General features: G+C 30.0%; 1 protein-coding gene across 1 annotated transcript; it reads right to left on the bottom strand.

The window, feature by feature from the left end:
- Positions 1–27029: 27029 nt before the first annotated feature.
- Positions 27030–61104, bottom strand: LOC129980599 (BTB/POZ domain-containing protein 3-like). The gene is made up of 2 exons (XM_056090980.1): positions 60869–61104; positions 27030–28364 (listed from the first exon to the last, which is right to left on the bottom strand). The coding sequence occupies exons 1-2, from the start codon at positions 61102–61104 to the stop codon at positions 27275–27277; spliced, it is 1326 nt and encodes a 441-aa protein (XP_055946955.1). The 3' UTR covers positions 27030–27274.
- Between the last annotated feature and the right edge of the window lie 10985 nt (positions 61105–72089).

Here is a 72089-nt window from a genome sequence, read left to right as displayed (position 1 = left end):
GTTAAATGCAATATGTAATATAAGCACACACATTTTAATTATAAAACATACAACAAAGTATCCACAACTATTATTTGCATTTAAGATGTATACAACTTTTAAATTTATGTAGGTTGTACATAATGCTTAAATTTTGAATGGGTCACACCTTGCATTAAAATTTTGATACTCATTATAGTAATATATATATATATATATATATATATATATATATATATATATATATATATATATAGTAACCAATCTAAAGTAAGAAAAAGTTTGAAAACGAAACTAAAATGAAAACGAAACAAAACAGTTTCGAAATCGCAACTAAAATTTATTACCTATTTAAACTAAAACCAAAACGGAACTTCATAGTATTTAGAGAGCGCAATTGCAGCTACTTCTAAAACACAGATGAATTGATACAAAAGTATTAGAATCAAGTTAATAGGAAAAAAAACCAAATAAAAATTAAACCAAAAAAATTATTAAAAAATATTAAAAAAGAATCCGGCCTGAAGACTTTTTCAAGGGTCACCCTCAGGCAGGGATTCAAATAAAGGGATTTTTTCTGTGAGGACATACAGACATTAAGTCTAATAATGATTCCTCGTGACCCGAAAATCTCCCGAAATTATGCTCAAGAGATATACCATTTTAACAGAAAGGAAATACAAAATAATAAATTAGAAAAAAACCACAAAGTAAAAATACAATAAAAACAATAACAATAAAAACAAAAACAGCATTAAAATTAAAATTAAAATTAAAAACGAAAAGGCCAAGACATACCATCCAACAGTGAACGAAACTTTAAACAATCGATTGTGATTTCCTGTTTTTGAAAGTTAACGGTAAATTATGTAAACAGAGGTAGGCACCCAGCGCCATCTATTGAGTGATCCAATATGCAAGTAAATTTCTATTTTTATTTAAGCCAAAAGATTAATCCCAAACCATACCTTGTTTAATTAAAAAATTGACATTACAGTAATTTCTAGGAAAATCATTTTTAATTAAATTTTTAAGGAGGATATTTGATGCTTCAATATAAGAATTTTTATTATTGCAAACCCTTTTGATCCTGTTAACTTGTGAGAAAATAAGATTTTTGAAAATTTTAGAGTTTAGATTGGAATGGTAGTTACATAGTTTTGTTATTTTAAAGTTGAAATCATCCCTTTTATCGTATATACCAACTATTGTTTTATCATTAGCAATTTCGATTTTTAAATCTAGAAAGGTAGCCTCAAGTTGATTTATATTTGTATCTTTTAGAATTAAATCTTTTGGATAGCAATTAGTAATAATATTAGTATTGTCGAAGTTAATCAAAAGTAGGTCATCAATATATCTCCACCCGTTTATTAAATTATATTTAATTATTTTTTTCTCATAGTAATGCAGGAAAATATTAGCTAAAGCACTTGAGAAAGCTGTCCCCATTGGAATGCCCTTGACTTGTTTATAAAAATTAATACCATTAAAAACGTAATTTTCAGTAATATTAAAATTACATAACTCAAGCCAGTTATTTTTAGGAATGATATTTTCATTTAAATATTCGTCATATATAAAAGTGCAGACCTTTATTAATTTTTCATGAGGTAGATTAGTGTATAAATTTTCGAAATCAAAAGTATTAAGTTTATTAATGTTGTTATCTTTAAGAAAATCCAATACTTCTTTGTTACTAGAAATAATAAAGTTGTCTTCATTCTTTATTTTGTCCAGGATAATTTTTAAGTATTTAAAGAAAGTATTAGTATTATTAAGTATTATTAAGTATTTTTTCTTTAAATACTTAAAAATTATCCTGGACAAAATAAAGAATGAAGACAACTTTATTATTTCTAGTAACAAAGAAGTATTGGATTTTCTTAAAGATAACAACATTAATAAACTTAATACTTTTGATTTCGAAAATTTATACACTAATCTACCTCATGAAAAATTAATAAAGGTCTGCACTTTTATATATGACGAATATTTAAATGAAAATATCATTCCTAAAAATAACTGGCTTGAGTTATGTAATTTTAATATTACTGAAAATTACGTTTTTAATGGTATTAATTTTTATAAACAAGTCAAGGGCATTCCAATGGGGACAGCTTTCTCAAGTGCTTTAGCTAATATTTTCCTGCATTACTATGAGAAAAAAATAATTAAATATAATTTAATAAACGGGTGGAGATATATTGATGACCTACTTTTGATTAACTTCGACAATACTAATATTATTACTAATTGCTATCCAAAAGATTTAATTCTAAAAGATACAAATATAAATCAACTTGAGGCTACCTTTCTAGATTTAAAAATCGAAATTGCTAATGATAAAACAATAGTTGGTATATACGATAAAAGGGATGATTTCAACTTTAAAATAACAAAACTATGTAACTACCATTCCAATCTAAACTCTAAAATTTTCAAAAATCTTATTTTCTCACAAGTTAACAGGATCAAAAGGGTTTGCAATAATAAAAATTCTTATATTGAAGCATCAAATATCCTCCTTAAAAATTTAATTAAAAATGATTTTCCTAGAAATTACTGTAATGTCAATTTTTTAATTAAACAAGGTATGGTTTGGGATTAATCTTTTGGCTTAAATAAAAATAGAAATTTACTTGCATATTGGATCACTCAATAGATGGCGCTGGGTGCCTACCTCTGTTTACATAATTTACCGTTAACTTTCAAAAACAGGAAATCACAATCGATTGTTTAAAGTTTCGTTCACTGTTGGATGGTATGTCTTGGCCTTTTCGTTTTTAATTTTAATTTTAATTTTAATGCTGTTTTTGTTTTTATTGTTATTGTTTTTATTGTATTTTTACTTTGTGGTTTTTTTCTAATTTGTTATTTTGTATTTCCTTTCTGTTAAAATGGTATATCTCTTGAGCATAATTTCGGGGGATTTTCGGGTCACGAGGAATCATTATTAGACTTAATGTCTGTATGTCCTCACAGAAAAAATCCCTTTATTTGAATCCCTGCCTGAGGGTGACCCTTGAAAAAGTCTTCAGGCCGGATTCTTTTTTAATATTTTTTAATAATTTTTTTGGTTTAATTTTTATTTGGTTTTTTTTTTTTTTTTTCCTATTAACTTGATTCTAATACTTTTGTATATATATATATATATATATATATATATATATATATATATATATATATATATATATATATATATATATATACCACTATTTCTTAGCTAAATTTCAAGTTGTTTATTTGGTAAATTGCTGACTCCGATGTCTTGCAGGTTACCATAGCAACGCCAGAATCAATCCGCTCGCCAGCACGTTTTTCACAACAAATCAGATTATATTTACAGTTTACAGCCAAAAATATTATTACAATGAGTAAACGAAAAATATTAAAAAATTACAACAATGCTTTAAAAACTTATAATATATAATGTAAAAATTAATAACAATTATTTGTCGTTACAGGTCCATGGCAAGTACTTGTTCCAACGGACAACAACATGCAGCTGTATTGTATTTTTTTTTCTTATTGCGCATGCGTTTGTAGAATTTGGTGGGTTTTTTCGCGTGAACAAATTGATCATTTATCATCGATAGATTCCAATATTTTTTGCACTTTGTTCTTTCTAATAAGAGTTTTTTTTTCATTTTATTTGCCATTTTTTTATAGTTTTCCAAATTTAGGTATGTTGATCTACTTTTTTTTATTTAACCATGGTTCTTTGTTGAAATATCCATCATTTTAATATGATACACAGTGTAAAAGCGAAATTCAGGGACACTAAAGCGGCAATTTATAGCAAAGCATGGAATGCCTGAATTTATCTGATGAAATTTTGGCAAAAATTAATCAGTCCCTTTCTACGCATGCGCTGCCTACTGGCCGTCTTATAACTGGTCTAATGCAAACCTGGCACGAGAAAAAATATAATATTCACTCTATTTTCTTGAATTACGAATGGATTAACTTTTAAAAAATAAAAAAAGAGTTGTTTTTCATCACTCATTCAATTTCTGAAGATAATACAAAATTGATTCGGTATTAGAACTCTGAATCTTTATTTTCATAAACGTTAGACATTATTCACTTTCAAAATAGCTTATAAGTAACAGTACGAAATAATTCAGTCATTTCTAATTCACCGGCGATGTAATATATTACTTCAGGAAAAATAACAGATGTGGTGAAAGCAGATGATTTGCAATCACATCGATTAATTTAAATTTTTCGTTAGAAACAAATGTCTATGTTAATAATCTCAACATTGTGATAAGAATTTTATCAAATATGATTAAATGACCACCTCCTTCAAAGGTGTGAAACAACTGCTGAACATCGCAAAAGATTTTGTGAAAAATGCGATTTATACCTGTAATGAAGTTCTACTGAAGGTAAATATTAGCTGGTGTGCCGCTATATGCCAGTATTCTATGAAGAGGATAATGATAAAATATTGATACTTTCTGCAGTTACTATATTCTTTAATTTCCTGTCAATTCCTTTGGGCATTACAATGGAGACTTTACATTATTCAAGTTGATATGTTACAATGTTTATGCAATAAGACCTTCAAGCCGATGACATTGGAGTTTTTCTTCTTGGTTTCGGAACTGGTTTTATCCTGATTTCGTGCATTGCTTACACATTTGTAAATCGTAAAAGTATCATAGGTTCTATATAAAGTGACGGAATGAGAAATAGCTATTCTGTAATATAGATAATATAAGAGAAACTATCGATAATAAGAGTATGATTTTTGTATATACGTGTGTAATGATGATAAATAAGTTGGATCAAACAACGGCATGTGTTTTTTTCAACTATTAAGGATACAACGGTATGGATTTTGAAGAAATTCTCTTCTGAAATGCATTGCTTATTATGAACGTTAAAAGATCAAAAAAGGCCAAATGTAGTCGCGAATTATCATCATTATTAACGATAACGAATTATTATTATCGCCAATCCCTCACATTTAATTGTTGTTGTTTCTAATGGCACTTGTCCTAGACAAACCCACTGACTTTGAAATGACAGAAGTCATTTGTGAATAAAGCCAAGGGTACGTCTTTTGCTTTTACAATAGCACCAACAAACGCCAAGAGAACAACTTAGCTACAGACGCGTCATAACCCTAACTTCATTCATGCATTTTATTCACTCAACCATTCATTTCATTCACTCAACTACAGATCGTAATTTAGACCTGAATCAGAGAACGATCACCCCTGATCCAGTACCCCCAGTGGTATTACTCTCGACATGGAGGACTTTGTGACCACGACAGATCTATACGCGCGCCGGTCACCACACACGCGGGGAGTCTTCGGCCGGCGGGGTTCGAACTCGCAACCCAAGAGACGCGAATCCAATACCCTACCAACCAAGCTATCCCGGCCACACAGATGAATAATAAGTACCAATATAAGATTTAAAATAAGTTTTTTGAATAATTATATACAATTCTCATTTGCCCTATTTAAATATTGTTATTTTAATTAATTATTAATTTACAAAGTGTACTAAGAATAAAAGATGACAATGTGCTCTCTAATAGCAGAAAAAAAATAGAGTAATACTTCAGATTAGTATTCAATTTCTCGCCAAACACAATTGAATCGTTCCGATCTACCAAAAACTTGCCAAACTTCGGATTGATGGTAATAGTTACAATATATGGTCAGAAATATGTATTTTAGGGTTGTATTAAAATTATCAAAATTACATATTTGGCGAAAAATCGTCCACAAAAATTCGACATTGGTATTAATTCAAAGGGCATTAAGTCGGACTTCCCCTTTGGTGCTTTGACTTTCTAAAGTAAACTATAGTTGAAATCTAATTCACTCAAAGATCATTTGACTATTCTTACTTCCGTTGGCAAAATTTCTACGAGTAATATATATTTAAAAATTACTTCAAAAGCTTCTGTGAATTTTTATACAATAATTCGTGAATATAATGATTGTTTTGATGTGATGAGCATACAGGTTGTTTTGTTGTGGATACAGATATTAAAGCTACTTGAGTGAATATTTGAAACCAAATCTGGATTATAAATGGTTGAACATACTTTAAAAAAGGTTATTAAAAATATATTAATTGTCTTATGGTAGGTGCACAAGGTAAAAATCAAACTGGTACTTTTTCGTTAACCGGACGCCAGCAAAAAATCGCCAAATAATGTAGAATTCCGCCAAATTTCTTACGCCAAATTCGCGTTTGGTTTACAATTGGCGACATTTGCGTTTGGCTAACGGAAAAGCACCAAATTAAATAATGGCAGATTTAACAATGGCAATAATAATCATTTCTAGAGTGTTTGTGACTGATTTAATATCAAATTAATGTCTGGTAGAATTAAAAATATATATAAATGTTATGTTTGTGTCTTTATATGTTTCGTAATCATCATTTAGAAATAGTCAATAGTTTAAGTACAGATACTTTTAATGGTGCATTGAAACGATTCATCTCTTTGAAATAGACCAACTGACATTTTCAATGATAACGGAACAAATTTTGCAGGATTCACCAATGAATGACCCAAAATTTTAAAGACTTTATTTAATAAAAAATGCAGAAAACCGAGAGAAATTTCTTGATTCAGAGAATATTAAATGGCATTTTAATCCTCTGATCGCATCTGACTTTGGTGGTTTATGGGAAGCAGAGGTTAAATCGTTGAAGTTTCATCTTAAGAGGGTCGTAAGAAATTATATCCTTACTCATGAGGAATTTTATACTCTGATTTCTTAGGTAGAAACTGTGCTGAATTCACGTCTTCTGTGCCGTGACCGAATGATGATTTGGCACTTAAATCACGACATTTTTTGGTTATCTCATCATTAACATCTTTGCATGAATATGATTCGGTAAAAATTCCAATGAGTAGATTTAATAGGTGTTTTGTCGGACCACCATTATTTTCATAGCTCTGCACTCGCTGAAGGATCTTTATATATGTGATGCCAGGAAAAAAAGTGTAGGATTGGAAGGAGAGAGCAGTTTGGAGGTAAATAAATGTGAAGAAATGACCATCCCTTTGATATTTTTTTATTATTAATTATGACCATGAAGTTCCATACAGAGTTTTGACAACGGTGAAAAATCTCAGCGACCTGTGTTTTGAACAAAACAGTATTCAATTCCTAGAATACAATTCAAGAGAATGCATTACCGTATAATAGTCACGAAAAATTAATATATGGCCTGAATTTAGCTTTGAATTGGCGAATTTTGCTCTTGGCTAGTTTTTTGGTGATTAATCCTTAGCATCGGTTAATAGCGTCTAAAAATCGTGCTTGTGTTTTAGATTCGTTTTTTCGAACTGAATGAAACAAAAAATTTGGCACAAAACTGCACTTGTAATTACAAAATGCCATATCAAATTCGATATATTTAAAGCATTCCGCTTTTGAGATATCGCGCTTACATATTTCTGAAAATACAGATGGACAGACAGTAGATCCCTTGTCGATTTGGCTGAAACTTTGATACATGTCTACTCTATAGACATTAAATACATGCATCGAATTTTATCTTTCTAACTTTTTTCTTTTTGAACTGTCGTGTTAACTTATATCTTTCTGTAACTTAAAATTAGATAGAAATTTATTTGGTATAAAGACCGTAAATCAAATTTCATTCTTCTAGCTCACACCATTTTTGAGTTATCTTTTTCACAGATAGACCGACATTTTACAAAAACGCATTTTTTTGAGGTTTTACAAAAACGCATAGAGGTCTAAAACACGGAGATTCGTCTAAATCTGTAGTTTGATTTTTTGGTAGTTTTTTTGTAGTTAAATTTTTTAGTAGTTTTTTTATAGTTTGATTTTTTTTCTATTGAATTTGGTAAAAAAATAAATAAATTTTCTGGAAAATGCAAGAATTATGGCTCTATTCCAATTAGAAATTGAGATCCAGACACGTCACGCTCAGGGCAAAATATATAAGCGAAACCGTTTCCACAAGAAAAATAAATTCTTTATTAGGAGTAGTGATCGCAGAGTGATCTCTAGTTGTTTATGTAAAGTGCTTTTACTTTTTCTTTTCAATGATTTGCTGTCTTTTTGTGTTGATAATTTTTTTTATTGCTGTTCTTTGTATTTATTTTACTTATTTCTTTCTTTTCTCAGATATGCGTGGAATAAAGCATTATTTCCCATTATCTAGGCCTCTTTTCAGAGAATATCAGTAAAAATATTTACGTAACAAATCAATGAAGGTCCGCGGTGGCCTGGTGGTAAGGTCTCGGCTTCGAAACCGAAGGGTTTTATGTTCGTGACCCGATACCACCGAAGAACAGACGTGTAAGGGGGTCTGTTGCACATTAAATTCGTCATGACCAAGCTTCCTCCCGCTGGTATGGCTTGGTGTGGGGGTGCCAGCTCAGGTGTCGTCCTCGTCATCTGACCGCGGTTCGAAATTACGAGGTCCGCACCAAAATAGCCCTAGTGTTGTTTTAAACGAGACGTTAATATAACTTAACGTAACAAATCAATATTGATCGCATCTATTAACCCTTTTAAGGGTTTCTCTGAACGCAGTGCGAACATCAATTTACTCCTTTATTCCTCTTTTAAACAACAATCAAGCCATTCAAAAGTGTTATAAACCAATACAAAAAGTACGTGAAATACGCAAATGTCTCAAGTATCCGATGGATTTTTATTTAATTAAAACGACAAAAATTTCCAAAGTAGAGAATGTCATCTAATTCGATATCACAGAAACTAAACTAACTAAGTGGTTAAAATAAAGCTACTGTAATTATTTTTATTAACTAAGTTCATTGGCATTGATAGTCTCGCTTCCATTGTGATCCTGCTAGAAAAACAAGGAATCAGGCGATTCATATCTATTCCTTTACAAGTTTAGGGCATTGTACTGCTTCAAAATTTGAGCAATGCATTGCAATCATTCCGAATTTATTGTGTCTTTTAAGGAAAGTGGAACTCTTCTTCCTCATCTTTTATATTAGCACTATTCAAATTTGTCCTCTATTCATTAACGAATCAGTGAAGCAATTCGCAATTTTTTTAGAGGTGATTTCGAAGTAATCTGACTAAATGAGGTTTAACAGAAACTTTGTATCATATAAACGAATCATTTATCATTACAATGGTTACGGATGAATCGGGATGAAACGAGATTTAAATAATCGGTGCTTTGCAGTATTTTAATTCCTTAGAATACATTTTGGACTTTTTTCATGATGGATACACAGCTATCTGTTATTGTTTCTTGTGCTTCATACTTGTGCGATTTTCATTTTCACTTCTAGATTTTTAATAAAGAAAATTACATTTCCATTTTAATACACTGATGCTACTTTTGGTGAATGTGTTATGTTTATGTTCGCTCATCCATATCCATTGTAATACGATAACTCTAATATGCAAATAACTAGATGATTAAATTAAGCACATAATTTTATCATTTATAATATAGAGCTGTAAAAAATTCGAACCTGATTCTTCTATGGTCTGACCATGTGATGCTCTTTTCCTGTATGAGAAAGCGGTAACTCAAATACACAGTACCTTTAGACAAATGAAATTCGGCATTATTCAAAAAACTAAATAACTGTATAAAATTTTTGAATAGTTCTCTTCAGTAGCTTAGCGAAGGGTAATGGTATTCAGTAAGACATAGTGATTTTTCATCTCCACGTGTTCTTAATCGTTTTGTAAGGGAAAATGGCGCCTGTGACATGGCATTATTTTTTACACCTTCAATTCATTTTGCTTTAAAAACTGACGTAATCCCACAATTGGTTTCCCCCTGCTGCCTCCTAAAGCCGCGTTCTAACAACCTGTGGCTTTTACTGACATGGTCGTAAATCTTCCGACTGTTACATTGCTGGACCAACCCCGCCTGTGGACGCAATCCGGAGTTTCCCTCAAATTGTCAGTAAACTGAACAGGCATCAAAGAACCCCTGTAAAAAAACAAAAGAGGGGAAAGAGGGGAAAGTGTGCCATGCCCCCAGACGCGCAAGTCGTTGAAATGGGGCTTAAGATTAGCGCCTAGAGCATATGTGCTCGCTCCCTATCCCCCGGTTATTACGCCACTGGTGTAACCGGGGGATTATGTAACTGGTGAAGCCTTAATAGTATGCGAAAAATGCGAGAGGAAATTAAACTTATATCGCTGATTTGACTTATAATACTATTTCTGCTTTTTTATTACATGTGAGGGAAAGAGTATCACATTGTCCTATTTCTAACAAGCGGTCTTTTCATTATAATAACAAATTTTGCATTGCAACTAGAGCGTAAAACCTTTTAACTCTCCGCCGAACGGAATAAATCTTACCAGGGCGCCATTCAAAAAACGCGCCACATATCATTCAAGGCCTTCACAAATTAAATCTCATCGATAAATCTCAGAATTCCAGCTTTGTAGAATGAGTGCAGGAAACGGCCGGGTGTTAAAAATTTAACTCCGACTTTTTCAAACCTGTCAACTACAGAATGACGAATGGTGTGAATATGTATAATCTTCTATGCGTTCGGACTCTAATACGTTGCAGCGTCCACTAACAACGTAATGGACGCACATACATGGCATAGTTTCATTAGCGTAATTGGTTACGTTGGAGGAAGATTGGGGCCAAAATACTGTAACACGATTTACGTGTTTTGCATTCGAATGAGGCCAGCCAATCTGCGAGTGATCTCATCCTGTGTTTGCATTGGCTGTCCGAAAGTTGATTGAGATCTGACCCCGCCCAGTGGTGGTCATTTCGGCTGAAATGTTTGTTGAGGTAAATAGGAGCACTGGATTTTATAAGAAAAAAAAATAAAAGTAATTTTCCTACAACTTTAGTTAAATCAAAGGTCAAATGTCGATTCAGTAAGCTATGTAGGGTAAGTTGAGATCGCAGCGTAATGATAGGGTTAGAGAAAAATGATAAAACTCCTTCAAAGAGTGATTACATCAAAATTTTTATTAATTTTCAAAGAAAATAAGACCTAGTTATAAAGTATGCCCTGTCTTAATTTTTCAGTGTGCTAATAATTATAGCATTGTACTTAAACTTTTTAGATTGTTTACCATACAGATATCATTAGTACATTGATTGCAAGATTCAGTATTCCTTGATTTATAACATAAAAATGTTAGTGCACTTTCACGCATAAGTAAATAAATTCTCAAAAATAACATTAATTATATTTTAAATTTTAATTAAACCTCAAACAAATATGAAAAAAAAAAGAAATACGAGATAAACATTTTTTATAAGAAAAGATTTCTTTCAAATAGAGAAAAAATTTCTTAACTTAACCCAGCGTATTACCTCAAGGAACTACTAGAAATAAATATTAGATAGAATACTATAAATCAATAAAAATAATGAAACTAATTTAGAAGCATTAAAATAGTTACTCTTAGAAAAAAAAATTCAAAAGAAAATAAAAATCTTGAGGATTCAAAGATAGAAAAATATATTGTTCTGCAGAAATTATAATCTTTCTCTCCGTATCATTCATCCACTTTTATCATATTTTAATGAGCCTTACATGTTTATAGAAGAAGAAAAATTCTTCGCTAGCGCCTTTTTTTAAAGATTTAATCAACATAGGCTTTTTTTAACATGGAAAATTTACCAATAAATATAAAATGTACGATCGAAAATATTGTCAAGTAGAAGTTAATCTACAACACACTCATAGAGAACAGAATGGTTTAATAGGCATTAGCACAACTACTTAATCAACTGAACCTAATTGAGGTTTTATTCATCTGAGATCATTTCATATAGTGCCTCATGGAATGTTCTAGAAGAATTCACCAGGGGAAACATTTACATAAATGAAATTTGAACGAAAATTGAATTTTTAAAATAGTTAATGAAACAAGAAATAAAGTTCAACGATTTGAAATTGAGTTTTTTTTTTTTTTTTTTTGTTCTCCATGAATAAACTCCTTGTGTGCCAACAAGTATACCACAAGGCTTACAGATGTAAGTCAATACGCAATTGAGAGTAAAATAAATTTCAAATATAAGGTCGCAGGCACAAATGCAAAAAAAGAAGAAAGAAAAATAGGGGAAAACAAGTAGATACACAAACAAAAACAAAAATGAAACAAAATTGCTCACATAGTAATAGAAACATACAGTAAATGTTATAAAACAATTAAAGAAGCATGATCAATTAAAATATTCAAAATACAAATACAAAAGTATATATGCAAATATAAGTAGGCAAACACACTGAAGTAAAGTTTAAATCATACGGGGAAAAATACTATTAATATATGTACAAAAGGAAATGAAGGATGCTTTACACTGTACAAAGGCAGATAAATGAGGAGGCCAAGCTATATTGTTCTTTCGAAGGCAGTTTCTCAGTTTACGTCTTTCCGGAATAAACTTGGTGCATTCAAATATCAAATGCTTGACATCCTGGACTGCACCACTGTAGCACGAACACCTATCAGTCGGCGACAAATTGAATCGTTTTAAATATGCTTTAAAGTTTCCATGCCCAGTCAGAAACTGGATAAGTTTAAAATTTGACTCAAAGTAGTGAGCTTTTAGGCGTCTCTGTATGGATGGAATAAATTCCTTAGTGAGCTGTGCATTAGTCGATGCTTGATATAAAGTATTCCATTCAGATATAACTTTATCTTTAAAGACATTCTTTAAATAAGATTTCGGAATGCTCATAGGAATGGAATGAACAAATTTTGTCGCTTCTTTGGCAAGCCAGTCGGCGCGTTCATTGCCATAGATTCCTGTATGACCTCTAACAAAAGAAAAGGAAACTTGCACACCTCTGCCTTGAAGAAAACTCAGGTTGGATTGTGTTTTAACAATTATTTGGTTTAGGGAATCGATATTATTTAATGCATGTAAATATGAAAGGGAGTCGCTGCAAATTAAGAACTTTGATGAAAGGTTTTCATTGTCACAAATCCAAGAAACTGCTTGGGCTATGCAAAGCAATTCAGCCTGAAAAACACTGCATTCATCTCTTATTCTGAATTGATGAGTTTCAATTTCTATGTAATCTTGGAAAACAACAAATGCAAGCCCAACCTTATTGTTAATTTTACTACCATCTGTAAAACAGACAACGGGAAAGTTGTCTTCAATATTATTATGATAACTAATTACATTAAGAGGAAATCTTTCAGCAGGATGGGGAAGTTCAGAAATTTGAAGGAAATCATCAAGACTCTTATGGGCCAGGTTCTTCGTTGCGTTCTTGAATTCATTACTATGGTTTATAAAGATGTCAATAGGTGGAAAGCCGGAGATAGAAAATACAGCTTCATAAGATATCGTTCGATACCCAGAAATAACTCGTAGCAGTATTCTCCTTTGAATTTTCCTCAAGAGCCGACAATTTATTTTTTTCTTTAGAGCAGTACCCCAGACTCGAGAACCGTAACAAATAAATGGTACAATACCCTGTTTGTAGATGAGGGATGAGACATTAGATTTGAGACCAAAACTATTTCTAGCAACTCTACTAAGACCAAACAGAATTTTTTCACATTTATTTGAAAGATGTAAAATATGTTGCTTCCAAGAGAATTTACTATCAAGGACAATTCCAAGATATTTTAATTCCTTCACATAGCAAAGAGGAATTCCATTAAGGGTGAGGTTATTATTACGAACGTGGTTCTCTCTCCTCTCCAAGACCATTACTTTTGACTTGATGGCGTTGAACTCTAATTTATGGTTCTTTGCCCAGTCCGATACAAAATCAAGAGTAATCTGGGCTTGTCCGCTTGTATCGTGAAATGATTTTCCCTGAAAACAAGCAAGAAAAGAAGCAAGTCATCTGCAAAAGCAATCGTTTCACAAGAAGAGAAAGCTGCGATTTTTTCCAATAAATCATTTATAATAATATTCCAGAGAAAAGGCCCAGAAACAGATCCCTGAGGACACCCTCTTTGTAAAACCCTCTCCTTTGAGGAGTGACCTAAGGACAAGCTTGCAGTTCTATCCTTCAAGAAGTTAGAAATGACGGCAAATAAATTGTCAGGGATGTTTGCTCCTTTTAATAGATGCATAATAGCAGGCCACCAAGCATTATCAAAAGCACCTTTAATATCTAAGAAAACCAGGATTGTATGGAGGTTTTTCTTTTTTCCTTTTAAAACAAATTTATTAAGGTTTAACAAAGCATCTTCAGTGCACTTTTGAGGCATAAAACCAAACTGATTTTTATTGAAATAATTATCTTTATGCAAACGCCAAGCTAATCTGTTAATAATAAGTCGTTCAAAACATTTACCGAAAGTTGACAGTAAACTGATACACCTTAGGTTCTCTAAATGCGGGATACAGACATCGTTATTTTTGGGAATCAGAATAACTCTAGCTTTCTTCCAACAGCGTGGGAAAATCTTGAGACGAAGACATGAATTAAAAACTTTTAAGAAAAGATCGGGGTGCATTTCGTGTAATTTCTTGATAACTTCGTTAGGTATAGAGTCCGGACCAGGAGACTTTTTTAATTTCAATTTACTTATAACAGAATCAATTTCGTGGATGGTAAAAGGTGGATCATTCGCTATGTTAGTATTTAAAAGAGCGTCGTGTCGTATTTTCTTATGACAATCATCATCATCATTCTCATTATCCTCAGGAAAGGAATGAGAAAGAACAGCATTTATTGTCTCTTCAAAAGAATTAGTTACGATTCCACATGGAAGAGCTATTCCACTGAGTTCAACTCTTTTCTGAAATTTCTGTTTTATTCCAAAGGTATAAATTTTTTTCCACACATTAGTTTCATTAATTTCATCTAAAAATTCCTTCCATGAGCTTATTTTGGCATCCAAAAGTTTTAAATTATATTTATTCTTATAAATTTCTTTCAAAGTGACATTTTTACATTTCTGAAATCTCCGTCTTGCAGCATTAACATGCTTTCTCATGCAATCTATTTCTGTTGTCCACCAGGGAACACTGTGCAATTTTTTCTTTTTAATCGGAATGGACATTTTACAATACTTTTGGATAATGGAAATGAGCTCATCTGTGAGATCATGCAGAATTTCTGGATCTTGGCAGGAATCAATGAGATCACCGATACTTGACAGCAAATATTTCGATTTGTTGTAAAAGAGTTTCCAATTCGCTTTTTTAAGATGGAAAGTGCAACTGTCGCCTTCTTTTGATGGAGGATGTGGATCCAGTATTACTTCAAACTCAATTGATTTGTGGTCAGATAGAGAATCATAAGTAGGCAAATGCCAACAAGAAACATCTTCCAGTAAATCCGTTCCAACAACAGTTACAATTGAGGTATTTGGTGCGGCAGATCAACACTATAACTGAATATTAGAGTAGGTAGACCGTCACATTATTTTAAAGAATTTAAATCCTTTCCCTCCTTTAATCCTGGCCAAAAAGAATAATCAAGAATGTATATGTTTATTCGGGACTATTGGTCTTCATAGAATATACAGCAATAGTTGGGAATTAAAAATGATTTTTTTAAAAAAAATTTTCGTTTCAGAATTAATTTGGTTAATCTACTTTAAAAAAAAAAACTGAGCTTCATAATATTTCTTAATATGATTGTAATATTTTCCCTTAAATTTGAAATAAACAAATTAATTTCGGAATAATCAGAGTTAATGTGAAACATTTGATTTATTCTGTTTCAAAACATATTCAAAAGCATTTTTTATGTCAAAAATTTATCTGGTACTCCGTTTTGTTTTCCGGAAAAACGCAATATTTAAGTTAAGTTTTCTTAATCGTAGTTTACATTTTCTGTTATACAATTTATAATTATCATTTTCTTTTCATCTATATAATATTGACACGTAATTTCTTTGCAGAAGTCGGTAAGTTTCCTCCAATTGGGATACATGATTTCTAGAATTTTATTTGCAGATATTACTTACCATATTTTAAATAAGTCATAAGAACATTTACTAAAAAAATTGGCATATAAATTTTTTTACTATTTTTGAGAGTGAAATTACTTTTCACAATTTTTTTCATGATTCTTGGCAATCAATCGTAATAAAAACTATTTAAAATTTCCATTATTTGTACAAAATATTCAGGTTATTTCTCAACTTGCAGGTATATTAAAAGAAAACAAAACTAAGTACAATTTTGTTGTCAATTGGAAATCAAAAATAATAGTCGAGACAGTTTAAATTCATTGCAATTATAAGTGTTCAATGTAAGCCTCTCCAGAAATATGAAGAATATATAAACAATACAATACCTCGCACAATCTTTCCACAATCTTTTTCGATAAATATGACCTGATGTTTACCTAATGTGAAGCTTTGAAAAGATGTGGATATGTGTGACGGCGATATTTGATTTTTTCCCCCTAGAGCTACATCAAACAGCAGTGCACCCTCCCCCCTTAAGATATGCATATCTGCAGTACTTTCAAAGCATTTCATCAGATATGCTGAAAAGATCGCTTTGATATCCTTTGTACTATTAGAGGGTCTTAGAATGAATGTTTATAACTATGCTAAATTGAAACGTTCAAGTGCTTATTGTGATTTCCAACGAGCAAGGGTTGTTCTTTCCCTTGTCTTCTTTCTATAACCCTGCATAGTTGAGATATTAATTTATAAATACTTTGTAGTTTACCGTCAAATAAATGGTTCTGTTGAAAACAACGGGATTTCATACAACTAGAGACCTTCAAGATATTGGGCAGCGATGCTATTTTGAATTTCAAAATAGAAAACAAATATTTCAAATTCTTAAATAATTTCTTTGAAAATTGTATTCTTCATTAACTAGGAATAATTCGATTGTTCATCTTCTTGGAACTAGAGCCTATTATGATATTTCCTTTTGTTACTAAATTTCAAATGATATACCATAGACTTGATAAACTGATACATTAATAATTAATTAGATTTTACCAATTACCTATAGCCAGTTATTAACATTAAATTTAGTACTTCCAGTTATTTTCATCTCTTATAAATATTGCTTCTTTCATCATATTTTAATTTTTCTGCTTTGAATTTTCTTTTTCCCCCAAAACTTGCTTTCACCAATCATGCATTTTGTATATATTCCAAATTTTAACTGCATTCTGAACTATTTTTATTTATAACTCGAAATATTTTTTTTTCCTTATTAGCCAAATTTCCCTTTTAGTACATTTAATGAATATAAATCTGCAATATTTATATTTAGTATGATGACTAAATACAATAGTTTCCTCTTACCTGTGATTCACACTTAGGTAAATAATAACAAGGAGGTAAACCCTTTTCTACTATAATGAATCGATAACAGAAAAAAAGACTATCTAATTAGTGAATCACAGGTGTTAGATATGGCGTTGAACAAGCTTCAAGCATAAATTGAAAACGGATTTTGTCCTAGTTAGTCATTAACCCCTGGTCAATTTTCCATCGACTAGAAGCTGAATTATGATAACTTAATCCTACTCTTAACATTTAATAACACTGAAAAGCATTATGGTATGGTATTGGGATTATTCATTGAAATAGAGTACTATATTATAAAACAGAAAAAGTTGGGAAAGAGAACTCTGAAAACTCTAATTTTTTAAAATTAATCAAAATTAGACTTTTTACAGATTTTTTTGTTAACTATTAACTTGAAGGTAAAAAAAAGACACTATTTAGTATATTTTATTTTCTAAGCTTTTTAAATATATGCTCCGTTTGAAATTAAAAATATTCTAATTTGATTTTTACCGAAAAAGGCATTAGAAAAAAAAATGTTTTTATTTCAAGGGTACCCTAATTTGGTTTCTTTACTTCTGTGGTTTCCAATTTGACTGTTCTTAAAAATTCTTGACTAATATTAATAGTTTTAGGATGTGTACTAATTCCTATTTATTTCTGTTAAGAAATTTTTGATATATATGTATTTGAATCATGGATCCTATATATATATATAATAATAAATTGAGTATTCAATGTTTCATTTAACCATCCAGTAGTCAAGCCTTCTGTACCAATAATGAAAGTTCGCACATATTTCCTAGACACGCTATTATAAAATGCCAATTTTTAAGAATTTAATTATTAAAATTAATTTTTAATTAGATTAAGGTTAAGAGGTACATTTATTTTAAATGATTCTGATTTAAAAAGGAATGAAAATAATGGAATATTAAAATAGAAAACCAATAAAAACTTACCAAAGAATAAGTTGAATGGCGTAAAAATAAAATAAATATAAGTATTAATGTTAAAATAACAAATTTATATTTGAAATAAAAAACTGTAGAAATGATATGAAAAAAAATGCAATTAAAATTTAGCTATAAAAGATAAATTTTTAGTTTAATGCTCATTTCATTGCATTCTTGTAGCCCGCATAAATGTACTTATAATATTTCGAGTATATTTCTGGAAAATTTCGAAAGCTAAATCTTACGAGTCTAGTGTGCTTATCATTTTGACACGTTTGCCTCTTTTTCATCTGATGACACATAGTACATTTTTACAAAACTTAGTTCTACTTTTTTTCAACAATTTTCATTTTACTTTCCTTTGTAAAGAGGTAAACTCTCTTCTCTCAATGTGTTCTTTCATAACAGTGTTAGCATGTTTTTTTCTAAGTAGCTTTTCTTTATTATTTGCCGAATGAATAATGCAGCAATTGACTGAAGTTACATTATTTTCAAAATAATTAATTTTTCTAAACGTCAAAGAAAAGAAGATACAGAAAAACTTAACATTAATGGTCGTGCGAATTTCTGAAATACAAATAGAACATTTGAAAATAGTAGTCTCGAATTACTATACGTCTATATTTGTAGCTCGTCAAGAGAAGCAGCAAGAATATTCAAATTCATACTTTTGTAAGCGCCCTGTAGAAAAAAGTTAAATTTAATTCTTACCTGATAATAATAAAGCTCACCTGATAGTAGATTATTATTCTTCATTCGAACCGTCCGGTTTGTTTCATCTTCATTCCTCCCCCCCCCCACCATTGATTCTTTAAAAATATCTTTATCTTTCATCTTTAAAAAAATCCATTCTTTCAATGTGGCAAAATGTCTATTAAAGTCTTTTCTAATCGACTTTGTGAGAAATTGAGACTTTTGCATAATCAGTAGTTTTAGTTAAAAGTCATATTATAGACCTGAAAGACACAAACAAGACTTAAAACTTAATTTTTTAGATATACAAAGAAAATACTATTTTCGATAAGACTAAAAGCAAAATAGAAGAATGCTATGTACTAATGGTAGCGAAATCTGGAACCAACTTGTGAAATATAAATCTTATTTCTAAAACATAGTGGTTCAAAATAAATTTGAATGAAGATTTATTTTTTTGTAATAGATTTTTCAAAACCAATTTCTGTGCGATAGCAGGCTGCATATAATGGCCGCATTTTGTGAAGTTAATAATGAATTTTTCCATATATGCAAATTAGGAGTTTGGTTGGACCATGGAAACATAAACCTAACAGCGAGATGTAAGGAATTGATATATGGAACAGGTATTCACAAATATAGGATAACTTTGTTCTATCTATAAAAAAAATTGAACTTTCCAATTTTTCTAAATTTATTTTAGAATTAAATAATTTTTTTTGGAAAAATAGTATGAACCATAAATATATTTAAATATTAATTTTAAAAATCTGGGACATTTAATTAAAAGCAACACTGTTTCGAATTTTTTCCAGTCTTAGATGAAAAGTTAAATTATTTCGACTAATTGAAGGCATTTGTCTTTTATGTATATGCTCATTGATTTAAAAAAATCGAATGATAGGTTATGTAATACAAGAGTCACAAATTGAAAAGACCATTTATTAAAGTGTTGTTTTAATGTCCGGACATTTGCGGAGCCTTTCAAAAAACAATTACAATATTTGAATTAAAAACTCGAAACTCTGAGTTATGCCAATTATAATACATGTAGTAGCATGCCTCTATTTTTGTCTTTAAAGTTGTTAATGACTTGATGTGTAAAAAAATAATTGATTGTGAAATTTTGAAAGCGTTCTAGAGCTAAGAGAGATTGACTCATATACCTTTTCGTTTCTAAATAAAGCAATAGAATCAGATTCAAGAATCCATAGTTATTTAATTTGAATAATTTTGAGCTCTTAGTAGTTCATAGACATGTGATCCCATTTCAGAAGTTCTAAATACTGTCGTGGATAAAAACAGGCAATAATTAATATAAAATAGTTTGCAAATTTCTCTTAGACCATCCTTTGATTACTATGAATGATTTTTGATAAATGAATTTGATATCAGCTTGATCAGATGTTTCTAACACGCTATTCTTTGGAAAAAATGTTAGTAATGGCTTAAAATGCAAAAAAAAAAGAACTGAAATGGGCTTTATATAGTTCAATAAGTAGCAGTGACAGAAGAGTACAAAATTCAATGTTATACCAATAGAATATTTCAGATCTTTCATGGACACTGAATTTGCTCGTCTAATGGATATTAAAATAATGGCGAATTTCACTATAAGCTTGGCGCAGCTTAAGACCATTAGCATCCATTCAATTCAGAAATTCAATTTTTTAGTATAGAAAAAAAAATTTATTCAGAGATTGCAATTTTTGAAATTACTATTTTGTTCAGAAGTAGCGTACATGTGTAATTTTAAAGCCAGATATGAATTCTTTTGCTTTTCAAAAATATTGAAGGACATATATAATATGTTCCCTGTAGTTTTGTCAATAAAAAATTATTTGACTGATAAAAGCATATAAAACTAGCAAAGTCTTTCTCTCCACACACTTTTGCAACTACGCCCTGTAAGCTGGGAGAAGCACGTTGAAAAGTGAATATCAGAGAGAAAAAAGCTAAGGCTGACAAAAAAGAAGGCAGACTTTGGATGGGAGTGAAAAAGAAATGATCAGTTCTTCCTGTCGGGTCTGATTTCAGCTCCAGCGTCTCTAAATGCAAAGACAGGAAAAGGTCGCTAATTTTCTTCAAATCAACAAATCAATCATGTGCACAGTCCGTTTTCATGCGCTGCCAGACGAACGCGCGCGCGCGGGTAGATTATAAGAATGATGATATTCAGTGAAAATTACTTATCAAAAAGAAGGAGAGGAAATTAAAGTTTCGAACCGCTTGAACCCTCTCCATTCCTTTGTATAAAAGAAATATTAAAGATACATATACACTGTGTGATCAGTTAAAAAAATTCTATATTATATAAAGGGAAGGTATCTTAAAATATTTATAAAACTATTTTTAGAAAAATTCTATTTCTTCGTAGCATATAGTTACTTCAAATAATTAAAAAAAAATGTCCTATTCACGCGCGTGTAGGTATTTTGAAACTATTTTACTACCGAAGGATAATATTTTTAAATTTATTAAAAAAATTTTCACTTCACTATTTTATTTAAAAAATTTACTTACCTGTTCAATTTCTCAATTTCTTAAAAAAAGCGAAGTTTAGCTTGCGTTTTTATAACGAGGGAATAGGGCTAAATTCGGAAATTGTTTGATTATATCCGGAATTGTTTGATGCTATCTTGGCGAGCAACTGAAAATTTGGAGAATTCCCTTGAATGTAGACATTGGCTTTTCTTGGCCCTTCAAACGTGAAATTTGAACTTGCAGTATGCTTCTCGCCACATAATGGAACGTTAGAAATAACGAGCAAGGAAAAAAAAGATCATATACGTACGGTGTCCCACGTTTTTAGCAAATTGTCTTTAAAATCTCCGCCAAATGAGAACAGTTTTAGTTTGACAGTTTACTTCATTTTTATTTTATGATAATAAATATTGTATTTCACAATAAGCATAGCATCCAATTTATCATTGTTCAAGGATGCATCAAAATATCATACATTTTGATGTGTATTATCACGCATTAAACTTGTACAGATTACATTCCACCTATGAATCTACAATGACACACGTACAATTAATATCTGAATGCTATATTAACTCCAAAACAAAACTTGAGAATGACAATGCATTTCCATGTCACAAATTCAGATATTTTTGACTTCAGAACGTAAAAATAACAAGAATTCCCACTATATTCGGAACAGTTTTAATAATGAAGCTTTCACTAAATTTCAAAGAGTTATAGCCGCATTGCATGGACATGGTGTTATATCCAGCAAACATTTATAAAGTGGTGTTATGTTCGGAGCCGATTAATTTCAATAGATCCCTCAAGTAAGACTCAATAACATAATTCATATCTCAGAAAGAAAAAGATTCAATTATTTGATTTAATCAATAAATTAGTATGCAAATTAATAAATTTTTAACTCGTTAGTATTTCAACATATTACTTAATAAATCTTTCAATTGCTAATTCATTAATTTAAATCAATTTGACTTTGAAAGGTTAATTTTGCTAAGAAAGTTAAGTGTTTTCTAATAATTTTTTTATAAAGTATAATTAAATAGGCTTAGCAAACTCCAAAGTAAGAACCTTTCTCTTTACAATGTGTCTTTATGCTCGGATTTCATTCTGTCTCCCCTCTCAGGAAAGGGAAGTGCATCACAAATACGTTGTTAATAATAACCCAACTCAATACACTGGTTCTAGCTTCTACTGGGGATACAGAAATAATTTAACGTCGATGATGGGACGTAGATACTTAGGGATGGATCTGTATAAGATCTGGTGTATGGTATTTTGCGATAAGCCGCAGTACCCGTATTTCTATTAACAGAATCTTATTATTAAATTTTTTTTCGAAACGATTAGTGACAGAGCACCACAGTCTCCACTTGTATTGCATCACTTTTTGAAATATTTTTTTGTTTGCATAATTTTGGGCTTTGTAAAATTCTGGATGCTCGGTATTTTGCTAGTCATAAATTTTATTGTTTTTAATATTTTACAAAATTTTATATTTTCATATTTGTTTTCATATTTCATATTTATTTTAATTTAAATTTATTGTATGCTTGATTTTCTTTCTAATTTTTACTTTCCCATATACGAAATAAACAAAGAGAAAGCACTGTAATCGCCAAAATATCCTGAGTCAAGTTGTTGACAAATTTTCATGTTTCAGATTTAACTAAGCCTAAAACGCTAGTTTTTGAAATTTTTTAACGATATCCTTTCAGAGAAAGTTTACTTGCTTATCTTCTTAAATGAACATGAGAATTACAAAACGTAATGACCTAAAGAGATGAAATGTGTTACACAGTTTTAACATTTGAAGTATAGATCAGTATCGAATTTTGATGCTGATGGGATACATTCACTGACTTCATTATCAAAATTTGATAATGAAATCTGTCAATGGGTAGACTGCCTATTGGTCTGCACATTTCCAAGCTTGTAAACACCAATAACTTAACACAAAATGGTTTAGAACTCGGCCTATGATCTTATTATTAAAGTTATAGTTCTATATTAAATTCTGGTTTCGAGCGGTAAATAGATAGCTCTCCAAAATGCATACTGGGGTTGTTTTATTGTATTACAAAGCACAAAATTCTCATGTTCAGGACTTTGAAAATAAAAATGTGAACATTCATTGTATTAACAGTTTTACCAAGATTCGCAATTTTAAAGTAGGAGGAAGGAAAGAATGCTTTTATTAGAAAGTAAACCAAAGTAAGTCTCGGGGTTGCTATTGCCACTGGTTTGAAATGTGGATGACTGTCAAAGAAGATTATGGATTGAAAATAAAAATTCACACTTCGTAGTAATTGATTAAAATATTTTGAAATTTCTAAAGATCATTTAGTGAGGCTAGAAATAATTGAGCAATCCACTTTTAAAAAAGCGATTTTTTAAAGCATTTTGATCATGATACATTAATTATCTTAATTATTTGACTGATAAATTAACACAAATAGTTCTAAATATAAATTAAAATTGTCGTTTAGCGAAAACCATCATATGCCTCTATTACCCAACTTTTATTAGTGAAAAAAAATTAAAAAGAAAAGAAATTTTAATAACAAAAATGGTGGATTTTTACAAAATTCTTTCATGCTCATAAAAAAAATACATCTGTATAAGATGTGAAAAAAACTCAACATATTTATAGCTTTAAAAGAATTCGGCTTTAATCTCCTCTTATAAAATTTAGAAAATGGATATTGTCATGCTTATTTACCAACAAAATAATAAATGATATTTGTTGAATGGAGGATACATGATTTCAAAAATAATCATGGGAATTATTCTTCTAAATCAAACAACAAAAAATATTTTCTTTCATAAAAATGGCATCGAAGTATTATGAGCAGGGTTATAGAAATCGATATTCAAAAATGTCGTTTAGTTGATTTAGTTCAATAATAGTAAATTCCAAAGAGAGGAGTCATTCATTTAAAAGCATTTTATTAACATGGATTGTACAAATTTTAGATGCAAATATAAAGAAAAGATATTTCAAATGTATATTTCAAAAGGGATACAATACGGATATGAAGTGCATTTTAGAGTAACAAGTTTTACTTTTGAATGCCACACATTTTTTTACAATGGGAAAGAGACTTGAAATTCAAAATCATGACACTTCTTAAACCAACATACAAATTGTTATGCTATCAATTAAAAAAAAACTTTGATTATTTCATAGGGAAAAAATAAAGAATTAGACACCTAGCTGTCAGTTATTATTATTATCTAGGAAAACTTGAATCTATGATAATATAAAGAGAGCAGATTTCTAAAAATTCTACTTTGGGCGCTTTTGAATAGGTCCCTCAGCGGATGATACTAACTGAGGTGGGGGTAGAGAATATAAGTTGTAGGAGAGTTGGAACGGTTTGAAAATTGGAACGGAGAATTCTTTAGACAATTTTTTAAGAAAATAAATTTCAGCAACGTTTAAAAAAATTATATGTATTTATAAGTGAAATACGAGAAAAATCCACAATATTTTTCCAGACGAAAAAAATAATCAAATATTTGAGCTAATTTTTCTGTATTTATAATAAAAGTTTAGAAAAAGAGTTCTTTAGATACAATTTTTTTAACATGAAATTTTTTCACTTTTTAAAAACTTATTAATAAGGAAACTGGAGACTAGTCATAACAAGAATAAGTTAACACGCATTTTATGGCATGATTTTTAACACTTTTTTGATCAGGAATTGTATTAAACATGATTTTTAGGATCGAATCTATTAAATAAATATAGTTAGGGTACTGCTGAAAAGCCCAGTGAGAAATTGTGGATACGTGCTGCATTTTAGCTCGTTAAAGAAGAAAAATATTTCGTAAATTTTGATTTAAAATAAATCAGTTAATCGCGTTAAAAAAAGTTTTACTTATTATTACGGCGTGATTTGTAACTTTTTTTTATCAGGAATTTTACTAAACATGATTTTTATAATCAAACATATTAAATAAACACAATTAGGGCACTATTGAAATGTTCAGGGAGAAATTGTGGACACGTGCTCCATTGTAGCTTCTTAATAAAAAAAATATTTCTTAAATTTTGATTTAAGACAAATTAATTGTTCTAGTAAGAAATTTTCACTTATTTAGTTTGTCTTTGTATCAAGTTATAACATACAATTTTAAATTTTTTAATAAGTATAATATTAGTTTATAAATCAATAAAAATTTCCGAAACCCTACTATAGGGCAGCTTGTAACAAATATTTGGGGCAAATTGTAACACGCGTTTGCTTCCACTGGAAGCAAGAAAGAGCCGTATTATTAGAAAGCCATTAGTATTGGCATTCAGTTGTTTGTCGAAATTGTGGTTTTGCTTAAATATTGTGAGGGTTCAAATAATTTTATTATTTTCTTGCTTTAATCACTTAATATGCTTGATGATCACTATGCCAAAGAGTAATAATTAATAGATTTCTTTTTTTTATTTCAATTAATAAAATAATGTTAATGAAAAATATATCATTATTTTTACTGTTACAACTTATGCCATACCTGTTACAACTTGCCCCAGAAGCAGGGCAAATTGTAACAGTTGATTTGTTTTGAAAAAAATCTATATGTTATTGAAATCATTAAAATTGCCAAATGTCTCTTTTTTGAACTTGATAAATGGATAGTTATGCTATAAAAAGCAATTATACGTGAGAAATCATTAATATTTTTAAAAACCTTTTTCCAAATATTGTTACAGCTAGCCGCCAGCTTCTTAAATTAAAAATTGGAGAATTCGAAAAATTTAATTTACATGTGGGAGAAATTCAGAATATTGTCAATACGATTTAAGAAAAAAATAAAGAATTATTTCTACTAATCTGAAACATTAGTCATTTCAAGTAAAAGACAATTGAAACTTCATTAATTTTCTTATTAAATTTATAATTGTACACGTTAAATATCTTGTTATATGACGATAAACCACAACTTAAATTGCTATAGCTTTTATGAATTACTTAAAACATACTTTAATTACAAATGTATTCAAAATGTCAAAATCACATAATTCAATTGTTTTCTCCAAGAATAATTAATGCTTCTTTTATTGCAATCGTGTTTATGATTTTTCTTTTACTGAAGTTTCATTACACAAGATAATAATTCGTATATATATAATTAAACTCATTTAATTTTTTTGATTAAATAAATATGTCATGAAATAAACCATTATCTGTTCTGGTAAAAGTACATTTTGGAAAACAGGCAATTATTTAAAAGTCAGTTTTCTTCAGTTATTACGCCGAAAATTTTAAAGATTTTCAGTAGATGATGCAGAAATTTACAGATGAATATTTAGACCTAAACTTTAAGGCAAAGTGCACAGATAATTAGAAATTACACAAGATTTAATGGATGATAAGAACAAAAGCTTCAATATAACCTAAATTAAATTTTGTAAATATATTTATATGAGATGCATTTTACAGAACAACTTAGAAACAAAGTGAAAGATAATTTTTCAAAATTTCTATTAGATAGATAAAGATATTAACTAAGCAAAAATTTTTAAGTTTTGTACATGAAATTGATTTGAACAAGAATCCTCTAGAGATATAGGAATTATATATTAAAATAATTTTTTTACAAATTGGAATTTATAAATTTTTTAAAGCTATAACTAAGTCATGATACATTTAAGAATATTTATGTTATAAGGATATAGAATTAACAGTTTATGGTATTCATATCAATGAAATATACAAATAATTCTAAAAAATGTAAAATCTTCATTTTGGTAACATTCACCCATTTTACAATGTGCAATATATGGCTGTAATGCCATGGGTAACGAAACAACGTTTCGGTTCTTTGATTATTTATGCACATAAACATCTTCTCTTGAGTAACCTTTTCAAGATCAGACCATTCATCTGTCAAATATTATCAAAAAATAACTGCTTTGCAGTTATTTGTAATCAGCCATTTCAACTTTCAACACACTCAGAAAAAAAGCGTGAAAATTCAGAAGTAGTAATAAATTTCAGAAAATTCCATGATCTCTGAGGCATTACTGGCCTGACCTCTGTTAAACTGATGAAAGTGAAAAGTAATGCCATCTACTACGTCTTCCTTCTTCCGATTTCTCATGTTCGGTATCACGACGTCTTCGGCAAGCATGGCATTGACGTGAAGTTCCAGTTCGCATTCAATGCCTTTTCTCACATAGTAGGTCTTCCTCAGCCTCAGTCTAACATCTTTGTCCCTGGCGAGGCTGAAACTGACATTCATGTCTTCCCTCTCGATTTTGTCTTCTTGTATCTTGTACAAGAAGCGGAGGTTACCTTCGTATTTCGGTTGCCGGACAGAAAAGTAATTCGTGTCCAGCCGAACAGGGAATCCGACACCCACCAAGAAGATATCATGGTTGGTTACGGTGAAGCGGATACCACAGACCTTGACCGGTCTTACAGGGGAATGGAAACCTGTAGGCTTAAAACGGGAAGCTACGAAGAAGTCTGGTGGGACAGTCCTTTTGGTCATATCGGATGAGAGTCCTTTGGGCATAGGGACGATTCCTGGGATGGCCAGGTTCATGAAAATGGCGTAGCACTCGTCTTTTGACAGGAGTCCATTCTTTGCTGGACCCTTACAGAACTCCTCAGCCGTCATGGCAAGAAACCTAACATGTGGCAGAACAGTGTCCAGAACAATCCTCAGATTCTCCATTTCAATCTCAACATTACGTCTCTTGCATTCCTCTTCCGCCCAAAGATGGACAGCGGAGTAGAGAGAGAATTCCGAGTAAATGTTCAGGTAAGGCCTGCCGACTATTGTCTCTAAGGTACTGACGGACACAGATGGGAATGTGGAGCAAGTTAGAACGTGATGGGTCTGTCTGTCGATGATGTTGAGACATTCGTAGATGAGATGGTGCGCTTCTAGAACGGTGGCGAATTCGTAGACCTGGCAAACATTCTTAGGTGACACGTGGGCTTCGATAAACACGAAACACTCTCGTAGAAGATGTGGCAACAGATACTTTTTGGCCGCATAAGCTGTCAGCATGGCATCTTCGACTGTGCTAAGGTTCAATGTATCCGTGTAGGCATACCTGAAGTAAATCATAGAAAAAAGTTAATAAGTAAACAAAATCATAAAATCGAATAATTAATAGAAAATCATAGTATCGAGTATTAAAAAATGATAAACTTACTGAAAAACTCTAAAAGTTTAAAAATTGAAGTCCCTTTTAACAACAAAAAGATAAAGAAATATTCGATAAGATATGGAATCTCATATTAATATTTTTCGGTAATATCAGAAATTAATGTGAATAAAAATATTTACATCAGGTGTTAAAACCAAATGCTACAAATTTTTGAAATGACTAAAAATTATTGTTATTGCCATGATTACTGAGAAATGAAAAACTGTACTTATTTCAAATATTAATTCTAATTTTTGCCCTAAGAAATCCTAAACTATATATTTAATAATTATCACATTATAATTGGATCATATATATATACATATTATTTTCAGAAGTAAAACATATGAAAATAATTTGAAACTACATTTAAAGTAACATTGGATCTATTTATATATTTTTTCTAAGTAGAAAGCGTTGTTAATAATAGGGAAGTGTGGAATTCTTTGTCAAAGATGCTTTTCCAACACCAGAATTAGTATTATTTTTTATTCTAATATAACCGAATTCTGAAATCTATATGAGAGAATACCGTAAACTGTATAATTTTTAAAGACTTCAACAATAAAAACTTGGATATGGTAAACTTAGCTGTAAGGAAAAAACAAACAAATGCACACACTATGTAAATTACAAATCTAGTGATGAGGTTCGAAATTTTCATTTACAAAAGATTTCACGGTGTAGGGGGATCTGGTGCACTTTAAATTTACTGAGTAAGATATCTTTCATTATGAAAGTTTGGTGAAGATTCCAGTTTATGTATTTTTCTAGTTACTTAATCATGATTCAAAATGACATCTACAATAAAATGTTCTTCATAAAGTTTCAAAACAGGGTGATAATCTAATGGTTTACATGGATTTACAGTAGCATTTATAAAAAAATATAATTCTCATGTTTTTGTATTTCAAGCTCAGCTAGAAATGTGAACATTTATTATTTCATCTCCTTGTTACAACTCTATACTAAACAATAGTAAGAAAGATATGTATTGTTGTTGAAAGATAATTTTAAAACATTTCAACTGCCTCTTTAGGTTTATAACTGATAATGTAAAGTTGAGAAATTGTGAGAGAATTAATAAATTGTTCGCTTGAGTATGAGAAATGAGAATTTAAAAATTGTTTGCCTTACATTTTTACAAAACTAACTTGTCTTTTGGCAATTCGTACGGATGAAAGTGCTACGAATGCTAGAGGAACTTCCAGGATCTTAGATTTATGATGCTTCAATTAAAACCAAGGTAATCTCTTCGAATTCAATTTTATAAGCTGGTAAGTCGAAAAGTAATGTATAGTCTCTATTAGCACAGCAAAGAAATGAAAGATTTTTGATAGAAACATAGCCATTTTCAATATAAGATGTGTCTCTACTCGCATGGCAGTTATCTTTGTTTCTAGGACATGAATTCACTTTCATAACGTGACCATTATCTTACTTTTCTCGCAAATATCAAATCCTTTTTATCTCAAATATTACTCACGCAAATAAGCTCTCAATAGTTCAAACTGATAAAAATCTGGGAATTCTAGACTGGGACGGTATTGAGGTTAACCATCTCATTTGGCCAATTCTTAGAACTTTCGCTTTCCTGAAATATCAAACGAATGTTATCATCAACTTTATGCTTGACCTAATAACATTTTCCTGCGCGAATATCATAGTATTTTCATGATTGGCCGAAATAAATTCGACCACAGAATGTTGGCCTATTTAGTGCAATTTGATCATCTTTGGTGGTTAAACGATAATAACAGGAAATAAAAATTACTCATAAGTGAGAAGTTAAAGAATAACTCATTCTGGTTTAAAAAATTCACTTATCATTATTAAACAAAAGTTTATAATTACTAAGCAAAAGATGTAATTGTGTGTTTCTATAAAACTTATTTTTTGCTGGAACTCTGGAGTGGCAACAATTATAGCTTGTGAAATTTTTGTAAATTCTCGATCTTTTTACTACTAATACTCTTTTTTACAGTTTGTTTAAATTTCGTTTTGTTTGTGTTGTTTTGATTATGCTTGATTTTCTCCTCTGACATTATCCAGCAAAAATGGCGATAGTTTCTTTCCTTTATTTCTACAAAATGTATAAATTTTTTTTGTCTTTCTATAGAAAATTCTATTTACATGAAGCTCAACTTACAAAATGATCAAAAGAATTTACAAAAACCAATTATCAATTATTTCATTAATATTTTATGCAGCGTCTTGCTGGTAATAAAGCACATTATTGATTTATGTATTTTAGTTTTTAAATATTAAAATAATTAGTAATATTACAGACAGAATTTTCAAAAATGTGCATTTCATAACTCGATATAACAAAATAAAATAATTTATAAAACTTCAAACAGTTGCAGTTAAAAAAGTTTAAATTATTATTACTTTGATCATAAGGAATTTGAATGCAATTCAATACGTTTGTATTATATAAGTTTTCTGCAGGTTGTCCTAAAGGAGTAGAACAAGCAATTTTACATGTTAAACATATATTTCCAATAACAGAGTTTCTTTAGATAGGCTGGTAATTACACGAATATACTTTGAAATCTGTTGAAATCGATTATAAAAAGTTAAACTAATTACTTTTTCTTAAAGCACCTATTGCATAAGATAGTCAATTCGTGTCAAGGCGTGAAAGTCAATTCAGAATCAAGGAAAATAAGATTGTTATTTGATGTAGGAATCAAAATTGTTAAGCGAATGTGAGATCTCCTATAATGCCAGAAATTAGAGGATCGAATTTTGTTGCTTTGCATGTAAACAACCCCCTCCCCCCTCATCCCTCAAAGTGTTATAACTTTGCTTGTATTCTACAACTGAATGCGAAATTTAATTTTCGACATTATTACTTCAGTTATTTAAATATTTACCGAGGCGTGGGTAAGGTTTTCAATACATTCAAAGAAGAAATCCTTTCCAATGTCATTCACTTGAACGGCGAAGTCAGAATTTGTCGCAGTTGATGGTCTAACGTCGCTGTTAACGCCATCAATATTTGTATGTCCATTTTCAAACATATTGCACCACTTGATGATATCTGAAATAGCACTGCATTTTCACCATTCACTTCATGCGAATATCGATAAATATTAGAAAATTTTCACCATCTCGCTTATAAAAAATCACAGATTTCCAATATGGACGCCACTTGGATGTGTCAAGACAGGTTTACTACTGGTTATCAGATAAAGTAAGTGACTATTTTAAAAAATTGATTCTTTTTTTTTTTTTTTGCAAAAATATTAAATACTATTCAATCAATATTCTTACTTTTTCAGCAGTCTTCTTCATAAAACCGTTTGAATTTTGTTTCTAAATTAATTATTTGAGAAGTTAAATTCATTTTAATATTCGTATAATACATGTTTAAATTCCATTTTACTTCTTTAAATTTTATTGTGTGAAATGCTAAATTTGGCTGAATTTTTTAACGGTAACCTTCTCATATTAAAATCTAACGCCTGTTTTTTTGTTTAAATTTGATATAATAATTTATTAATATATTCTAAAACTTCTGAGCCGGTGTCCTGGCATAGGGGAAGCGCTTCTTCCCCGTGATCTGGGCTTCCCGGGTTCGAGTCCCGGCTTGGGCATGGTTGTTCTTCGTGTTCTATCTGTGAGATGTGTGAATGTGCCCTCCTGTAAAAAGGAGTTGTGCAAGCGAATGAGAGATGCGTGAGTAGTCAAGTCGTGCTCTTGGCCCAAGATGGCTCTACGATAAAAACAAGAGGCGCTCCCTTTTAGGCTTAAATCAGCTGTTTTCGAACAGCGGGTTGTCCGTGGCAAGTGCCATAAGAAACAACAACAACACAATTGTTGAAATACAGAATAAGTAATTTTTTCATTTAAGAATATTCTATGGTTGTTTTAATACTTCACAAGATGAAGAATTTGATGTTAAAAAATTTCACCTTAATTATTAGTTCAATCCTAATATCTAAAAACTGGCGGAAGAAGGCCTTTTTTTTAAATCAGAAACTCGGAGATATGTTTCTTAAGCTAATAGCAAGATTTTGAGCAAATTATTTAATAAGATTTTTTCTTTGTAACCGTCTTAACCTGTTGTTACCCCCTAAAAAAACACCGCACATTGTTTTTTTATTTCTTAAAAAGAATTTAACATTTAACTAGTTTATTTTGGCTTCATGGATCATTTTCAATCTATTTTATGCAAAAATGCAAAACTATTTATACAAATTACAAAAATTACAAAATTTTACAATTTTTTTTAATTCATTCCAAACGTATTCACATGCCTTAAGTTGCCGCGCGAAAACTGCTATGTTGCAAGATACGGATAAATGCCTGGAGTGTTGCCACAAAGCTTTTTTTATCATACACTCCTTGCCTCTCTTCTATTAAAAAAGTGTAATTTAGCCTAACAAATCGATCCTTACAATTAGTTTGAAACCTATGAAAGGCGTAATCTTTTCTTCCTAATCGAAGCCTAAGTTAATTCTAATATTGTATGGTCAATTCGCAGTTAATTAGTTCTATTTTAAGTTAAAAAATGTTAAAGTGTCATTGAAATTTTTACATATTTTTCTTGCAGGTGATACAAGTTATATATCAATGGAATCTTTCTCTCCATCCGACTTTCAAGTTCAATGTCTTATATCCCTGATTTAAGCATATTTCTCACTTCTTCTGGCTGTAGGAGAACACACCTTCTCACGGACGACTCAACCCCTTCAATCGAACGGCTGAATTCCACTCAGCCAGTGATACAAATCTATCTTTATTGTAATCACCTTATGGACAGTTTTTCTCCCTTATTTTAATAAGTTCTCTCACTTAAATTTGCCTTTTTTTTTTTTTTTTTTTTGCAAATTTCGATGAAAATTTACTAATAGGAAATCTGTCCGACAGTTCGAATGTAAGTTCATGCGATAACTATAAAATAAAAAAAAGTTAAATGGGTAAAATTTGGTACACATATTTAATACCTATACTGTAGAATACAGGGTATCCTTGAATTCATGGGAGAGACTTTAGGGACATAAAATTCACATAAAGAAGCCTTTTTTGTAAAGCAATATGAGGTCGGAAAGGAAAAGTTTTGGTGGAAATAAACAAAAATGTTGAGGAGATGAAAAGAAAACTCTTTACAAGAGTATTTGTGCACTTAAGAAAACTCTTTAAGTGCACAAACATACCACCACTAACATCGATACAGGTCTAGAAACGTCTAGTAAGTGATTGGCCTACACTTTCTAAGATGCCTTGCGAATTATTTCAGAAGCAACTGAATGTTGTGCAAAGAGGTCCTCATCACTGCCAGTTGGTTCAGTTCAGTTCAGCTTTATAAATGTCCAGTTTTAAAGAAAAACTACGATTATCTTGGGACGGATTTCATAAATTTTAACCCCTGTCATATGACGACGATGGCACTTAGCCTGGCATTTATTCGATTCTGAATGTAATAAATTAATAAAAGCAGCTACGCAAAAATACTATTTATTTTTCACAACGACTTTTGTTTCTGTAGGTAAAGCGAATTAGTGAAATTGCCGTAAAATGAAGAAAGCTATGGTCTTGTTATTAACATGAGCTATCGCGTGAGAAAAATCGCAATGTAGCGTCTTTAATAACAAAATTAGAATGGAAGTTCCTTCATGTCTTTTCATGTAAAAAACAAACAAACTATGATACATGATGAAAAAGTTAAATGCAGAAGTATACATCTCTGAGTTAATATAATAATTATACAAACAAATTAGCAAGAAATTTATACTGCATAGGATTAATTTCATTGTATTAACATTTCATTTTGAAGCAAACCGGAGACAGTTTTGGGATGGTTTATGTCATTTTAAGTCCTGATCAAATGATCTCTAATTTAATATAATAATTAACCGACAAATTAGTTAGAATTTTATGCTGCATTAGGATTAATTCCGTTGTATTAACATTTCATTTTGCAATAAAACGAAAGCTATTTTTGGAAGGTCCTTCAACAATTAAATCTTATTCGCAGTACAGAATATTATTTTTTTATAATATACGCAATATCTCAAAGAATTGTTCAATAAAAATGTATCGGATTCATTCGGAAAATTCGTTTATTTTTCTTTCAAAAGATTTAGATGACATAAATGACATTTTATTTTGTTTAAGTTAATAAATTAACTTCTGAAAAAATTATGAAGTCTAAATTTTATACAATCATTCTGTCCTATGGATCATATTCAGTAAAATATTTTTGACGCTAACGTTTAAATAAAACATTTCAATCATTGCATCCAAATTTGACACAGTTATAAAGAATTATTATTATTTTAAGAAACCAACAATTTTATTATTTTTAGATCTATCTGTCTAGGTGCCATGCCGGACACTGATTGGTGTGTCTTCTTCGAAGCAACAGTGGCATTTAAATATCTGTATCTCACTCAGTTTCAGTCGCAAAAGAATGGAACTTCTTTTTTTATTTGAATGTCTAGTGTCCCAGGAATATTTTATTGAATATGATTCACAGAATCGAACGTCTATAAAAAGATTTATAGTTCATCAGAGCGAGCCTTTATTGTATCAAATCGCATGAAATATAATTCTTTATTTCATTAAAATCAATTTTTCTAATCGATATACAAGCCTAATACAAATAATTTGAAAATTAACTACCGGGCCCAATTAGAGTGGACATCCTGTATATATAAACCAAGCTTACCTTAAAAAAATACGGAATTGAATTTATGTTTCTAAAAAATGTCATGTTTCATATTATGAGACTTCCTTTAAACATGGGCTGAAAATTTGTTTGCTTATGCAAGTTTGCAGTAAAATATAACTTAATTTTTTAATTTGAACTTTTGTCATTGTGTTGGCAACACGTTGACAAAACCTTATTTTTGTCATGCATGATTAATGCGCAGATGTAATTTAAATTTTATTTTTATGATATCTAATATTATACTTATAACAAAAATGAATGTGTGTGTGTTTTGGCGCTCTACAGGCAAGACCGCTCGACTATAGCTACCAAACTTGGAACATATATGCTTTGGACGGTGGTAGTGTGCACCTCGGTGCAATTTTTTGAATTTTAATTAGAATTTTTATTAATTAAAATTTAAGCGAAATTTCCGTGGTAATTTTCGAAATATTAGAGCTCAAAAATGATTTTTACATCATCTTACATTTAAAAAAAATTCTTTTTATTGATACTAAGGTTTTGACCTATAAATTTAGTTTCTATTTTTAATGACTTTAAAAAATATTTTAACCATATTTTCCAACAATTTATTTCACATAAAATAAAAATAAAATTTAACTTTCACGAGTACGTTACGCGTACATGGGAAAAATTAGCTTTTATCAACGGGTAGCCATCACATTGATATAAAGTTCAAATTAAAGAATAAGTTGACTATTAGCATAAATGAAACCTAGAAAAGTGTAATTTTTAGAGCATGTGTACATGAAATAAAATGAATATGAAATATGATATTTTCTAAAAGATAAAAGCAAGGGAACATTTTCTACGATCTTTTACAATATCTGTATTATCAATTCAACAAATCAGTTTTTCTTAAGGGAAAGATGGTTTAATATACACAGGATATCCATTCTAATCAACAGTTAATTTGTAAACTTTTAGTAATAGACATACATATGCTAACAAAATGGTCTAAACGAAATAAATAATTATATTTTATACAATAAATGCTCTGATGTATTACGAATTTTAAATTTTTATATAGATGTTCTGCTTTGACAAAATATTCTTGAAACAGTAATACTTTAAATAAAAAGAATTGCACTCCAATAAAATAATTCAACCAGTAAAACAGACTGATTTATGAAAATTTGATTATCACTTCAAAAACGGGTGATTTTAGATCACTTCATTGACCGTTTCAAAGAAGTTACGCCAATCAGCACTCAGGGGTTCTTAAGACTGATTGGTCTAAGATTATGTTCTAAAACTTTAATATTTAAAACTTCATAAATCGTCCAGATTTGATCGCAGAAAATAGAAACTTTTATTTATTTATTTAAAAGTGGAAGTGTCAAGAATATTTCGCAGAATATAATTCCTTAGGACCAAAGGACTATATAAAATTTAAATTTCATAATTTTTTTAAGTATATTTATAGACCGAGACAAAATATAGTTTTATTATTGACGTCATTTAAAACCTTTTAGAAAAATTAAGCACTGAATTTTATATATTAGTTATTTATTGAATAATTCTTTGCGATATTACATAAATTATGAAAATAATTCTGTAGTGCATGTAAGATTTCAAATGCCAAACGATTCTGTTTTCTGTACTTGCATATTTTTTTAAAAAAAAATTGCTTGGTTCCAGTAAAAAATATTTTTGTATTAATTGTAATCATTACTCTTTAGTTTCATTTGCATTACTATTAAGTTACTATTACCAAATTCCTTTCAATCCTTAGACAAAACCTCACGGGAATGTTCTCTCCGAAACATTCTCGAATATTTTTCAAATAATCTCCCCCCCCCCCCTTCTCCCATACCCGCATAAAACTGCGAACCTTGGGTAAGGCCACAAATACTTTCAAGAGTGTTCCCAACGTCATACAAAGTAGTTACAAATTACAGATTTGATGATAGTTACAAAGTACAGATCTTGGCATAAATCTAGCATTTTTTATTGAATCAGTTTTAAGAATACGCATTTTGAACACCTTTTTGGATACAAATTCACATCAAAACTTGACACGGAATTACAAATGTAGTCACAAGACAATATAACCAATTTCATTGATTTAAGTCACTGCATTTAAGAATTATCATATTTACATGCATTGGGAAAATATGGACCGAGAGATGGTGAACCACGTGACAGATTTAGTTCACAATTTGATATGAATCTCTATTTGCAATGCTAAATCTGTATTCCAAATTTTATTTATGTAGCTCTTTGCGTTTTGTAATTATTGAGTCCATTTGTACTCAAACAGATAGACAGACAGACTTCCTCTGAAAAGATCTCGCTCAACATTTGATAGAAATCTACAAATTTGGTGTAAAGACCGTATAATGAATTTCATCTGTCTAGCTCAAAGCATTTTTGAGTTATCTTTGCTATAGACATAGAGCTATAATGCAAAATATGTTTTTAGGATTCAGAGAAGTCTGAAGCGAAGAGTTTCATCAAAATCTCGAGTTTTAAGTATTTGACGATTACAATATCTTCTCCATACTTCGTTGAAATAAAGTAAAATATTGAAGAAACCATAGGTAACGTTTATATTGCTATTGATTAATTCAGTTTTTATTGAAATATAAATAATATCAAAGTACACATATTATAAAAATAATATACAAATTTATTCTTGTTACAAAGTTTACATTATTGAAAAGCTTTGAAGTTTTTAGCAAATGCCGAAATTTTGTATTAATCGGCAAGAAATCATAGTTTAACTATGCATTTTAAATATATTTGAAGAAATTAGCTATCGTTTCAGATATTTTTCAGACATTGTTCTTTCAATTAAATGTAAACATTTATTGTAGAAAATAAGAATTTATCAAGTAATTTAGTTTTTCATTTACATTGGAGGAAAATAATCATCTACTTTTCTTATTTAATATTGTAATTAAGATCTTATTTTTGCACATTTAAATATTTCAATTATAACTATTAAATGGAGTAAAAAGAAATTTATCACCCGATTTTTAAAAAATATTCTTCGGCACTATTGTATTTATTATTAACTGCATGTTATTGACAGACTTTAGGCTTAACCGCATGTCATTGGTGAACATAGTAAATAGACTAACATAATATCTTCGTCGATATTTTTTGGCGATTAATTGCGGTTTGTCGTTATATTAATAATATAATTATAAAGCGTAAGGGACTTTTATTATTATATTAATAAACGTACCCATTTTTGGTTTAAAGCCATAAAGATTACCTTTTATTATTACAATATTTTTTAATACAGTATACTCTCAATTATGTGACAGGCATCAAATCAAAGGATAGACAAATTCCCAAAAGCTCCGGAATAACAAGGTTTATATATATATATATATATATATATATATATATATATATATATATATATATATATATAAACGAAAAAACACGTGGTTTTTAGAAATTTTTAAGCTAATCATTTAAATTTAACATTACCATTAAATATTTGAATTTTTTTATTTAATTAGTTTAGCGTTTAATCTTTACTCCATGTACATTTAAACAATTTCAAACTATAAAAATGAAAGGAAAGCTAAAGTTTTATTTAATTTTTTTAAAACTGGCAACATAAATTATTGATGGTAGAAACAGTCAAAAATAGGGCTTGACTGGGATGACAGCCTTTGTAGCTAAAAATCCCTAAATCCCCCTCATTCAAATAAACAAAAACAAACAAATAGGGCTTGAAAATCACTTTTCAGCCCCTAACTTCTAAAATATTGCAGTTATTGAAAAACTTTAAACGCAAAAGTTGTTTATCGTAATGAGGCACTAATTCGGTAAATTGGTTTTATTCTTCTATCTTTAATATTAAGAAAGTTATAGCGAAATAAAAATTTCACATTTGCGAACTCATCCGAGATTTTTATATTTCTAACAACATATTCCAAGCCAGATCAAATCCAAATAAAATTAATTTAAATAAAATTAATTTAGTTATCCTGTCCATCACAAGATATATATATATATATATATATATATATATATATATATAGGTAAAGGGAAAATAAATCGATAAGGTGTCTTCACAAGCGATTTAGTTTAGTTATATTTACATCTCGCTTTTAAGCAGTGTGAGGGCATTTGGTTTCAATGAATTTAATGTGCACCAGACCAGCCTATAAAATAAGTCTATGGCAAAATCGCGCTATATAATATATAATCTGAAATCCATCTTGCTCGAAGCCGAGAACTTATCTCCGACCACCTTTGGAAAGTAGAGGAGTATTTCTATAAACAATTCCATATCCACCTTTTAAGATATAATCATTTTGATACAGGATGATATTTATTATTTATTGAAAGAAAAAGCACACCAAAAAATCCCAATAACAATTTTTCATGCCACAAAATGGGCAAGGCTCGGAATTTGAAAAGACTTAATCATAAAAATAGCGAAAATCAATTTATAAATTTAAAATTTGATAAATATTTTATTTTAAAATCATTAAAATCATATTATGAATTTAAAATTTGTAAACTTTTAATTTAAATATATTCAATTAAAAAAGTGTTTTTTTAAAAAAATTTTTTCTTTTAAACAGTTTTATAAGTGTAGTAAACATAACATAATGCCATCCTGTGCCCCCGGTGCCTACAAAACTGAGTTATCTATGTACTTGGATGAGCACAAGATGGAAAGGAGTGGGGGGGGGGAGGAGAAAAGAAAGAAAGAGACGACAAACCATTCAGGGATCTCCAGAGAGAACCCCGTCGGTATCAAATCCTACACGACTGTATTTAATGTTTTTGCGAAGTAATAACTAAATGGAGGGAACAAGGATATCTAAAATCAAATGATGACAATGGGTTGAACTTACAGAGAAATAAGATTACTAATTGAAAAGGAAAAAATTCATAAATAACGTTGTAAACATGTATATGACATGTAGAAACATATAAACAAATATTGTAGAATCAGAAATCTGTACTGTCTGTCTGGATTCTGTGGTTTTGATTTCCTTTGTGAGAACGTGGTTAGTTCGTTCGTTCTGTAGAGTATTACACTTATGAGGGAATAATTTCGGCCGATTTTGATCTTAGCTATTTTGTGGTCTCAAAGAGGTCTTAGTATATATGAATATAATTTACTATGGAGTAAATATTGCCACGTGAAAGGGTATTCGATGTGATAAGTGCAGTAAACAGCAGAACTTTATAATTTTAATTATTCTCTTCTTTATCATCATAGACCTATAGTTTCTCAAAAGCAATACCAAGTGGCGCGATTGAATCAAAGTCTAAATTAATCATCGATTAATTAAAATTCCCACACTATTAAAATGGTATATTGTCATCGAGAGTACACATCAATGAAATTTCAAACCTTTAGCACTCTAAGAAATGAATGGGAAATTTGGATTACAAAATTTCCTCATTACAAACTTTACTTTTAAGCATGCCCAAAAGCGTATGAAAGCGTTCCGCCAGTCATCTCATATCGTTTCCTAGAAAAGGCTGCTGATTTGTTTAACCCTTTAAAGGGCCATTTTTTTTATAGTCATATTATGTTAAAATATCTTTAGGCTTGAAATTAGAATAAGAAAAGGAATTCATTTAGCTTATTAGATAAATTTAATTTGATTCATTAATTAATTTGGTTACTTAATAATTAAGTAACAAATCAAGACACATCATTTTGTCTGAGATAAAGAACAGAAGTATCTAAGTTTCTGACTTACTAAAAAAATTTGTCAGAACTTATGCCAACTTACAAAATTTCATACAAAGATTGATAAATTTGGTGGGAAGCATACTTCCCACGGCCCTAGAAAGGGTTAAAAAAGATTAAAAGCTTTTCAATTTGACTAATTTTGTTCGCAGAAGAGCGGAACAATTTTGTTTAAAACGTTAATGTACCAAAAATATTCTACGAATCTAAATTATTAAAATCGAGAATCTGTACAAAAATTTAGTCTTTGTAAATTTTTAAACAGCACATTTATTGGTTTAAACAGCATGGAATACAGTGGGATTTAAAGCATTTTTTGAACTGAAAGTATTTGCCTATGTCTAAATATTTTAAAGTTGGCCATTTGGTCACGATTACAACAAATCGTTTTGTTTCTGGAAAAAGAAATTTGTATAATATCACATTTGATATGTTAACATCATTTCCAAATATTAGAAAACTCCTTTAAAATATTTTAAAACTTTAGTTTATTGATATCTAAATATCACTCAGTTGAATGTGCAAAATAAAATACAATTAGGTACGAAAACGCTTATGACCAGTATCTAAATTGTGTCTCTTTATTAACCATTCAATTATTATTTATTAATTGCAATTCCTGTTTAAAATATACTTGTTTCTCCTGATTAGTTATTACTCCTGACGAATAAACTCGTCATAACGGAAAATGTTGTACTTTTTCCATGACGAATATACTCGTAAAAAACAGTTAGCTGTATAAATAGATTTTTTAAAACGTACTTATCAATTATTACCTTGCTTTATTTTTTCCTCCAACTGCCTTTTGAATTTTTCATTTTTGTTCAGAGATATGGCGATCCTAAATAAATCAGATGTTTCATTTTATTCATAATTTTCTAATATTTTTTACTTTTTAGTTCACTAATAAAAGGATATACTTAAGAAAACTCTTTTATTATTATTCACTTTTAAACAAATTTCTGCCTTAAAAAATGTAAGATTTATTAGATTTTATTTATAAATTATTAGATTTTGTTATTACTGATCACTGAAAACAATGAATCTATATTAATGAATGGTAACAATTCAACATCGAAATTCTTTTGATTATGATTAATGTATATTCAGCGAAATGTTTTACTGTCATTGTCGTTCATTAATATAGTGATTAGATGCCTTAATTTTTAACTCAGTGACCCTTGTGTCTTGGAGCGAAGTTAAAAAATAGGATCGCTTTAGAGAACATAACAAGTAACATTATATATGGAATGCGTAAAATTTGCGAATCGTTGCGACTCGTGTCAACAGCCAGAATAGTTCAAAAATTAAAATATTGTGCACTACATTCGGTTTTCAGTATTTTACTGCTACAATCAAAATAAGTAAATATATTTAAAACATATAGCCAAAATCAGCAATGTTTATTAAATATAAATCAAAGCGGCGGAAAGAAGACCACTTTTATAAGAATATCTAACAAGAGACTTGATTTAACAGGAGGTACACATAAATATCACTCGGAAAGAGGTAAATATTTCGTCTCCTTCTGAATATGGAAAAATCTTTTTCATTGTTATGAATTCTTAAATGGAACAGGAAGTTTCCTTTTTCCATCGTTGTATGGTAAATGTCACTACAGATGAGTTGAAGCAAGTGGTTATAGATGGCTCAGATACCAGCCTTAGTAATGTGAAATAAATATAAAGCATTAGTATGTTTTTGTCGCTTTTTATGAGCATGCTGAAGGTGCAAAAAATGTTACCATGTTTCTGATGCATTTACCTTCGCTTTCCTACTAATAATGATTATGGACCAAACCCTGTAGCATGTACTAAACGCGTTTACACTCACTTTGCTATTAAAGAACTAACTTAGCAATCACTGCAAGTGCAATAATAATCACTGTTAAAGAAAATCTCGAAATTGCTGTGCAATCTATAAATAATATCTTTTGAAAATGTTTAATTTGAAACGCTAATATTGAAAAGAAGTGCTCTAGCACTGGCATTTAAAGAATCGTTACATTGAAGACAAGTCAGAAATTTCAGTGTTTTAACTTTTGAAAGAATAAAATTTGAACTAATAGTAAAATGGTTGTCTTAAATATGAAACCATATTTCTGTTACATTAATGACGTTAAAAAACAATATTGTATCGAAGTGAATGGATTAAAGATAAAATATGCTGAAGTTTTGGGAGCAATTATGCTTTAATTCCTACGGGAAAAACGACTAAACTGTAAAGATGGCAAGATTTGCATTGCTCTACACGAAGAAATAATACTAGATTAAATTATCCCCCCCCACCAAAAAAAATACTTTGAAATTTGTTTATTCCTAACAGAATATTATACATGAAATAAATTTCTTGGGATAAATTCTTTCTTGGTTAGGAAGAAATTTAATGAAGATAATTATGAAAGCTATTTTTTATTCTCATAAAGTTATTTTAAACTGAGGGACTTTGTCCCCTTCTTGCTTTCCTCCCGAATACCGATGTCGTACCAAGTTTTTAGACTCCTCTGGCCATCCGTTCAATCCTGGAAACTTAATCATTCCATAATGAGAATATAGTTTTTCCGATTGGCCTATTACTGATTCAAAACTCAAAGTCCACAATGAGAAAATTATTTGCTTATATCTCCCATATGTAAATATTGAATCCATTTTTCTATTTTTGCCACCACCTTAGCAGCTTCACAATCAGTTTTTATTTTCAAATTACCATATTCTCGTCAGTCTTCCATCCCATTTTTCCTTCATGAGAAATTGCTCAGCTCCCCATTACTAATTTTAAAAAACAATGCAGTTTAACACGTGTATTGCTTAGGTATTCATACGATTGATGAAAAATTTCCTTTATAAGAAAAAGATAAACAAACCGGTAAGCTATTCTATAGTGTTGCCACAAATGATGTGTTTAAAATTAGAATTAACAAATAATATTGTTTCAAATTCATTTGCTGTTAATTAAAACTTTATTTTTCTTTTTTTGTCACCATTTCACCGGTAAATACAATATAAATACTTACTACGATCTAATAATCATTTTGATTAAATATTTCAAACAATATTGGCAAAACAAGCCACAAATGTCATGTGTCAGTTGACTTACTATCTACCAATCACAAAGCGAATAAAATGCAATGTTTTCATAATATGTTTTTATATTGTAAAAAGATATTTTTGTTATTTTAATAAGAATTTTAAAAGCGCATTTTTATTCGCATCAAAGTAGTCATTTTTTATTAAAATTATTTTTCACTTTTTAATCTCTAATTTAAAATTCAGTGTTATAGATTTTAGGGAATTTTGAATTCAATTTTCTTTTCCACATTCATCACCAGCTGGCGCCACGCGTATTAAATCAAAGAAAGAATTTCCTAATTAGAAAGTTCCGAAAATGTTAAACTTTTAGCATTTCATTCAAAGCACACAAATGCATAAAATGTTATAATTTATATATCAGAAAGTTAGATAAATATCGATTAGAAAATTCCATTTTTAAATGTAGGGAACAAGATGTGATAAGTATAAGCGTATAATAAAATCGAATTCAGATTTGAAATATGTCCATTCATCGATCCCTACCGACCCAGATCTTTCTTTTACAAACTCGCCAAACAACGTGCACTAAAAGAAGAGAAAAAAAAAGAAGAGAACCAATACTGGTTAAATATTAAAATCGATGACGTAATGCGGAAATGGTTTGCTTGGAAAAAAGAAGCCCGTGTTGCACATCACTGCACTTGGCCTACATGGCGCGCCTCCCAGAAATTTCACTCGATTCTTGCATGCTGGACTCCTGTATTGGCACTCGCGCTGTCGCCACTAAATTTAGAAATCCAATTTGAATATTTGATTAATAGAATATGCACGCCTCTTTTATTCAGTATAGGCCCTGAATAATAAAAGAATCATCGACAGACTATAATGAAGGACCAGGTTTACTTAGCATAGCAAGAACCATTTTAAGCTAGCTAATGTATCCGACACTGTTCAGCTGAAACTATGAAGTAAAATTGGCATCAACTTTAAATACATTGTCCTCATGCTACCAATTTTTGTAACTGCTCTAATTTTGTAAAGCTATTACTTAAGCATTGCAAAGCCCGAGCGCAAAGGACCATAAAATTCACGAATTTCATTCCTGATCATCAAGAAAAATGCCCGTGACTTTACTATAAAAATGATGATAGCTTTCTATGAACTAATAAGCATGCTGATTTATAATCTACATATATAAAACGCTAATGTAAGCAGCACAGAAATCGCTCTTATTACATATTACGGAATGTCAGCAATCCAATGTAAACATATCCATGTATAAACAGACTGTTTTTTTTTTTAGAGATTCTACAGCTGCACTTAATTCAATCCTTTGCTAATTAAATAAAATTATTATATTATAAATGCTGCTTGCCGTGTCAAATATTTCATTCAGTTAGATGATGTAAAAGAAATAAAGAAATAAGCATTAATCGGAAAGTTTAATTAATCAAGAATGAGAATAGGCTTAACCATCATTATGGATACTCGCTATGACTTACCTAATGGAAATAGATGACTACCAAACCTATTAATTTCCCAAAAAAGGTTTTTGCATCATCTCAAAACTCAAAAAATTACCTTTTTAATGATATAGATTTCATTTCTATACATATTTGTTCTTTTAATAAATTCTTAAAGTTTATTTTACAATTTTACAATGCTTTTAATGTTACGAAATTCAAACTCATCCATAAAAATATTCAGTCGCGGGCTTTTGACAATGTTAAATTAAGGTAAAAAAATTACTTTTTTTATCATTAATTCTGAAACAGGATTTTTACTTATGCTTATTTTTCATAGTATATATGCTTTTAATTTGTACCTTCGTTAATTTGTTGCAGAATGATTAAATTTAAATCATATTTTTAAGTCGTATGATATAAACTGAAATTTTTAAAAATGCATTTCATATTAATTGTTTGATAGCCTAAAAAGTCAATAATCTTGGAGTGTAAGTGGGTCGCCAAAGACGGATAGTAACACTGAAACTACTTTTTATGGATCAAATGTTTTTTAATCATAGGACATTGAAAAAGTAACGATGTTTTAATCAAACACATTTTTAATAATGTGTTAAGGGAAATTATAACAATGACAGTAAATACACTTGTATATGTTTGTGATAATTTATCTTATAAATATGCGAATACCCTATAGCAAAATTGAGTAAAGAATTTATGATCATATCTTCCACTGTTGACATCAAGCAAGCAAAAATTTATGCGATGAATACAGTTTGACCATGCTTAAAAAGTTAAGACATTTCCACAAAGTATAATTCTTATTTAGCAGTAATTTTAACAAACACGCAAAACGCATTTAAAGTTATTAGTTATATACATCTTCCTATCCTTAATGCTATTTCATAGAATTGAAGAGACAAATCTAGCAATAATATCCATGCACCCTCTAATTTTAACCAATGCAGAAAGGATAGCACGCATTCTTATCTAACTTTCTTGAGGACTAGCCTGAACACTGAATGCAAATATTTTCTTTTTTACTTTCTGGTATACGAGGACAAGAGAAACCTTGAAAAGATTCGAACTCGAGATTCTGAAGAATTACCACATTCTAGAACTCCATGAGTTCAAACAACGAATATTTAGCATTACACCTGCCTGAGAGCCAGATAATTCAAAATCGCTTTGATCTAGAAAGATGAAATACGATATATAGACTTTAAACAAATTTGTAAATTTCTATCAAATCTTGAACGAAATCCATTCAGAGTAAGTTTATTCGCCTGGTAGTTTGCATATAAAAGAACTCGATGATGATTTCGTGTCCACGTTACCACGGAAAGGGGATGCAGTAGCTTCTGAGGGTAAAGACCCCTGAGCACCCGAGGGCAGAAGTCTGACTTCCAGCTCATATGAAGATGAAACTTGCACACTCGCTTGCACAACCAATTTTTACAGGGGGGCACATTCACACACCTCACAGATAGAACGCAGATGAAGAACGACCATGCCCGAACCGGGATTCGAACTCTGGAAACCTAAATCACTGGGAAGATGCGCTACCCCTATGCAAGGACGCTGACATATGAACTCGATACTCGCAAGAAGTAAAGAGCTAGATAAATAAAATTTCGTACACAGGGGTCACATCTAAAATATAGATTCTTTTCAATTTTGGAATTTAATCTGTCAGAGGGTTGACCATCTGTTAGTTTGTACGTTTACATGCATGCAAACTGAAATAATTCTTAAATGCAATGACTGAAATGAATGAAATTCAGAATGTAAACTCAAGACTTCATCTATGGTTCCTTGTCTAAATTTTGTTTCAATCCGTTGGAAAGAAGGCTTTGAAAATATATATTTATTTTCCTACTTCATGTGCATTAATTGCATCTGTACAATTAATTACCAAAGATGGCATACTAATACATTCTTTCTTCCGGCAAAAATGAAAATGTAATACAATACAATATATAAGTATCAGTTTCCTCTACGAAACTTCGAAGCGCACAATTCTAAATAAATAATAATAATAATAAATCCTGCTCATTTATGGTACTTAAGGCTGTGCCAAATGTTTACAATTTAATGTGCGAGTAAAAAGGGGGATTACCTTTTTATTAGAGATTATTCAAAATAATTTTGGCGAAATAACTTCCACTGGTTTAACGAGTTACCATAAAATCTAACTGTCAGGAAATCTGATATATTTGCTTTTGTCCATGTTTATTTAGACAACCTAGTTTAATGATAATTAGTGGATTTTAGAGACCAGAAAGTACCGAACTTATTTTTGACCTTTGTGAACAGTTTATAGAATTGTGAATTACAATCGAAGAATTAACATAACCTCTCTGGATTTGTGAGCTAGCATCACTAGAATTCAAATCTAATTGTTTCAATTGGGAAAAAGAACTATTTCTTATCCTCTATTTTCATTTCAGATAAGACCGTTCTTATTCAATGGGGTAATTGGGTTGTAGCCCAGAGGCGCCATTATGCCTAAAAGTTCTTATACAAAAAATTATTTTAATTTTGAATCAAAATTTTTTTATTGTATTTTTGAGTAAGTAAAAACATACATATGATAGATTTCCAGTTCAACAGATACCACATAGACATTACATACTACAACATGACATGGGTGCACTTAACATTTTTTTAAATATTATCTTTGCTTAATAAATCCTGTGGGACACCGTGCAAGCAGCGATCATTTCTTCCTCGATGCAAGGAAGGATTTTCCAAAAATAATAAATCTATTAATAAAAGGTATTGTGTATTATATGCTCCTAAAATTTTCAAGTTCAATATATTCAGAGTATTTAAAACTAAAAAAAAAATGACGTGGTTCCAATTTCCGATTGCCGAAATTGGCTTAATCCAAGAAGAAAACGATAACCAGAATTATTTTTGTTGTTATATACCCCAGGTGGTCTATCTTTACTAAACCATCTTCATAAATCCGAAAGCCTCCAAAAAATCGATGAGTAAAAGCGAGATCTTTAAAGTTTGTCTTGGTGGAGCCCAAACCAACAAAAATGTGGGAGGGAGATGCTTATCTAGTTTTATATCAATGCATTCCTGAACGAGCTTCCATTCCTGCTGGAAGAAAAGCTCTTCGGCACGCGTACCAATAAATCTTTAGAGAATAGTCTGTTGTTATCTGGAAAGTCTATTTTTGAATTCAAAAGACCATTTAGAGTCTCTACCAAAGTGCAATGCACGGCTTGGTGGAGCTTTCCAGAACTTATTTAGTTCCATTTATTTTAATTGAAGAGATTTCAATGCGAGTCTTTAATCTCTATGTATGGTTTCAGGAGAAATAGTCTTGATCAAGGCATCAGCCTGCTCATTGCTATTCAGAGGATGACATGTTGCAAAGATAATCGGGAGATAAGATTAAAAATATTCAAGCTTGTTCTATCCACGGTCCGCCCCTCCCGATTCATCTAATCAGAAAAGTACTGTATAGAAGTATGACTGTCAATGAGAATCCATGCATCTTTAAAATCAGTACAGCAGCAGTGTCACCATTGTGCAGATCCTTATAAACTGCAATAAGCTCAGACCTAAATACAGAGCTGTAATCAGCATTTCCAGTGATAATAATGAATATGACAGTGGAAGTTTCTATGGACACATATTTACCAGATATACTTCCATTCCCTTTTGCCATCGACGTACATTTTAAGGGCAGATTGAGGAATTTATTGACTAGTATTTATAGTCATTCGCTTATTGATTCAGGACTCTTAGACTTTTTAGTCATCCTTACCAAAAATTCAACCTATTATAATATCGTATTATCAGAATCAAATCGAAAAAGAAATTTCAAGGAGTGGATCCACAATCCCAATCTCTTTCGCCAAGGAGAAAGAGATGAGACTGATGAGAAAGAGAAAGAAGAGAGAATGAGACTCTCATGAAAAAGAGAAAAAGACGAGAAATAAGTTTGATGAGAAAGAGAAACAGACCAAATTCTGATTGTTGTTTCAAGAATGAAGAAAGAAAGGCAAAAGTTCTGTGTTCATCATGATAACTGTACAGCTTATTGTAGTATTTTGAAAGGTAATTTCTTCTCAAGAGAAAGAGTAGAATATTACATTAAGAAAATACAATGTTATTTTGACAGCCAAGGGAAAGGTCAGTAATTATTCTAGCAGAGTCTAATTGCATTTTGTCAAGCTTATTTAGTTTGGAACACAAGTATAAACGGGAAATCTATATTCTAGAACCGATCTTATTAGAAATGTATAAATTGTCCTTATGGTGTGAGCATCAACAACATAGTCATGAGTGGAGTAAATTTAAGAATGTCAAGCCTTTTCCTACATTTAGCTGCCTGAATTTCAATATTTTTGTCATCCAATATCTCTTTATCTATGATGCATCCCAGGAATTTAGCCGTTTTAGCATATTTTAAATGATTGCCATTCTTTCATACTGTTGGCTGATTGTTATAAAATGCCTATTGATAGTATAAAAAACGTTAGTGAGAATTTAGGGCATTAAATCTAGTTTATACCTCACAACAAACGTATAGACATCTATACGTTACATTCAATTTCCCAGATGTCAGTGCTAGAATGTAATAAGATGATGTCATCGGCCAAGTGTCATATAGTAATTAATGATAAGAATGAACTGGTAAAATCAATAAGTAATGATAACAGGAAAAAACAAAACCAACTTTGCGAATGAAGAACTCTAAATTTCGATAGATTGCCCTTGAAATTAAAATAACGGAGTTCTAACGACTTGTTTATACTTCATAACACACAAAATTATCTACATAGCCTTTATACGCTAAGAGTTTTTTTAAAATGTTCACCAAAAGTCACATAATTTGAATATGATGACATTTACATTTACATTAGGTGACACCGCTAGCTTCTAAATGGTTAATTAGTTTTCATACCAATTGAATTTTTATAGAAATTCAAAAATGTATGCCCATTAATTTTAATTGTATCAACTACAATAGTCTTCCACTTATAGATTTAGAAAACATTCCATATTAATAACAACTTTCTATACGAATTGTATTAAAAGTTAATTACAAGAAACAAAATTCAGATAGGGAAATCTATTTTAATAAATATTAAAGCTTCTTGCTTTGAAAATGAAAAATATATTTACAACGATAAAAATTCGATTATGAAGTGTCGAATATTTACAGTAAATGACAAGCTGGAACTATATTTGAAAGATTAAAATTTCGATAAAACTGGTTTTTACTCAAATCAAGTAATACTATGTGAAAATTAGGAATAAAAAATTACATCAAAATTAATAGCAATCATGAAAATTCCATAATTTAAATAAACAAGTACAAATGCTGAATATTATCCGTTTCAATATTTTAAAACATTTTTGCGATATTATTATTATTTTTTTGTAATTGCCTTAATTTTATACAAAGTAAAATCACACATTTACCGTTAATCAGTTGTTACTTGACAATTGACAGTAAATGCATGGTTTTTCTTTGTATAAAATTAAGACATTTATAAGAAAAATAATCTGTAGTTACTCGACAATTGTTTATTCTTGTTTAAAAGTGAAATATCGTGTAAATTTATTAACTACTTAATGCGGAAAGTAATTTTTTGGCATAAAGACCTAAAGTAACCCCCCCCCCCCAAAAAAAAAGGTAAAATTTACATAAATTTAGAACCGGAAACCATTATGTTACACATGTAAGACATGTTTGAGAATAATGAATGATGCTGGCGGGTAGAAGATCGGCTTTTGGAATTTTTAAACTTGAAGCAAACTTTTCTTTCTTCACCCCCATCTATCGTATTGTTTAGCAGTAGACCACAACACGAAACAAAATGGCCGACGTTAAAACTAATACAATTAAAGTTTCACTTATTATATTATTTCACAAGTAAATAAATTCTTTTTTTAACACTATTTTTATTAAAAGCTTTAAAACGTGTATGAAAAATATGAAAGAAAATTTTAATGAAACCAGCAGGAGTGGTCTCTGCGAAAATAAAAGGCCGCGGTGGCCTGGAGTCGAGGTACCGGCTGCGGAACCGAAGGGTTTCAGGTTTGAGACCCGATTCCACCGAGGAATCGTCATGTAAGCGGGCTGCTGCAAGTTAAATCCGTCGGGACGAAACGTCCTCCCGCTGGTGTGATGTGTAAGTTTGGAGAGTGGTCCACAGTCAGGTGTTGTCCTCGGCATCTGACCGTGGTTCAAAATAACAAGGTCTGTCCCAAAAATAGCCCTAGTGTTGTTTTAAAACGGGATGTTAATATATCTAAGCTAAACTAACATTATCCTAAAATATGTAGCAAAAACTTTCTTCACTCCTGCCTGAAATTATGAACAGTGGGAACCGAAATATGCAAATTATACCTATAAACCGTATTTCAAATTTTATTCGCATAGCTTGAATCCTATTTGAGATATCATATTTACAGAGAGATAGACAGGCACAACTCCCGAAATGTGTTTTTCAGATTCAGGAAAGTCTGAAACGTGGAGATTCCTTAAAATCACGAATTCCAATTTTTTTTTGACGATTATAATTTTTTGTCTTTTTACTCTTCGTATACAAGAAAATAAAAAAATATTTATTATAAAATTTAAAGAAACCAAATTAAATCTTATGATAAACCAGGGGGGAGTGATCTCCTGAAGCTTTCTGGCATACTCTTCAATAAATGTCTTATCTTCTTCCCCTGCATCCAATTTCAAACCTTGAATAAATCGGTGAATACAGTGCATGGAATTAGTGAACTACATTTACTAGAGTTTTGGCATGACTCTAGTTTGTTTACTGAATCCATCATGCGAATAAGAAATTTGGAAGCCTTTCATCCCACCTATTTTGACTCGAGACTGTTTGAAACGAAAATTTAAGACAGAATTAACTGTTGTTGTCACAAAATCACATACCGAATTGAATGGATTTAAATCATTTCGTTTATAAATAATTAAGCCTACACGAATACGAAAAGAGAGATAGTCAACCCTTTTAGCACATATCGATCTCATTTGAAAAAAATCTAAATTTTTTATTATAACGGTATATCTGAATTTATCTATCTAGCAGTTTACATTTTGCAACTATTAAGATCACTTTATCTCGAATAGCCAGCCAGAATTTATGTGGATGTTCTAAAAATTTGTTCTAAAGTCCTTATATAAAGTTCCAGGCTCTTAGTTTTAAGCTTTTTTCGAGATATCATATTCACAGACAGACAAACAGACAGATATAATACCGAACATGAGTTTTTCGAACTCATTCAGGTATAGAAGTCGGAGATTCCTTAAAATCTGGTGTTATAATTTTTTTTTGACAATTACCATAGGTATTAATGCATGCATGAAAGTAAAAAACAGCAAAAACTAGATTTTCGATGTAAACCCGAGTTGAGATGATTAAAAAAATTATTTACGGAAAATAACAAGGAATCTTTTACCAAAAAAGCAATTTTATGAATAAACTTATCATCTAAAAGAGAATAATAATAATAAAAAATAATGATACAAGAATGCCACAATATGTACTAAAACTCTTATGAAAAATTCAGCGAAAGCGGCCTTCCACAAACTCTATAGCACATTCTTTAATAAAGTTATCATCTATGCCTTCCCCCCTCACTTAAAATTATGGACCTTAGGAAAGGCCACTGGATGGGCGTACAGTATTACGAAATATTAATTTTTAATGAGAATTTAGCTTTTGTATTAAATCTATCGGGCGATCTTTGGCGAATTAATTTTTTGGCGATTAATTCCTAGTTTGAGGGTAATAGTATAATTAAATTTCTGTTTTAAACGCCTTTTTTACAACCAATTGGAACCAAAACTGAAAGCTGAACTACAAATGTAATAAAAAATTACTAAATTTTATATAATTTCATCATTTCACATGCTTGTCCAAATACAGCCCGACAAACAGTTAATCCTTTGATGAATTTGTTTTCAAATTTGGCAGGAATATGAACTTCAAATGTTAAATACGTGTACCAAATTTTATCTCTCTAGTTTTATTCGTTTTGTTGTTATCATGATATATTCGAACTAACAACCGAACAGATGTACTTCCTCTGTCGTTTAAGATTTCCTCTGCCTAACTGAAATTATTTTTCAGTTGCATTGAATTTTAAATGAAAAACAGAAATTATAATATTCTTGAGAAGTATTAAAGTAGCTAATAATCTGGTAGTTCATAATGAGCAGTGTCCTCCGTTGCTATATTTGATATAAATAAAACATACTATAGCTCGCTATAAAGCTACATAGAAGCTCGCTATAAATAAAACATACTAAGATTCTTATTCAAAAAAATGTTTCTGTTATTACAGCCTTTGAACAAAAACTAAAAACATTAATTGGAAAGAAAATTAGTAAATGCTAATTCAAGATCATTCATGATCTTCTATTTGGGCATTTCTTCTATTATAAATTTGAACTATCATTGCTTAGGTGCATGCATTGCCAAATTTATACATAATTCTTCTTCTTTACAAGATAATAAACAGATCATATTCTTATTTCCTTGTATTTTATTTTCTGCATTTTGAAAAATAAATTAACTGTCAACGCATTTTTTATAAGTCCTAATATTTAATAGAATATCAAAACTTTACTGTGATTCGAAATTATTATATCAAAAATGTTATTGAAACACTAGAATTATTTTTGTATTTTTACCTAAATGAAACTTTTCTTATAGAGAAAAAAGCAATGTCTGGTTGGAACTTTTCGCAATAATAAGAAAATTATATACAATAAAGTGTTGCTCAAATAATCAATGGTATCTGCCCAATCTGAAACCTTCCACGGATGACTGAGTGAGTGATAACCAAGTGCATTGCCTTTTAGAGATCTACGAGTTTTATTTATTGCCCTAAATAACACGAAACAAGAATCTATTCATATTTGCGGCACTTTAGAGATTCCCTTGGTTTCTCTATAACATTGTTCATATCGTATGACTACAATTACGACCATTAATAATCATTTGCTTTGATTTATTTATGATATTGACTTATCAGAAGCTAAACATAAATCTTTTATTGAATAATCATGTTAATGTAATTTTCTTATGATACATGCTTCGGTCAATCATTTGCTAATAAAACGTGTTTCTGATTTGTGAGTAACAAATGCGAATTAATTCGTTCGTGTATAATGTTCTGCTTATGAAACACATTCATGTTGAAATGATTTAAATCATAATGTTGAAGATTATTGAAGGGTTTAATAAAGGTAAGTTATATTGCCTAATGAATTAAGTCATCTCTCCCAGTTAAGTCAGACTTTTTTTACTATGAAAAGTTTATTTTGAATTTCGAAAAATTTTTTAGAAAATCAAACATAAGACAACCAAATATAGTTTTAGAACATTATACTTGCAGGAAAGCATTCTTGAACCTGCATAAAATCTTATCTTTGATAGACAACAATATGGAAAATGCTTATTAAATTTCGGTTCTGTAATTCAAAATGTCTTCAATGTACTATAATTTGCATATGTATTCGTATAGGAATTTATTCGGAAATGAAATTCTTGTCATTTGCAGAAGCTCTTATTGAATTTCTAATAAGTTACTGCAATTTCAGTAAAAAGTTAAAGTTAAGACCTTGGTTTTTTAAGAATTTTTCCATATTTAATTTATTGAACCGTTGAAGACACATATACATTTATATTTAAGGAATTTAGAAAATTCTACTTTTGTAAGGGAATGCGTTCTTAATCGTAGATTATGTTCAGTGATGAAGCATATATGTGATCTGACCGATCCACCCCCATAAATATATATACAAATCTGTAATATTACTTCCCAGCATGGTTAGTTCAATCACTGGGAAGATCAGTGATCAGCTCTGTTGGATGTTGATAGAATGCTGAATCAGTGATCTCAGGACTGGGCGACGTATTGGAGAAGTTTGGTGACAAAATAGATAATACTGAGATTTTCCAGAATTTTGGCGATAGAGCCAATAGGAACCAAGATATGCCTGCTTGTCCCAGAACCTTTTCTGCCAGGCTCCTGAAACTATAAAAAAAACCGGCAGTCTAAACTGAAGTCAATCGTCGAAGAATCATCGAAAGGTTTACAGTCGCATAGCAAGTCAACGGCGAATAGTTGTATCAGTCCAGCGAAGCACAGATGTTGAGTGGAGCTCAAGCAATTGCTGAATTGAGCTGTGTACCGAATTATAGAGATTTATTGTAGAAGCAGTATCAAGTCGAGTGAGGAATAATCAATTTGTAATAGTGTGTCGGCAGTTGGTTACAGGAGAGAGTGGAGAATTGCATGCGTTTGGAGGTACCGTAGAGAGTAGCTACGAAGATTTCCTCCTCCTGTTGAATTATATCTGACCGCTTTGTGTGCTATGGTTGTTAATTACTTCACTTGTAAAAGTAATTAGGAACTTTTAAATTTCGATTTTTCATCATTTAAATTATTTTAAAGTAAATCACAAAGGCAATACAAATTAGGTACAAACGTATAATTAAAATTTTTAATGCCCATCGAAGTGAGTTTTTGTAATGCTTTCGATTATATTTTTTTCAACAAGAATCAGTAACAACAAAATATAAAATTACACTAAAGCGAATAAAAATATGATAAGTAAATAAACTGATTTGTTGATATTTTCTGAGCAACCACTTCAAGCTGTTCTGACAACAACAAAAGCAATTTCGAGGAATTTTCCATTTAAAATGAGTTTTATAATGTTCCATGGAATTCTCTCTACAGCACTGAGTTGCTAAAACGCATTGCATCATTCATATCTGATTCGTTTGCTGATAGCTTTTCTCTAACTATCTTCTATACTTATATAAAGCTCAATGTGTGTGTGTGTGTGCGTGTTGGCGCTCTACAGGTCAGACCGTTCGACCTACAGCTACCAAATTTGGCACATGCATACCTTGGAGGTGGAGACTGTGCACCTGGAGTCCCTTTTTTGAATTTTTAATTAGAATTTTAATTATTAATTAAAAACTAACTTTCCCACCAAAAATTCTTTTCATTTTCCCCACCTCCAAATCAGTAAGGCTTCAGTTTTTTTCCCCAGATTAATGAGGCTAGGCTTAAGATTTTTTCGGTCGATTATTTCAAACGATTTTGTTTATATTTTTAATGTATGATGCATTTAAAATTAAGCATTGTTAATGAATCGATCTTTCAGATTCATTATGAAGTACTTTTGAATTAAAATAAAACAGAATAAAGGAAATTAAAAATTTCTAATCTGCATAGTGTTACCCCAACTGGCGTAGAAAAATTCACGTATTTGCGTTACCATAACTGGCGTTGAGAATTCACGATTGCGCATTGTGGTCTGATTGTTGACAAAAATTATCAACGGATGCGGACTTGATTTGAATTAGTTTTATTTTAGTTGCATGCTTTTGTAATTAAATTGTATTTATATTAGTTATATATTTTTTTGTATATGCTTATAGTTTTAAGTTCGTCGTTTTTTAATTAGTTTTTTTAACCTGTTTTCAACCGATTATTTTAAACGATTCGTTTTATTTTCTTAGTTTTTGATGCATTTAAAATGAAACATTGTTAATTAATCGATCTGGTCATGATGAATCTGAGAAAATTTTGTTGACAAATTTTTGAAATATTACATAAATTAAGAAAGATATTCTTTAGTGCCCATAAATTTAAACGCTCAGTGACTCTGTTTTCAGTAATCATATTACAAAAAAATACTTTGTTTCAGTAAAAAATATTATTATATTAATTGCAGATTAATCCTTTCCACTTTAATTTAAAGTATAAATTCTGCGGGAGCTAACAGAAAATGAGAGAGAATACATATTACGTTATGACTGAAGGCCTTTATAATATTATGAGTGAATTATATGACTATCGAAATTTGAAGTTTTAAAATATTTTGATGAAGAACTATTAAAGTAGGAATTGCATAAAATATTTAATTGTTAAAATCTTAACGAACATTAAGATTGGCGAACCGGCTGGTCGCCAAAGTATTTAATGTTTTTTTACAGTTATTAAACATTTGTTCCTATTCCTTATGATACTTTTTCAGAGTATTGTCTTTGCTTTTGTAAGATAACTCGTATCTCGACTTAAGCTATCCGAACTCGAAGTTATGCGGGTTTTTTTCTATATTTCTATAATGTGATATAGTAGAAGATTTTGTATTTAATTATCTTATACATCTCATTAAAGTAAACGTTAATGAAATTTAAAATTTAGTAATAAAAGCAGATAAGAGAAAAAATATTTTTTTAAATAAACTGGGAAAAATGTCAGAAATGGAAGAATTCGGCATGCAAATGTAATCGAAAATGTTATTCATCTTGTTAGACTATTTGATTTTGTAGTTGATATTAATGTCATCTAGCAGCGGTTGGACTGACAATAAGTAACTTTATAAAGATGAGTGAAGGATTTGCTTCTTTAGAAATCAGAATCGCAAAACCAGATCTACCGTAAAAATTAAATGGCGATTGGAAGAATGAAAAATCTCACTTGAAAATGATTACAAATATTTCAGTAATAGATTGTAAAAAGTAACTTATATTAACTAAAAGAAATAAAAATCCTATTAAGAAAGTCTCCGAGTTGGATAAGTTAGTTTCTGAGTAACCATCGAGACCTAAGTAACTCCGTTTTGTATAAAACTTTAATTTTAGTATGTAATATTTCGTTTTAACATGTATGAAAACCATATTCTTTATAACACACTTTTCATTCAGCTGTTTTCCAATCTCTTTCCATTGATTAAACAAAATTTTCAATTTCAAAGTTAACCACCAATTTAAGGGGTCCCGTCGTTATACTTATGAATATGATCTCTTGTGAAATAAAAACCGAGTTTTGCAGAAGTCAAGCAAGTCCAGATTATTGACATATACAAAAAAGACAGCATTCAGAATTTTGATAGTTATTAAAATATAAATTTGTAAGTTTATAAGACAATAAAAAAGCTTTTGCTAAAATTTGCCTTTTATTCAGAAGAAATAATACAACCTTTAATTTAGCGTCTAAAATGAAAGCGTTTGAAACTTTACTGTCATTGAGAAAAGACATTATACCAGAGATTTTCAAGTTGATTGCCAATTTCAAAGTATAAACTCTTGAAATCAAGAGTGCATTCAATAAATTTAAATTTTGTACAGTTTTGCACATTTTTTAAATACACAACTTTTTGATAAAATGATACTAAAATAAAGCCTCTTTTCAGAAATATTAAATTGCTTGTGATTATGTTTTCATTTGCTAAGACTTGATTAGATACAAAAAAAATTCAGTTTATGATAAATATTCAAAATTAATTTTTCAAAATTCAGTTAAAATGTCTATTTTAATGCTACATTTGATATCAACTTTAAGCATTCAAAAATTAATAAATTTTAGATAAGTTTTTAAAATGTTACTTTTTTTTTTATTTATTCATAATATGCCACACGATTTTCATTTCCGAATGCAATCTTGTTTCAAATAGTTTTGATACTTTTACAGTAAATTAATTTTTTTCTCCCGCTTTAATAATCATACCAACACTGGATTTTTTTAAGAAATAAAATTTCTCAATCTATATAGATATTCCAATTCAATATATTTAATTTTTCATTTTTGTTGAATCTTAGAAACGTTGTTACTGTTTAATTATAAATATTCATTTAAATATATAAGTGCTAAAATTTCATAACAATTTTTTTTTGATTATGTCAAATCTATTAATTAAAATATTTTTAAATCTTGAAAGAATTCATTTTTTATTCAAAAATCCATTTTAAATTTTATTTTATTTTAAGTGTTTTTTCTTATTTCTGTGTTCCAAAAGTTTATCCAAGGATTTTAGTCTGTTAATTTAGAAATGAAAAAAAAAATCATCGTTTTTTTTCCATATCTAAATTTTTAAATAATTAAAACCTAATTAATCGGTTTCTGAGCACATTAAACCTCAAAATATTAAAACATATTATAAAGTTTTGGAATTTTCTGAAGAAAGCAGGCGATTGCCTTAAATTTTCTCAAAATGTCTTATTATTTTATAAACAAGAAGGGGAAAAAGAATTTTAAAAGTTAGTTTAAATTTTAATTTATAAAAATACTTTAAAACTAATCGTCACAAAGTAGGAAATAATTCCAGTCTCAGAATGAAATAAATAGAATAAAATAAAAAAGCAGTCCGAGAATGTGGAAATAAAATATACAAATTTCGTATTAAATTATTGTTTAGGTCTTTTAAAAAGTTATATATTGAAATTTTTATAACTGAAGCACTATATAGATATACATATTGTACGCAGTATAGATGCTGCAACTTTAATAATGCTGGATTTTAGAATGAAGCTATGATACATTTTACTTTTTCCCCCCTTTTCTTCTCCTTTGTAATGCACGTCGGGTAACGGAAAAATAAATATGTTAGTTCGATACCTAACAGTTTGTTTTACTTTGTTAAAATTTTCTCTATGTATCAAAGTCGGATTCGAACCTCATCGTAATCTTTTACAGTGTCAGTATAAATTTAAATTTTAGTAGATTACTTTATATTTATTTACTTATTATTACTTTATATTTTAGTCTCAACATCAATGATAAACTCCAGGAAACTGCAAAACTTCCATATTAGATAGTTAACGAAATTGGTGAATGCTACTCGAGTGTATGATGAAAAACTATTGTAAAAAAACTTTCACTATAGATCACTTTACAAAACTATTGTAAAGTGATGTATTCGGGAACACACTGAATTAATATCAGCATCAATTAACTTTAAAAAAAAGAAGAAAAAACTTCAGGTTCGGTTTTTTTTTCGAGGGGGAACAATAACCTCCAAATTCCTTTTTCTAAAAAAAAAAAAAAAAAAAAAAATACTCCGAATTTTTAAAAAAATATTGCAATGACCAACTTGCATTCCTGCTGCTTTGATTTGAAGAAAAGCCTTTACACATTCCTGAATCAAGTATTTAAGTATTTTTCTTTATTAAACAGTCGGAAATTCGACAGCATTGCCAAAGCAATAATGATCAAAGAAATTTTCAAAGTTAACATTGATAGGCCATGAATAACCTATATGAGCAGAACGCGTTTTACCTGTGAATTTCATAGAAATCAAGAAGAAAAATCTCAGACGCAGGAAGGAGTATAATGTAAAAAAGTATTGGTCAGTGATAAATTCAATAAATGCTTAAATTGATTCAATAATGTTTTGATGTAATTCAAATGTGTAAAATATATAATGAATCTGATTTTAATTGGACAGCAGTGCGTTATTTGCTTATTTCAATTCTCCAGAAATGTACTTCTACTTTCGGCAAATTATAAATTATATTATATTTATTCAAAATTTGATTTTCAAAGCAATACTCCGTAGCACAAATATCATTGTTGTTGCTGTTCATATTCATTTAAGTTCATTTGATTTTTTTAAATATAAAGTTGCTCTGGTGCTGTTATAATATTTTATTATATATCTGAAGCCTCCGTTCAAGAAATATTTTAAATTAGAACTTTTATTTCATTTTTTTAAAAAAAATTTAAATTAAAATAAAATTATCAAGAAATGTGCTTACCTCAAAAGATTTTCGAACCCGATGGGTGCTATATCCGTTATCCTGATCACTTTCGACTTGTCCGCCATGTCGCCGTAGAACATGGCTTCGAAGACTGGGGAGGTCATGGCCAGGAGAACTCTGTGCCCCACATATTTCTTGGACGCCGAGGGCGGCCCTACGATGAACGTCACGTCGCTCAGGGCGGTGTTCTGCAGAAGAGACGACGTCCTCTGCAGAACTTTCTCGCTCTCCATGATGATTGGTCAAATGCCGATTCCTAAATGCCCATTGCCTACGCAAGAGAAATAAAAAGAAACAATCATAAGAGATTAGAAAAACATGGGACTATTAATTTCTGGTATTACATGCCCGACCCACATTGATTCCATTTTAGCGCAGCCCTGATTAGAGGTTATACAAATACCTCGAGCGAAGAACAGTTTAGCTATGGACGATGGATTCGTTTTGCATACGACTACGGGGGATGTCCACCAATTGTACCACTGACCCAGATCCCTGGCGGATTCTTGATTGGTTTTCACTTGACCCACTTGGACGTCGTATCTTTTTACCAGCCTTATTGACCGCTTGTCTTAGTGTAATTGGAGAGGCTAATTAAATATTTAGCAAGATTAATTAACTGGCATATCTCAGGGGTGGCGGTTATCTTTTATACTGAGATTAGAACGTGAAAAAGGCGCCTACCAAATTAATTAGGAATTCTGCTTGAAACCGCAGCTGTGAACACAAAAATAAAGTGGAAAGCTCCCATGAGAGCATTTGAATTGGAAAAGGTACTTAAAGGATATAATCAGCATTTGTACGTGACTTGAAAAGCATAGCTTGTTGATATAATTTGAAATATTATATAATCCTTTTAGTAAAATTGCATCAGCTAAAGCATACATAGTGAATTTAACTATAAAACCCTTTAACATTTAAACTTAGGAAAACAAGCAATTTTTACCAATTTGATAGTATACACATTAATAAAATGAGTGTATTCTATTCTCAATTTTTCGATAGTTACATTGAAGGCGAAATTTTCCGTTTAGCTTCGTAATATAGTGAAGAATCTTCGTAATGCATTTTGGGCATGATTCCATTGAATGAATGGGTCTAAAATTTGGTATACATTTCGATGTTAAGATAATACTTTTTAGGTTTTTGAATTACCGAATTCCCATAAATACGAAAATATTCTCAGAAAAACTGACTTTAAACGAATAAAGTTAGACAGTTTTAGCAATAAACCAAATACAACTTTCCTCTAATCTTTCTTCATTTATCATATTCACATAGCATAATCATAGACTCACATCATACATCATCGACTCGCATAATTCCAAAATAATTTTTTCCGGACTGAGGGAGACCTAAAATGTGAAGGTTCATTAATACAATGAAGATGAATTTTTCGATGGTTACTATACATCTTGTTTGCACATTCCGTATGAGAAAGTAACAATTTGCTTTGCTTTCCTTTTATATGATCTGTTTTATAGATCCATTGGTTGGCTTGATTATATATTGCAATATTGAATAAATTTCTAAATTTTCTTATGATAAAAAAATAATTTTTAAAATTAAATTACAGATTTAGATTGTGGCGAGTTGGAATGAACGAGGATAGAACCTGGGATCTTGTGGTTCGCAGCCTAGTAACATGACCACAATACAAAAGTAATTGCTCGTGTAGCGTAGCTATTAACTGGCTTATAAGTTTTCCCTACAAGATCACAAAGAGTATAAAGCGAAAGCAATGTAATCAGTAAGAAATTTGATGAACTTTTTTGTTTTAGTCCTTCCTTAGTTAGAGAAATCTATTTTTGAAATTGTGTTGTTCCGTATATTTGTGAACATGGTTGACTCAAAAACGCAAAGAGCAAGAAAAGTGAAATATGTTATATGGACCTGATGCCAAAACAATACATTTAGGTAGAATTTTGGATAAAATCTAGCGGCTTGAAGCCAGATAGTCTGTCATTAGTGTGCATTTAAATATGCTAACTAAACCCTCTAGACTGATCTGCCCAGAATTTCCCCCAAATTCTGTAATGAATGTGTTATTCATCTCATATTGCCTAAATTTGTGGAACTTATGTAAGACTTGAATGCCTTGCGTTGGCAAATATTACTTATGAAATATAGATTTCTGGCGTGAATCTGAACATTTTTACTGAATATACAGTGCGATCTTCAATGTTTTTATTTTTGGCTATTAATCCCTGGTATGTACTTAATGAAATACCCGAAAATCGAATATCTATTTTGGTCGCCATTTTCCGACCGATTAAGATCAAAATTTGACATAGAACTACAATTATGGTCCCAAGATCACATACCAAATTTCATTCATTTAAGAAATTAGTTTTTGATGCATGCGTTTAGATGCATATGCCGATAGACTGTCCATTCTTTGATAGGGTTGGATAGATTTTATTTATCTAGATCTTTATATTTTGTTGTTACCGAATTCACTTGTACTAGGACAGTCTGATAGACAGAACTCTGTTGAATAATCTTGTTTATAATTTGATAGAAATCTGCAAATTTGGTTTAAAGTCCAAATACAAAATTTCACTTCAGCTCAAAGAGCTTTTGAGTTAATATGTTTACGGACAAACAGGCAGGCATACAGATAGACATGATTCCAAAAATGTATTCAGAAAGTCGGAAGCATATAAATTCGTCAAAAGTTCGAGTTCGAATTTTTTGCTGTTTATAATACTTTTTCTATGGTTTTTATATGAGTAAACAAAAGATGTAAAGATAATTGAATGAAACACAACATATTGTTTCGCCATCAGATCTGCCTCATATTTTGAATTTAATTCATCCTTAAGCTGACCGTCTATTGGTTTGTATATATGAATACGATAACTCATAAAAATCTAATGATTTAAACGAATGAAATTTGATCTGTATTCTAGCAATCAAATTTGTAAAAGTTGTATCAAATATTGAACCTAATTTAAATAAAGAATTTTTATCTTTATGCAACATACCGTAAAATTTGCTTTATCGCTTCTGTGCCATTTACGCAATTCCAAGACATGTTTTATTAATTGGTTTTGATATTTCCTCTCTGAGTCGTCGCTTTCATTCATACCCATACAGAGAGAAATAAATAGAGTCAAAATTATTTTAATATTTGAAACATTTGTGGCCTCTATTTTATGAATATGGTTACCGCTTAAGTTATTATATATACACCAGGAGAAGAATCTCCCCCGAAACTTTCTTCATCCTCCATAATAAGGACGTTAAGCAAGACATAAACTCCACGACTATTCAAATTTTTATTTTTAGAGTGCCGCATATGAGACTTTTACGATTCGTAATATAATGGAAAAAAAAGTGAGAATGCATTTTTGATGCCCATAGTACTACAACTTCAGTAACAGCATTCATTTGTCCAAGTCATTGCATTTTTGATTTACTATGGTTACACACATATGAATGTGCGGACAGACAAACTATTAATCCGTCACCAGATTTTATTCAAAATTTAATACTTATCTATACATTAAAAGCTAAATTGTTACTAAATTTTATTCATCTAACTCTTTGTGTTTTGTAGTTATTGCCCACAGGTATACTAAGAAAGACAAAAAAAAAAAATGTCCTGGGAACGTATTTCGTACAAAATTTAATAAAATTCTACGTACAAACATGACATTAAAACAAAGTATCAAATTTTATCGGCTATCATTTTTTAGAGCTCTTACGTGGTATTGCACAGCCAGACATATAGATAGATTAGAGAGTCAAAATTTCATATATGTGTTTTTTTTTTTGGGGGGGGGGGTTGGATGCAGGGAGGTCTGAGAAACGGACATTTTCCAAAATTTAAAGTTCAAATTTTATGCGATTCGAACTATAGTAATTTTTTTTATATATTTCATGTATGAATAAGTAAAAATATTAAAAGTTGTATCGTTATTTTGATTTTAAATATCTCAATTTTTATTAATTAAAACAGTTACAATATTCGTTTTTACATTCTTTGTTTTATTTCCGCTGTAAAACAATGAAATTTGTATTTAATTATTTTATATGAAAATACATTTGCAAATAAGCAATAAATATGATTTCTTTTTTGCAAAAAACACAGATATGCAAATCAAAACTTAAAATGGCATATAATTATAATAAGCTATATCCTGACACATAATTACTCTAATGTTAAAACATTTCATTTTTTGTCTTAAGCATTTGTACAATGCAAAAGGTTTCAAAACTTGTTTTTTAAATTTGATAGCAAAATGCTGAAATAATTCCATTTGGTTAACTGAAATAATTCCATTTGGTTAACTGAAATAATTCCATTTGGTTAACTGAAATAATTCTATGCGATTAACTTGGAAGAAGAATTTCGAAATGTTAATCGAAGTTTATTTAAAAGTTTCTAGAAAACAAGATAGATTCAAAATGCTTTATTTTTTATAATTTTTGAGAAAAAAAAGAGAAAGGATTTAAATTGATTTTGCGTCAAAATGGGTTTATTGCAAAGGAAAATATAAAAATTAATATTAATAATGATAAAAAGTTTTCATTGCCAATCAAAATCTTGATTATATGATTATAATCATCTTACTTATCGATGCTTATGTTCATTTATTGTTTTCTTTCTTCAACAAAAAAAAAAAAAAAAAAAAAAAAAAAAAAAAAAAAGAGGGAAAATGCTGTGTGACTAAGGAATACGTTAAAGATTTAGAAATTTCCAAATTTTTGGTATTAACAACTAGAAGCTTTTTTAACAAGTATAAAGTTTGCAAAATTGTGAAACTATCTGTAAATTGCATGATACGATAAAAAAATCATGCAAAATGTTTTACAGAGCTGATTTTGGAGCAATGAAATTTGGAAAAGAGTTACTTCTTGAATAGTAGGTATTTGATAAGAAAAGAGTTTTCAGTTTTTTTTTTTTTGTTAAAACATCACAAGAAATTTTAATATTTTTCTCAATAATTTCGAAGCATGTTATCACACTAGAAAACTTTAAATTTAAAAGGCAAAAGTTTTTCAGTGATATCAGTTTTATTTCTGATATTTTTTTCTAAATTTCGTTTTTAAAATGTTTTTAACTATATTTTATTATAATACTTTTCATTGTTTTGGGAATCACGTTATACACATACTGATTGCAACTATATTAAATATAATTTTTTTGTTACCTATAATTTATTGTTATTGTAATTTAAAGTACATTTAAAGTAAATCATGATACTGGTAATGTTGACGAATCAAATCAAAAAATATTATAAGCATAAGATGTTTAGGACGACATATATGAACCTTCCTTTATATTTTTTATTAAATTTATGTACAAAATAAGGAGAAATAGTATTAAAAACGCATTTTCTCAACTTTTTAACACTTTTTTTTAGAATTTTAGCAATTTTTAATAGAAATGGACTCATATTTAGCATGCTCAAATTTTTTTATGCAAATGAATCTACGCTCTTAAATGAAGTCATAATTATTCAGTAGTTTTATCATCCCCTAGACTTCGCAGCCAAATATTTTGAAGTATTCGTACAATTCTTGGCAGTCACTGATTGAATTTCCATCTACATCATCCAGCCATTGCAATGATATTTGTTTCTTATTAAATTCACTCTCTTTTTATCTTTGTTATTTCATGTCTTTTTCGATAATTCGTTTTTTAGTCAATTTTATTTTATTTTATCAATAAACAGTTTTTTTGAGAAGAAAATATAAAATTATATTGATTACAAGCTTACAATTGAGGGAAAAAAATTGATTCTTTCAAATTATAATGAAAATTTGAAAGGTATGTATTGATGCTTTTTCATCAATTGGTGACTTTTAAATAAAACGACACTTTTGTACGTCCAATTTTTACTTAGATTTATAAAGAGAACTGATCATTAATGTTTTCCTCCAGACATAGTATAACAATGAGTAAGCATCCATTCCTGAATTATGCTGTTTTTTTCTTATTTTATTTCCTTCTAATATACAGCGACATATAAAACATTTCTGAGTTTCTAACTTAATGTATTTTGTTGCTATAAATCTATCTATGTGCGGAATTAATTTTGCTTGCCCTTCAGCGTATGAACATAGTGAATGGTAACCACAACTTAGCACCTCTGACCTGCCACTAAGGCACACTGATAAATCTGACTAACTGGACCGCCGTGATTGCACTGCATTGGTGGGACTAAAGTCCCACCAATGCAGTCCTAAAGATTATCACAGGTCACGGTACAACCCTTCCAGTGAGATACACGTCTCGTCATCGGTAGAAGGATAGCCGATCCCCCATTTCTGTACTAACAGGGGGGGGGGCGCAGAACCACCTACCATACCGGAAGGATCTCATCCTCATATCTGAAGTGCCTCTCCTGAAGGGAGATAGTGAATGGTAAAATAGTAGATGTCACAGACCAAAGGAATGCAACATGGTGTTCTTACAGAACAATTCTACATCTTTTAATTATATTAAATTGCAATGCAAATGTTTGTCAATTAAATTTTATTAAAATCAAACTAACATTAAAGAGAACACATACTTCGTTCACAAACGTTATCCATTTACGTCAGTATACCATGAAAAAATTGAATGAAAGTATTATATGCGGTCTGAATTACTAATTAACTATTTCAGTAATGTGATAATGCCTTCTCAGTTACGAAATGAATTTCTTTAGGATATTGTTATTTTAACACCGCACATCCAAAATCTGCTTCTTTAAAATATCTGTATTTAATTACAAATATTGAACACAAATAAATATTAAAAATAACTAGCGGTATATATATAAAAAGATAGAAAACACTTGCCGTAAAGACTTAAAAGTAAAAATTATGTAAAGCAGGCGAAAAGAAATATCACAATAAATCTGGATCACTGAAAGAGGAAATCTAATTTTTAGGAAAACATAAAAATCATTTTCTGCAGTTAATAGTTTCCGAGTTTGAAAGCATCAATATTAGGACTCAAAAAAGCAATAATACTAAATGAACAGATGTAAAAAGACATTTTAAAATATTTACTAAATGTTGATGGAATATTGGTTAATGCCAATCTATAGCAATGCCTTGCTTAAAAATAATTTCCTAATGTTACATATTACGCAAGGATGCCATTTTACTACCTTTTTAAAGGGAAAAAAATTTAAAAAGTTGAGTGTTTATCTTTTCAGATGTTTTTTAGGATATATTTTTGTTGGTATCGATTGTCATACTTATATGTACAGAATTACGAAGAAAAAAAAACATATTTTAACTCACTATATTTCAAAAAGTAGTACAACCATAAAACTGTTTCATAAAAAAAAAGGAAACATTTCACTTTTTATCGAACAGATATAAAAGCTTTATTTATCTATCTTTCGCCATGAAACACTATTGTTTATCTATATGGTAAATCCAATTCTACCCAGAACTATGTTCAATGAAAGTTCGAAAGGAGAATTCCCCAGAAGTGAAATCCCAATCTTAAATTACCATTATTAATTAAAATGTGTTATAAAACTTTTGCTAGATGTTCAGTAACATAGGATAGTTCAAAAGGAGAATTCTCCACAAGATCATGTCTGAAATTTAAATGTTACTTATAATTTTCATATTTTTTAAAAATTTGAAATTTTTATGTACAAATAAATCACAAGGACATCTAAGAACTTTTCTGGGGTATATTTTTGAACACTTGACGAAGACTTAAATATCGGGAATTTTCGAGGTAATACGAGACGTCTGGTCACTTAAGTTATTACTGAAATTCTTGGACAGTCCCCAGCCACTTGATAGAGCATCTAGCTCCTAAATTATCCCCTTATTAAGCGGCTGCACTTGCTCATCGTTTATCTCTGAGTGAGTTGCCAGATTAAATGCTTTTACATAATAGCTACTTGCACCAATTTTTGCGAAACCATTCCGCACAAGAATACCTCGCATAGAAATTAGACTCATCAGAAGGGGGGGGGGATGCTGGAAGAAGAAAAAAAATGACGTAACCAATGACCACGCCCACACAACGAATGACTGACGTCGACCAAACACTCCTCGTTTTCCGGTTGGCTGGTTTAGCGGTTTCATCCATACCTTAGACTCTAATCATTGAGATTTGAAAGATGAAATTAAAAGAAATAGTGGCCCACTCGAGAGTTAGTGACGCGATAACGTACATTTTTGAGCAAATGAAGAAGAATTGCCCCATCACTTTATTCGAGATTCAGGATATCGGGTAATTATTTAAACCAAGGTCCACTTTTAATTTTTTTTTTTTTTTTGGCAACTGGTACAAAAGGAATTTTGGTCTTTTTATTGCTGATTATTACTATCCCAAACATATATGGTTTGGAGTAACTATATTTTTACAGAATAAGAATACATTTTAGAAACGAGAAAGGTTGGCACCCATTTTTAATTTGTTCGACCATTTGCACATAATAAACTGCAGTTCTGTTTACTTTTTATTCAGAATTCAGATTTATGGTTTCGAATATATTTGATACATTAATAAGTTAAAAAGCAATTTTAGTCTTGGTTGTAATGAAACGAAAAATATTTTATGTTGCCATTTACAGTGCAATTTTTCAAAAAAAAAAAAAAAAAAAAAAATCTGATTGGTTATGGTTAATCTATTTAAAAGTATGTCTATATTAGTGGTTTTTGGCGAATCAAATTTTAAACGAGTCGACATTTGATGTTGGATTAAATGGAACATACAGATATGATTAGATCCAATCTTTTATAGGCATAATCTTGATAACTGTGTCAACTCATTAATGAGAAATTTAAAATTATTTCATGCATCAATTAGTCATCCGATTTCTTGTAATCGGTAGTAATAATACAACTTCAAAACAGGAGCTTAATCTAAAAAATCAAATGAATCTATACTTTTACTACGTGATTTCACTTTAAGATATCTGATTTGGTTGAAAAAGTACTTTTCGGTGAAAAATTCGAATTTTATTTTAAATTCAAAAATAAAATTATTTTTTTAAAGATTCTAAAACAACTTTTTAGAATCTTTTTATTTTTAATATATTTAAGATAAATTTACAGTTATAACATTTTTGATAATAATAGATAAAAACGATATCAGACAGTGATATTTTTATCCGGTTGAGAATTATTCATTATATTTTTAATAAAATATTATTCAAAAATAATTTTTTAAAAAAAATTTTTGTATTAACTTTACTTACCCAGCTATATTTTAGATTTAACTTAATGATTATCTAATGAATTAAACGAACGATATACCGACTAATGTGACTCAAGTTTATGTCCTTATGATAAATTTGAATTGTCGATCCCCAACATTAGAGCAAAATATCCCTAAGAAAAATAATTCCTTTAAATGCAATAATTTCTGAAAGTCCATATTTTTATCTATTGCAGGGCAAACCATAAGGAGCTACACATTAACCAGATCTCGTTCAGTTAGCTAACACCAAAATAATGAACTGCTTATTGTCCATATGTTCAAGTAATGGTGATTAAACTGACCGATTTAGGTTGGTTAAGATCAGCGATGAGTAAGAAACTTTTATGTGTTAAAAGTAACAAAAAAAAAAAAAAACACACACAAAAAAAAAAAAAAAGAAATTGAGTGAGGCAGAATGTAACTTGTGAGAACTAGCTGGAAAGATCCCCCGAAAACTTTTTGCATACTCTCTTATAAAGGTGTTCCCCCACCTACAAAAAATTTGGATCTTTAGTAGGGCCGAGACATTAGAAAACAAAATTCTAAAAACCATTTTTGGGAGCGGATAAAGTGGAGGCGATTGTGTGAAGTAAGTATGAGGCATGTTTTCTTGGTATGCTTCAAGTCCATTAATTCTTGTGGAAGGTACCCTCAAAAGTTGTGCGTATTTATCCACGTTGCCGATCATGAACATCTATACTATATATCCTGTGAATGATGGCGTATTTCAACAAGTTAACGCCTATTGCCATGAATCCAAAATTGTCTGTGCATGGTTCGAAGAGCATGAAGAAGAGTTCCTATTACCACCCCGGACTCCATTTCCCATGATCTTAATCCCTGTAAAAAACCGTAGAACATCTGAACGACACATCAAACAGAAAGACTCTCTACCGCGGAACTTTCACGTGATGCTTCGCTGTATTATGGTAAGAAATGCCTGTTGTCACTTTCCAAACACACACCGAGTCCATGTCCTGCCACTTAATAACTGTTTTTGCTGTATGAGGATGCTATTCCAGATATTTGATAGCTGGTCAAAAATATATGACTCGATTGCGTTGCTCATTACGTTTTTAAGTTATCCTTTTCACAGAAAAACAGAATAAACTCCAAAAACGTGTTTCTCGATTCACAGAAGGTTGAAATGTCGAGATAAATCCAAATCTCGGGTTCGAATATTTTAACGATTACAATAATTTCCCTTTCTAGTATGCGAAGTGTACAAAAAAGTAATAATAACAACTTTCAGATTCAGAGAGGAAAGCAGCATTTTTTTATGCGTATTTATTTAGTAAAATTAGCTATATGATTTCATAAACTTGATGCAATGAAATATAGTTCCGACATAAATGAGGATAGTAGGCACATCAAATGTCGAGTTATAGTAAATAATAAATAAAAAAATTGTGTACGGAGTGGTGGCCTCGGAACTTTCTCACACACTTTCCAATAAAGTTATCCCCTCCTCTCCTGCAAAAAGTTGTGGACTTTGAGTTAGGCCATGGATGCTTAATTTAGCATTATTAATAATTAAAAATTTCGATCACTGGCGTGAATCTAGTAGTTATACTGAATGTATTGTGTGAATATATATTTTATACGGCATTTTTCTGACGGATTGAATGTAAATTTTCTTATGGAACTACAGCTATAGTCACAAGATCACATATTGAATTTCACTGATTTAATCATAGCATTTAAATGCTATAGAATAACTTATAAATAGCATATAAATGTATAGAATAATAGATGGCCGCCCCTCAGACAAATTTATTTCAAAATTCAACAAGAATTTACACTTAAAATGCCAAACTTGCGTAGCAAATTTTGTGTATGTACCTCTTTATTATTTGTAGTGAACGATTTCACTGGCACTGAAGGAGCCAGACATCCTCTTAATGGATTTCCTTCAAAGTTTGATAGAAATCTGCAAATTTGGTTTTATTAAATTCAGTCCATCGAATTCAAAACATTTTTGAGTCATCGTGTTTATAGACAAGTACAATGACAAAAATTCTTTTTTCATACTCAAAGAAATCTGAA

Source organism: Argiope bruennichi, chromosome 8, assembly GCF_947563725.1.
Source record: "Argiope bruennichi chromosome 8, qqArgBrue1.1, whole genome shotgun sequence".
NCBI classification, from domain to species: domain Eukaryota; kingdom Metazoa; phylum Arthropoda; class Arachnida; order Araneae; family Araneidae; genus Argiope; species Argiope bruennichi.
This window is presented reverse-complemented; position numbering and strand designations above follow the sequence as displayed.

Excerpts from the sequence above, each read along its gene's own strand:
- LOC129980599 (XM_056090980.1), bottom strand. The coding sequence starts at position 61,104 with ATGGAGAGCGAGAAAGTTCTGCAGAGGACGTCGTCTCTTCTGCAGAAC. Across the intron at positions 28,365-60,868 it reads GGGTTCGAAAATCTTTTGAG|GTATGCCTACACGGATACAT; the intron begins GTAAGCACATTT and ends GATTTACTTCAG.